This window comes from Nelumbo lutea, chromosome 2 (assembly GCF_056320005.1).
Source record: "Nelumbo lutea isolate HS-2025 chromosome 2, American lotus-T2T, whole genome shotgun sequence".
Classification (NCBI taxonomy): Eukaryota; Viridiplantae; Streptophyta; class Magnoliopsida; order Proteales; family Nelumbonaceae; genus Nelumbo; species Nelumbo lutea.
In genome coordinates this window covers 103,209,833-103,281,921 of record NC_142685.1, presented here as the reverse complement: position 1 = coordinate 103,281,921, position 72,089 = coordinate 103,209,833, and the positions used below count along the sequence as shown (strand labels likewise).

The 72,089-nt window shown below is 38.7% G+C and overlaps 2 protein-coding genes, 2 long non-coding RNA genes and 2 pseudogenes across 4 annotated transcripts; 5 read left to right on the top strand and 1 right to left on the bottom strand.

Annotated features, from left to right (window-relative positions):
* Positions 1 to 15,440: 15,440 nt before the first annotated feature.
* Positions 15,441 to 17,131, top strand: LOC148872427 (uncharacterized). The gene is made up of 2 exons (XM_088973244.1): positions 15,441 to 16,658; positions 16,798 to 17,131. The coding sequence occupies exons 1-2, from the start codon at positions 15,605 to 15,607 to the stop codon at positions 16,884 to 16,886; spliced, it is 1,143 nt and encodes a 380-aa protein (XP_088829370.1). The 5' UTR covers positions 15,441 to 15,604; the 3' UTR covers positions 16,887 to 17,131.
* A 3,086-nt stretch (positions 17,132 to 20,217) lies between these two features.
* Positions 20,218 to 22,116, top strand: LOC148872426 (zinc finger BED domain-containing protein RICESLEEPER 2-like; annotated as a pseudogene).
* An 11,477-nt stretch (positions 22,117 to 33,593) lies between these two features.
* LOC148872425 (uncharacterized) lies at positions 33,594 to 41,139 on the top strand. The gene is made up of 2 exons (XR_016106781.1): positions 33,594 to 34,234; positions 40,850 to 41,139. It is a non-coding gene; the product is annotated as an uncharacterized LOC148872425 (long non-coding RNA).
* Positions 41,140 to 47,111: 5,972 nt separating this feature from the next.
* Positions 47,112 to 60,283, top strand: LOC148872424 (uncharacterized). Its single transcript, XR_016106655.1, has 3 exons — positions 47,112 to 47,244; positions 59,358 to 59,572; positions 59,645 to 60,283. It is a non-coding gene; the product is annotated as an uncharacterized LOC148872424 (long non-coding RNA).
* A 720-nt stretch (positions 60,284 to 61,003) lies between these two features.
* On the top strand, positions 61,004 to 65,633 carry LOC148872423 (zinc finger (C2H2 type, AN1-like) family protein). Its single transcript, XM_088972517.1, has 2 exons — positions 61,004 to 61,377; positions 64,695 to 65,633. Exons 1-2 carry the CDS (start codon positions 61,279 to 61,281, stop codon positions 65,466 to 65,468), a joined length of 873 nt encoding a protein of 290 aa, XP_088828643.1. The 5' UTR covers positions 61,004 to 61,278; the 3' UTR covers positions 65,469 to 65,633.
* Positions 65,634 to 66,667: 1,034 nt separating this feature from the next.
* On the bottom strand, positions 66,668 to 71,117 carry LOC148872422 (protein STABILIZED1-like; annotated as a pseudogene).
* Positions 71,118 to 72,089: the final 972 nt, after the last annotated feature.

The following is a 72,089-nucleotide window of genomic DNA, read 5'->3' as shown; positions in this document are numbered from 1 at the left end:
TGACCCTTAGACTCGATTATGATACTGCACTTGGTGTTGGATTAGGCTGTCTTTGATATGCCAGTCGGTGAGATCCTTAGAAGGGGTCGAAACTTGGGTATGTTGGGACAGTCCAAGAATTCATCTGAGTGGGTGATCATAGTGGCAGGATTAACCCCTTTGTCGGACAAAGGTAATGATTGAGGATGCACTCTCTCTGATGGAAACCAAAACTGTAGGCAGATGATTTCAATAGTTGAAATTTGTTTTGCAAAATATATATTTATATACGGATATACATACATACATATATATATATATATATATATATGGATATATATATTTATATACGGATACATATATACATACATACATACATACATATATATATATATATATAATGGTTTCAAAATGTTTGAAAAATGTTTTAATTCCTGAGATCCATATGATTAGAGAGTGCAACACTGTTCCTTGCAGCCGAGGAAAATGTCCTCTCTTTTTGGGTAGTGTTTGATCATTATGGGCTGAGAGGTTAAGTGTAAGACCGTTGAGGGTAATACCTAATGGGTTAATCTTGCATCTGCTTATAGTCCCTGGGTTTTTATAATATGGCCTGGCCCAAGGACCACTCAGTGTAAGTGTTGGGCCCATTAGGAGTCCATGTGATGGGCTCAGGGGGTTCATTGTCTTTTTAGTGAATTCGGCTAGGCCTTGTAACAGAGGCTACGCTGAACCCATGTGGCTCATGTGTAGATCAATGTTTAGGTCTTACGCCATACAAGGAAATCCAACTTGGTAGCAGTTTGGAAGGTTAGTATGCACATAAACTTAATGGGCCTAAAGCCCAATTCGAACTGGTTTAATTTGATTAATTAAAGAAGGGGGCGGATCTGAATTTAGATCAACAGATAGGATAAGGGATTGTCCCTATCCACTCAAAGAGTCCAGATCCAAATAAAGATTTGGATTTGGAAAATCCTAATAAGATTAGGAGGGCTGATCTTATCTACTGATAAGATAAGGAATTATCTTTATCACTTAAAAAGGGTCCAGATCCAAATAAAGATTTGGATGAGGAAACTCCTAATGAGATTAGGATTGTTCTCTTTAAGGCTATAAAATGAGGAGGGGGTGGACTCCATAGACACAGATTTTAGATTATAGAAGAGAGCAAGCGGCTACAGTAATACTACGCCATCTTCTCCCCTTGCACCCTCCTCCTGTTGCTGCCATTGCTAGCAACAAAGGGAGAAATTTTTGAAATTTCACCCTACCTACTTGCAAGGTTCGTCTATCCATATGATGGATCTCTCATCCCTTTACAACTAGGAATAACCCAGGTCGCGTCTAGTCTATGCGCGGACGTCATGCCATTTTATAAACTCCACAGACATCAAAATACGCGCTAAATCGATTTCAACCTTGGGGGTCATGCAACTGGTTTTTGTAGGAGCCGCCGGATCATGGTGATCTCGATCATTGATCCCTAGATACACCGGCTATAAATAGGAGGCAAGGGGCTCACTTTCTTTGCCACAAGTTCGCTTACCCATAATCTTAGGTCGCACTCAAGTCTTTCAGTTCGGTGTCTTTCTGAGTTCATCTTCCTTTCTCTAGTCTTTCTTTTGGTGAGTCTCCCCTAGCTCTCTTTTTCAATTCCACGTCTTTCCATTATGTGTAGCTTTAGTTTCGATAGCCTCTTAGATGGGAGCGGTGAATCGACTGGATCCAAGGTGGGTACCTCAGCTCAGGCCGTAGATCTTCATCCTACCGAGGAGTCTACTTCGGGTCAGAATGCGGTCCACGGTCCTTCTGTGGCGGACTTACTTCGGGGGGAGCGAGAGGCCTCTGGTAGCTTGGCTTCCACCTCACATCGAGGTCGGTTGCCAGATAACTTTAGCCCATAAACAATGATGGTGGACAGGCTCTTATCCCTAGTTGCCCAGTACAGACTTCCCAATGACCTCGTCTACAGTATCCTCTTAGGTAATTTCCCTTAGGAACATGGTCATGATGAGATTGTGATCTTCGAGGAACAAATCATAGCTGGTCTTCGTCTTCCACTTCACCCTTTGATAGTCAAAATCATAAATTTATTCAACATCACAATAGACTAGTTGCACCCGAACTTTATCCACAACATCATAGGAATCATTTCTCTTTTCCACGACTATAACCTTCCTCTTGACCTCGATGTCTTTTCTTCTATTCTTTCCATAAAAAAGAACTTGTCTTGTGTTCTGCTCGAGCACAGGCAAACTTATTACCTTTCACCTCATCTTAGATTCAAACTCTTGTATGATCTCCCGAACAAGGTCCCAGCCTGGAAGAAGCGTTATTTCATGGTCCGCAATACTGAGGGGTGGCCTTTCCCAACTCATTGGAGGGCAGCCATCCAGGACCCCAGTGTTTGGTTGGACCTAAAGACATGGGAGGCACTCCGATCTTGGGCAAAGCTTGGCCTGAATTTTGAAGACTTCGTGACTGAGAAGAAGCTTGTGTAGGCCTGTCTAAGTCCTTGTCAGTTGGTATTTTCTGTATTTTTTCTTTGCCTTACTCTGGTATTATTTCTGACAGCTCATTTTTATCGTAGCTATCGTGGACATCCCCGCCAACGAACTCTTTGGGGGTATGAAGAAGGGGAAAAAGAAGAGAGCTTCAAAAAGAGCTTGCGTTGAGTCCCCGCTAGCTGTCGTTCTAGAGCCTGAGCAACCTCCTGTGATAGACTTGGTCGAGGAGGAATCGGGCAATCTCTCCCCACCCCATGCACCCAAAGAGGCTACGTCTTCGGAGCCCGCCCCGACAACTGCCACTTCTTTAAGCAGCGATGATGCAGTTCGGAGCATTTTGACTCCAAAATTTGGCCTCCTCAAGAGCAAAGGCATAGTGTTTGACGAGGAGGTTGCTAGCTGGGCCAAGCTACCGGTTTCTCAGCTCGATCTTTCTTGAGCTTGGCTTTTTATGTATTGACGCTTGTTTTCTTATCTTGGCAGGTGAATTTCACCATCCACGCCTTGGATTATCAGTCTGAGGTGAACTTGAAGTGGGCCCTCATAGCCGAGGAGTCTTCCTACAAGGCCCACACCGAACTGAACTTATCCCTCAATGAAAATAGCCAGCTAAAGAAGGATGCACGGGCTAAGAAGGAGCTGTTCATGTTGCTGATGTCGGAGAAGGAGGTTGAAGAGCATGAGGCGGCCTTGAAGAGGGAGCTCGAGGAGCGAAAGGTGGCACTAAAGAGGGAGGTGGAAAACCTTGAGGCTCAGGTGAAGGAGTGAACTGAGATACTACTTCAAGCAATGGAGGAGGCCAAGGTTAAGACTATCGAGGAGTACAAGTCTTCGGTGGTGTTCCAAAAGGAGATGGTCGAGGTGGGCACGACGAGCTACCATAGAGGTTTCAAGCATAGGAGGTGGTTGACCCAACGTGAGTTCCCCCAGCTTGACCTCAATGTCGTAACCACTTCGAGGATCAGTAAGGAGACAGCCATTGAAGTTGCTCAAGATCTGGACTCCAAAGCAGAAAGCGATGGCGACTTGCTCGATGAGGGTGAGGAGATTGGTGATGGTGAGAGCCGTATGGAGATAGATCTTCCTGCCGAAGCCTTTAACAAGGATGGGGAGCTCCAAAGTGACTAGAATTCTCTTTTCTTGGTCCTTTATGATGTATACCTCAAGCCTCCGAGCTCGGTTCATAGTGAAAGTTTCTCTTTTTTCTTCTTCTCTCTTTTTTATTTTTTATTTTTTTGTACTCAAAACTTTACATTAATGAAATACAAGTATTTTGGTTATCTTTGTGCAAGAAACTTTCTAAGTGTAAATAACTCCCTAATTGGCGAACTAAATAAAAAATAGGAGTAAATTTTATCCAAGTGTTGGTTATCCAAGCTGTCGAGCTAACGAGCTGGAATTACTGATAGGGATAACTTCTCATTGTTGTACACCGAGGTGGGCAGACACTATAGGGTATACACCCGACCTATCTGCACATAGGCTACTCGCTTAGGTGTCGGTTATCCCTCAGTGCTGAGCCATTGGCATGACTTCAAATGGGATCAACCTATTTTTATATGCCAAGGTGGGATAGACATATTAAGGTTTGTACCTGAACTGTCTATGCCTCAGTCATGAGAACTGGTTTGCCAATGCCGAAGAGGCGATTAGGACTTGACTGCCTATGCCGAAGTGGCAACTAGGACTTGTCCGCCCATGCCGAAGAGGCGACTGGGACTTATCTTCCTATGCTGAAGAGGTGATTGGGACTTAACTGCCTATGCCGAAGAGGCGACTAGGACTTATCGTAGTGTTGAGGTCTTATGTCAGCTTGGCATCATAGCCCTTGGGTTTCTGGGAGTGACTCGTAGTCCTCTCTCTAGTTCGGTGATCACAAGTAATACTTTCTTAGGTTGCCAATGTTCCATGCTCGAGGTACTTGCTTCCCTTCCAAAGTCTTGAGCTCGTATGTACCTTCCCCGAATACCCATCTTACTCGGTACGAACCTTCCCAATTCGGTCCAAGCTTACCAACGCCAGTAAGCTACAATCCAGATGTATGCTATGTCTCATACTTCTTCCACCAGGTCTAGGTTGGTACAGAGCTTGTCATTATTTGTCTTTTCATCATAGGCATCTAAGCATAGTGTAGGCACCTCAATTTCTGTTGGGATTACCGTTTTTGTGTCATAAGTGAGGTTAAAAGGAGTCTCACCTATGCAGTCTTGATGGTAGTCCGATAGGCCTAGAGTACACTGCGTAGTTCGTGTACCCACAACCCTTTGGCTCGAGCTAAGCGAGCTTTCAATCCACGAAGTATGGCTCTATTAGTGACTTCTGCTTGCCCATTCACCTGGGGTGTGCCACCGAGGTAAAATTTTGTTGAATTCCCATTTCAGCACACCAATTCTGAAACTTGATGTCCTCAAATTGCTTTCCATTGTTGGAGATGAGTACCCGAGGTAGCTCGAAGTGGCATACTATGTTCTTCCAAAAGAAATTCTGTATGTTGCGGGCTGTGATTGTTACTAGAGGTTCAACTTCCATCCACTTCGTAAAATAGTCTATTGCTATGACTAGAAACTTCTTTTGTCCTATCGTTAGCAGGAATGGGCCAAGGATGTTGATTCCCCACTATGAAAAGGGCCATGGGCTAGTGAGGTATTTTAGATCGACCATAGGTAGGTGGTGGATGTTGACGTGCCTCTAACACTTGTTACACTTTTTGACGAGCTCGAGTGCATCTGCCTTCATCGTGGGCTAGTAGTGGCATTGCCATAATGCCTTCTGTGCAAGAGCCCTGCCCCCCAAGTGTCTACTGCATAAGTCTTCATGGGTGTCATAGAGTACATACTCAGCCTCTGAGGGTCACAAGCAGCGCAAGTAGGGGAGCGTGAATGACCTTCTGTACAATTGTCCGTCTATAAGGATGTACTTAGCCGATTGGCACTTTAACTCACGAGTGGATCGATCCAGCTCGGTTCGGCTTATGCTACAAGAGTGACCTCTCCTGCCCCCCCGAGAATGCTAGGCCGAGGTAAGTCCTCTATATACAAGGTCCGCATGGTGTTACTGCTTGTGCTGGCTAATCGAAACAAGGCATCGGCTTCAGCATTCTCAGACCTTGGGATCTGTCTAATGAAGTAGGAAATGAAGCCGCATAGGATCTCCCTAACTTTGGCCAAGTAAGCAGCCATGGTGGGGTTGTGGGCCTCATACTCACTGCTGACTTGGTTGACTACGAGCTAAGAGTCGCTACATATAATGAGGTGCTTTGCCTTCATTTCCCTTTCTAGGGTGAGCCCGACAACCAATACTTCGTCTGCTTCATTGTTTGATGTCGCGAACCCAAACCAAAGTGCGTATTCCAGCTTCACCTCGCTTGGGTCGTATAGAATTATTCCTGCACAACTTCCTTGTTGGTCGGATGAGGTGTCATCTTGGAGAATCCAAGGCTCCTTGTCCCAGGTCAAACCTGCTCTAACTGGGATCGGTGCCGCACTGGTTGAAACTTCCATTGTGTGTTCGAGCTCGGTCAGCTCGGGAGTTGTGGTACTTAATGTACATTTTGCCAAAAAATTGGACAAGGCTTGGGCTTTGATTGTCGTCCGAGGTTCATATCGGATGTCGTACTCACTTAGTTCGATAGCCCACTTCGTCAATTTGCCAAACACCTCGGGCTTGAGCATTATCTGTCTTAGAGGCTTGGTGAGGACGATGATGGTGTGGGCTTGGAAGTATGGAAGTATGGACAATGCTTGTGAACTGATATGATTAGTGTGTCCGCTAGTTTCTCGATCTCTGGGTACTTGGTTTCTATGTCTTACAAAACTTTGCTAACATAGTAGATGGGCCGTTGGACCCGATCTACCTCTTTGATTAGTACCAAGTTGACTACCTTGTCACTAGCAGAGAGGTACAACTTTAATACATCCCCTTCCTCGAGTCGGGTTAGAACTGGGGTGCTAGCTAAGTATCTTTTCAGCTCGTCTAAGGCACTCTGACATTTTGCAGTCCACTCGAAGTCTTTACTCTTTTTTATGGCTTTAAAAAATGGTAGGTAGCGGTCTGCCGATTTGGACATAAAATGGCTCAGGGCAGCTATCCGGCCATTCAGCCTCTGAACCTCTTTTAGTTTGTGAGGTGGCCTCATATCTAAGATGGCTTTTATTTTTTCTGGGTTGGCTTTGGTGCCATGTCGGTTGACTATATAGCCCAAAAATTTACCCGATGTGACCCTGAAGACAAACTTGTTGGGATCTAATTTTATATTATATTTTCGTAAAATTTGAAAAACACTTTGCAAATCATCTAGCAAAAAATTTGAATACTGGGTCTTCATGACCATGTCATCAACATAGCATTCAATTTTTTTGCTGATTAACGACTCAAAAATTTTATTTACAAGGCGTTGAAAGGTTGCCCTGGAATTTTTTAGTCCAAAGGGCATGACCTTGTAGCAATACAACATGAGCTCAGTTATAAAGGCAATTTTTTCTTCATTGGTATGGTTCATCCTAATTTGGTTGTAACCGGAATAGGCATCGAGGAAGCTCTGCAACTCATGCCCTGAGGTTACGTCCACTAGGCGGTTGATCTTGGGCAATGGGAAGTAGTCTTTCGGGCAGGCTCTATTCAGGTCGGTGTAGTCGATACACATGCACCACTTGTTGGCCTTTTTTACTAGAACTGGGTCAGCTACCTAGCTCGGGTAATGGACTTCCTTGATGAAGTCTATCGCTAGGAGCTTCCCGACCTCTTCATCGACTATCCTCCAGCGTTTCAGGGCAAGGTTGCGCTTTTTCTATCTAACTGGCCTAACTAAGGGATCGATATTTAATTTATGAGTTAGAATCTTGAAATCTATTCCAGGCATCTCTGCCGCGGACCAGGCAAATATATCTAAATTTCTTAGTAAGAAGCTTACCATCTAAGAGCGAAGTGGCTCATCGATCGAAGCGTCGATCAAGAGAGTCTTGGCCAGGTCATTGTTTGAGACTGGGATGTGGACCGTCTCCTCTGTTGGGGCAGTTCGCTCGTCGGCATACTCTATTGCTCGCTCGAGCCCGATGTCAGCTGTTAGCTTTGCTTTCCCCTTGAGGGCGGCTACGTAGCACTTGCGAGATTTGAGCTGGTCACCTCGCACAACTCCTACTCCATAGTCCATTGGGAACTTCATTGCCAAATAGTAGGTGGATACTACCACACGTATGGTGTGCATAATGGGTCGACCTATTATGGCATTATAAGGAGAGGGAGTCGTGACCACCAGAAACGTGTGCTCGAATCTCGTGATATTCGGCCACGTGCCAGCCTCTACGGGTATTGAGACTCACCCGAGAGGTCTGACCTCCTCACCGCTAAAGCTTACTAGGGGAGTGTTTGATGGCTTTAAGTCTCTTTTTTGGAGTTGCAGCTTGTCGAAGGTGTCCTTGAACAGTATGTCTGCCGAGCTACCTGAGTCCACCAGGATGCACTTGACTTCGAAGTCATTGAGCCTCAGTTTTATCACCAGAGCATTGTCGTGAGGATAGTGGATCCCACGTGCATCATCCTCTATGAAGTAAATTGGTTCGTCCGATTGCCAAAGTACACCTTGTGATGATGGACCTGCCAGTAATCATATTGATTACCCCGTGGATCAGTCTCTCCTCGGGCAATTGTCGTGGTGGCTTCTCATTCTGCCTATTGCTGGTCTTGGGGGCATTCCTTCTCTGGTTCCCTTGCCGGTTCCCTTGCCAGTTTGCTTGCCATTCTGCCTGGCTTCTCTCTTCTCACTGTACAAAATTTTTTAAGTACTCGTGGCGGATGAGCTCCTCAATCTCGTCACAGAGGTTCTTGCAGTTCTTCGTGTTGTACCTGTGGTCTCTGTGGAAATGACAGTAGACATTCCGGTTTCTTGTTGCAGGATCTTCCCTCAACTTGGGAGGCCACTTGACAAAGGAGGAGTCCTTGACGGCCATTAGAATTTCTCCTTGCTTAGCGTTGAGAGGTGTGTAGTTCGTCCTTTCAACAGGTGGGGTCTTGGAGCGTTGACCTGACTTGCGAGATCACGAAGGAGATCGGCTTCTAGATTTGTTTCTTCCCCTACTCGGGGACTTGCTCTTTCTTCTTTTGTGCCCATCACTACTTGTGTTGTCAATGTCTCTTTTTCTTTTTTCTGCCGGGTTGTTAGTCTTCTGGTTTATTTTTTCTTCGGTTCCGATGAATTGGTCGGGTTAGCTTGAGGAATTCAGTGATGTCTTTGGTTTATTGGCCACTACATGCCATTTAAACTCTCTATGTGTTATTCCTTTTTTAGTTTCCGTGAGTCTTACCATCGGGTTTAAGTCAAGGATCTGCAGGCAGGTGTCGTTGAAGCGCTTGATATAGTTTCTAATCGACTCTCCTTCTCTCTGAACCTTGTTGAGGAGGCTCTCCTGCGACCTTGGGCACTTCTTGCTGGTGATGAAGTGCGAGGTAAACAAATCTGCGAAATGCACCTAGCTTTTGATCGATCCCAGTGCGAGGTTCCGGTACCAGGTCTGAACTACCCCCGTGAAAGTGGTGGAGAAAGCCACACACATACAGGACTCTATGCCGAAAGCTAGAGAGTAGAAAAAGCACGCATACCTTCACCTTGAGGTTCTCATCTTTATATATTGTATTAGTCTTGGGACTCATGAAAGAGCTCCAGGATCTTCGGGGTCTGCTAAACTGCGCCTAGTTCTTGATCGATCCTAGTGCGAGGTTCTGGTACCAAGTCTGAACTACCCCTGTGAAAGTGATGGAGAAAGCCATGCACATACAAGACTCTATGCCGAAAGCTAGAGAGTAGAAAAATCACACATACTTTCGCCTTGAGGTTCCCGTCTTTATATACTCTATTAGTCTTGGGACTCACGAAAGAGCTCCAGGATCAGTAGTATATTGTATTAGTCTTTATATACTGTATTGGTTTTTTGCTACCCTAGTTTCAAGTTGTAACATTTGTTCACCTATTTTTTCTTGAAGTTTAATTGTGTGGCTTATGAGTCCCAATGCCTTTCCCTATTTATCTTATTTAGTGTCTATTTTACTTTACTAGGATTATTCTAGGAAGTACTTGTTCATGTTATTTTTAACATCACTAATATTGTTAGATTTTCCTCCATAGTACCATCGTTTTTTTTTCATTGAGAAGCCCATGATATCAAAGATTAAAATATTGATACATTAATTGATAACTCTGCTTTTTGATGCCTTAAGAGCATCATTTTAGGGGCATTTTTGGCCATAAAGAAGTCAAAGTGTGCTATTTTCCTAGTTAAATTCATTGTTATAACCTTTGAGGGTCTTTGTGAAACTTCTGTGAAAAACCGGGGAAGTTACAAGGCTGAAATGTAGTTTTTGGGAAGCTGGTGTGAAGTCCAAATGAGAGAGGGGGTGTTTTTGTGAAAAACTGAGAACAAGAGAGTGCCTCCTAGTATATTAGCATGCTCCCCTCTCCTTAGCAAACCCTATGGCGCCTTTTAACTTATTCTTCTCCTCCTTAGCAAACCCTATCCACCCCTAGCTATTTGATCTCCACCTTCCACTCCTAATCTCCACCACTCATTCTAGGGCACTCTTTTTGTAGCTTTTAAACCCAAGGGTGCCACCTAACTACTGATCCTCACCATTCAGCCCCTAACCACTAGATCTTAGCCCTCCATTCCATCTTCTATCTCAGCCATCCACACTAGGGCACCCCCACCTCTTTTAATCTCCACCTTTTACCTCCAGGTGCCTCAATCTCCACCGTCTATTTCTAGGTTCCCAAATCTCATCCCTACATAATATTGGGCGCCCTCTCCTTCTATTCTCAGCCTTAGGATCACTTCAAAACCATCCCAACTCTCCATTAGAAACCCTAGGGCTCCCATATCTTTGCTAAAACTCAACTACTGCCCCCTTCTTTCTCTCTAATACCAGTTGTATCCATCATTCTTTATAAAAAGGATCCAAAAGCTCCTGAGTAATGGTTGGATTCTGCCCCCAGGTAAGATGGAAGGCTGATCTTGAGAAGTTCAAGGGTAGAGGAAGAGGACGCCCAAGCAAGAGGAGGGGTTCCTACTTGCAGTTCGCCAACACCATTACTACTACCTTGGGAATCGAATCCCAACCAATTTTACTTTATTTTAGTTTCAAATTATATTCTTTCAATTCCAGTTTCATTATTTTCTTTCTGTAATTTACTTTTATTTTTTTTTATCTTCATTTTATTTTCTACAGATCTACAATTTGGCCAGGCAAGATGGAAGGCCTAGCTCGAGAAGTTTGAGGGTCAAAGGAGAGATCTAGAGACTGCTACCTCTGATTGGATTATAGATTTTTTTTTTCGTTTCTTTCATCTATTTATTTCTATATTTATTTATATTTTTGTACATTTAACTTTTAGTACTGTTCGAATTCTATATTTTCCTCAGTTTAATTAATTAATTTTTATATTTTTGCACTTCTCTCTTGTGTTCTCTTGTCCAGATTTTAGTAAGTATTAATTTTTCTCTCGCTTCCCTGTGGATACAACCCGTTCTCATCATTTTGCTGCATTTGTAATTGTTTGATAATTGGACAAAAATTATGAATATAAAACTGGTGTTCCGAAGTGCTTAACGACACGCTTCTGGACACACTATTAATGCACTCATATCTGGTTGGTATACCCAAATACACATGGATGAACTGATACACATGTTTAAAAATCTTTACAAATCCCAACATTTCTTCCTTTCCTTTAATTCCTATAAAATAAAAAAGTAAAAAAGTAAAAATAAAAGTGAAATATCAATCCTTATATATTAAAGTCAATAAATATTATAATATAATTAGATTCAAACTTTAATAAGATTAGATGAAGGAAAATCCAAATCTTGTCCAATTACATAAACACATCATTCGAATTTGAAATAATCAGATTTGATGTCAGATCAGGCCTCAGATATGTACTAGAGTGCTTTTGAAGATTGTTAGCCCCTACTAAAAAATGCAGATGACATAACTTGTACCCAGGTTTACCATCACCCATGTTTTAAATAAAACTTTAAACCATTAGGTTATCTACTTTTATTGTTGTGCTAAAAAATGAAATAAAATGTATTTTATTTTATTTAGTATAAAACAATCTTTCAAATTAGTATGTTATAAATGGGAAAAGTCTATGATACCGGGAAGACCTGGTACTAGAAGAGCTTTGACCATTCAAAGCACTCCCATGAATTTTTATGAATGCCACCTAATTGGTTACCTTTTTTATGTTAGCTGTTGATTGGTTGTAAGTTTTTCGGTATCATAGTCAAACCCATTATAAGCATAATGGAATAAATGATCTATTAAATTAAAATTTTATAAAAAATGATTTTTCATCATAGAAAATTTATATAAATAAAAGACCAATAATAGAATAATTATTTTATTGTTCATGGGTTTTTAGGGTTGTTGTTGATTAAAAATTGAAATATACTTAATAAATAAATTTTATGAAATGAAGGTTAATGTATCTAACAACTCTTACACCTTTTAAATGCAATTGTGAGCTTTAATTGGACTTTTCAAATGGACAATAAAAATGTTCAACTACATTTAAAAAACAATTATTTGGAAATTCATATCTTCAATTATTATTCTCTATTTATCTATTTATATCTATATCTATATCTATGACCTAGTCAAAGCCTACAAATTGGCAATGTGTAGCATTAAAAACTACATTTCTAACGTCTACAGGTTTAATTAGGGTTTTAATGCATTTAGCAACTCATAAGCATTTTAAATGAAATCTGTGCTTTAATTGGGATATGGGTGGTAGCTAGACTTTCAAAATTGACATTGAAAATGTTAAAAAGATAAAAGATCTCAAGACATAATATCTAGTAATGTTTTTATAAAAAAGAATACTTTCAAGCTTCATTCTTCATTAATTACATATAAAAGTAAATAGATACACACATAAAGGAGTAGATCTGCTAGTTAGATCATTAAGTGAAATAAGACTCTAGTATCGAAGAATTTTTGGGTGAAAATTGGTTTGGAGCAACAAAGTGCTTTATCATGCAATAATTATGTACAAATGAATGCATACATAAAGACACCTACATTTGGTTGTTTGATCCCTTTTCAATGAAAAATTCTTTATGGGGCCAATGCTCACCTACCCAAGAAAATTTGGGTGTGAGTTTGTTAAGATACAAATTTAATAATTTTGTTTGAAAATTCAAATCTTCAATAAGATAATATATCTGATTTTTAAAATACCAAATCTTCATTAAAATAAGTCTACATCTATTAGTTGTCTTTTCTAATTTTAGTGATCTTTAGATTCCTTTTATTTTGGGTAAATTCTTGAAACGTGGTAAAATTTTATCTGCTTTTTTTTGATAGAAGTCAATTCTCCTGATATACATTTGAAATCCATTTACTCTTCATAATTCATAAATTAATTCCTCAAATGTATCCCACCTCTATAAACAATAAATATGCCCGTGATTTAGAAATCTTTTTCTCCCTTGACATTCACTTCTCAGGTGGACTGAACAAGTTACCCCTTGAATCTAAACCCTTAGATTACATGTACATCATAAAGATGACAAAAGTTAAGATGTCATGTTCTCAAAATTACAGAAGATTAACAACGACAGTATCCTCTCTCAAATTTAGATTTGGACTTTATCCAAGTCCATTTGATTATTTTTAAACTAAAACAGTACGAAACTATTAAGTTGTACATGTAGAATAAATTTGTTAATAATTTTATTAAATATAAGCTTTATATAATTATATATGTTATCGATATAGATAGATAGAAAATAATTGCGATAAGCATAATAATTATGAGGATGAGATATTTTTTCGAGACTCACAGTCCCACCATGCAAAGCGGGGGGGAGACTATGTGGTATACTTCTCCAAAATCTCAATCTCAATTGGCCGTCTTGCCGTGCAGATTCATCTCTAATGTCCTTGACACGACTGATGATTAGAGCTCTAACTGAAGCTGGGACGGGTCCATCTTCGAGACTACCATTTGGTTTCGTGGGAAACTAGCATCAGTTGACTCAGTTCCAAGAAGTCTGCAATTAAATTCGTGGGAATCCATATGGTAGTTTCCCATGGAAAATTGATCATGGTCTGAGGGACTTGTCAACCCCACTGCAAGTTTCCTATACTTGTGGTTTTCATGCACTTTGATACTAGTCGCTTTAACAAGGAAATACCGTTTTGAGTAATTTATTATTTAATTGCAATAATTTAAATAAAGAATTATTTACTTAAAAAGTATTCTTAAATTATCTGACAATCATTTAAAGTATTCCTAGCTAAATTGTCTAACAATTATCTTCTTAACACCCTTCAACTTTTGGAAACATGACACACGTTACTCTTCCGTTAATTCCCCGTTACATTCTGTCACATCACGCAATTTGTCAAAATTTAACCAAAATATAAGTGAGTTTGAAATTGGAATTGTGGGGCAGGGATATGGCCCCCCTCTACCACATCTGGCTTCTACCCATGTTCTTAATTATTCATTAAGGTGGCATTTGGTAGTGCATAGGCCCTATCTACTATAAGATATGATGTTCTGTTTTGTGTAGATGGTCTCCGTTCATAAAATAGCATGAACAGGGATGGGCCACACCCTAATTTATCGTCCACAATATTTTCTTGTGGATTGTCCACATCATTATGTGGAAATGTTTCAGTGTAAGACATATATGTTACATTGGTCCAATTACTCTTATTTTATTTAATCTTTTAATAATTTTTAAATTTTTAAATTTTAATATTTTATTATTAAAATAATACTCTTAATATTAATTCTAGAATAGGCCTAATGATTCTCCTTCTCAACTCTATTTTCATTATTTAAATATAATTTTTTAATATTTTTATCAAAAAATAAAATTTAAAATATTAATTTTTATTTTTTAATATTTAAAATAGTATTTTTAATTATTTAAAAAAATACAATTGTTGTCTACATATTGATGCCTTTTTTTCAATTTATTTATCATATAAAATGCAAAAATTAGACATTTATGATTAACTATGTAAATCTCCCATAAAATATAAATGTATATGAGATATATGGAATAAAAAATTACAGTAAGAAGTAGTCCACACCACACCTATAAAACACCATTGTAGGTGTGGATCAGATCTATGGATGTACACAATCAATCAATAGTTGTGGACTGTAGTTTGGTGTAGCTTGGAGGTATTTGACATTTTAAAATTTAATAAGTATGCAGTACTGGAATTCAGAAATCTGCAATGGGCCTGTCCATTCTTTACGGTATATTTAGCTATAGGGATTCAGAAAATGGATTTAATTAGTAAATAAAAACCTATTTTCAACCAAGCCATCGAATCAGGGACGAGCCTCATACTTTCATTTCATGGGAGCTGAGGCATATAAGTGGCATGCATGCTGGTTATAGTTCATTTCTGATCATATCATATAGAATGAGCATTTCTCTCACAGGCTAGCATTTACTAAAAAAGAAAATATCGATTGTTTCATTCTTTATCGATTATATTTAAGTGTCTATGGTAAAATGTTTCTTTATTTGAATTGTTCAACTAAAAGTAATGGAATGTGAATAATCTTTACAATTGGCATCAGAGAATTAAAATATTTCGTGTAGAAGACTCCTGCTTCTGGTTGCATTGATACTTCACATTGATTCAATGGTCTGGTCCTTGATTTTTAAACTTTTAAATAATAAAATATGAACAAGTCTTTTTAAAATAATAAAATATCAAGTATAGTTTCAATGAGAAAAATGAAATGAGGGATAGGGGTGAGCAGGAGACAGGTATTATCGGAGGTTTGGAGAAGGTGGGATCCATTAAAGTGGGACCCATAACCCATGTGGTCTCTCCCAATGTTTTGTCTGTTGGTCCATCACATCGTTTTGTATAGGTGTCCAGGACACTATTCTCACACACATCTTTAAGAAGAGCCGAGCTTCTCCACTTTAACTACGTCAAATTCTTCCCAAATTTTTCTTTCATCTTCCTTTTGCCTGCCTTCTTGAGGCAGAGCATTTTCTTCTTTCCATTACTCTCCTCCAGGTATAATAATATATATTCTTGATCGGGTCGAGCACGATACATAGAGTTAAAGAAGAAACATGACGACCTCTCGGCCGCTTGTGATCACCGTTATTTCTGCCAACAATCTTAACAAGGGCAGAGTCTGTGCTAACGTTTCCATCAATAACCACGCCCCTTCGAAAAAGAAAACTCCTGTCGATTCCAACGGTGGTTCAAACCCGGTCTGGAATGTCCAGATGAAGTTCTCTCTCAATGACCGGATGCTCCAAGAAGACCGCCTCCAACTTGTCATCGACCTGCATAGTCAGGAAGAGGGCGGAAGCATAGGAGGGGCCAGTATCAAGCTCAAGGCTATCTCTGACACATGCCGGCAGCAGGGAAGAGATACCGACACCCCGCTTGATCGCAGTTTTGACTTAACAAGTCCCACCGGACAGCAAGCTGGAACAGTTAGAATCTCGTTTATGTTCAAGGAGGCGTTTATCTACAATATTCCAGGCTTTCCAGCTGGCAGTGGATCTGGCAATTCCGTCAACGCATCAGGAAAGAATTCAGCGATCAGTGGACCAAGTGAAGTACTACCGGTTAAGAGACCAGACAGTACTAAAATTACTGGCACCGAGAGTAGTGGATCAACGTCGTCGGGCCAGAACGCGAGTGGTGGAATTGGCAAAATGTTTAGCACGACCGTTGCACCTGCTGTGCTAACAATGTCAGCTATTTCTGCCACTCTGAATATTACAGATCATTTTCATCATGATAATGATCACCACGGAGACCACCTGAGTTCTAACCCACGGTACGACAGCCCTGTCATTGGTAACGAAGATAATGATCACCACGGAGATCACCACGGAGACCACCTGAGTTCTAATCCACGGTACGACAGCCCTGTCATTGGTAACGAAGATAATGATCACCACGGAGACCACCTGAGTTCTAATCCACAGTACGACAGCCCTGTCATTGGTAACGAAGATAATGATCACCACGGAGACCACCTGAGTTCTAACCCACAGCACGACAGCCCTGTCATTGGTAACGAAGATAATGATCACCACGGAGACTACCTGAGTTCTAACCGACAGTACGACAACCCTGTCATTGGTAACGAAGGATACGAATCATACGGTAAAAATGAGAATACGAATCATACGAATCATACTGTTCTGAAGATGGTTAATTAACTCTAACGCCATTTTCACCTTCTCAATAACTGCGCAGAAATTGATCATAAAATTGCTGACGTTGTTACGGTGTGATTTTGCAGATATATGCGATCATGACGTTCCAGTTGATTCAGATATTGCCGTTGATAACTTTCCAAATTTGTTCGACATTTTATCCAATCTTTTTTAAATGAGAAAATCGGTGTCGCATTTACAGTTTACGGGCTCCAGAAATCTTCCTCAAGTGTGTGCTTATTTACATTATCTATTAGAGTACTGTTGGGGTTGCATGAAAACTTCAACTAATATGTATTAATCTTCCCTTATTTCGCTTGTCTTATTAATTATAAGTTTGTTTGCGTTGCAGCTGTACGTGTTCTCTGTGTGTCTAAAGTAGTATCTATATACAGTAGTTTCTGCGTTGATTGTGGATGCCATGTTACTCTCGTCTCTTTAATAAAGCGTTTAATTATTTACTTTTTACATATAGTTCCATATTTGTACTTCGATGGGATGGATCTGGCATGAATTTTGATTTTTGAGTCAAGGAATTGAAACGAGATGAGAAAGGGAATTTTGTTTGAGAAACAGTGTTTTAAAACCACAATTGGCCCAGCCGGTTGAACCGTTCAATTAATCGGTATTTGGCAAACCTAGTATCCGTTTGATTTGTGGTTAGGATTGGATTTGGAATTAGAATCAAAATCACCTATTCTTTATGCCTATTTGGTTTAGTTGGGGAATCTGAATCAAATTCAGATTGTTGTTGTTTGGCCATTTGGAGTTGGAATCAGACTTGTTTATGGCTCGAGCTCGGGCTCAGTCTTATCTTTTCCAAATTTGAATGGGCCTGCCCAAAGTCCGAGCCCGACATAGTGTAAAGTGAGGCCCAAAGCCCACCCATGAACAGGTCTAGGTCTAGTTGGAATTGGAATCAACTGAAAATTTTTAATTTTGTATTAGTTTATTGTTATTTTATTATTATTTTATTATTATTTATAAGTTAATTATTCTTTTATTAGTATTTTGTTATTATTTTTTTAGTTTTTAATGATTATTATCTTAATATTTTTCATTTATTTACATATACTTTATTAGTTTATAATTATTACTTTAATAATATTTTGAGTTGTAAATACTTAAAGTACTCCTATGAATTGGCAAATGGACAAAATTTATCCTACTTTTTGAAGAATTACTTAAAGTACCCTTAAATTTTTTTTGACAATTCATTAAATATTGACGAACAGATTTACCCTGCATTATTCCTCACATTTTCAAAATAAAATCCAACTGATGAAAAATTTCTTATTGACTCTAGTTTGCTAGCCATCTTCCATGACCTTTGAAGAATTTGAGCATAGGCACATACATCCATTAGATGTATGCTTCGATCAGTTCAACCATGAAATCTCTCTCTGTTTCATCCTCCAATTCAATTTCATTTCTCTTATCTGATTCAACTTGGACTATAGGAAAAGTACGCTTGTTCGACCATAGATCAAATGCTACTTGGATGAATGTAGTACAAACACTCAAGGTTTGAAGAAGTTCGTTGAAGAGAACCAAAAATTGGTAGTTGAGTGTGCCATCCTTTTGAATCAATGTTCAAGGTGGGAGAAGGAAAGCTCAATGTATGAGTGTGATAGGGAGGTGCTGTTGGGGTTCGACAATGAAGATGATGAAAGGGACAAAGAGGTTGAAATTCCCATCCTTGAAATTGAGGATGGGTTGAGGAGTGTTGCAAAGGAGTTGCAATTAGGGGTGCGAATGTACCGGTTTCAGGTTGGACTCCGTCCAAATTGAAAGTGTTATGGATGGATTTGGATGGCCTAAAATTGAAATGTTATCGAACCGATCCAAACATGAATTACCCATTCATAGAATGGATCCAAAAGTGGACAAAGCCAGTTAGTTCAAACGAGTCCGTTGGTCCATTCATTTCGTTTGAACCATGGAAACTTTTGAAGGCTAGGGATTGATGCCTCCGTTGTTCCATCCCCAAAGTCTCGCCGATGGTATTTTATTTGAATCTTTGAGCAAACTCCAATGGTATTTCCTTCCCATTGGCGATCTTCCTCTCCCCCTCTGCCTTTCTTCAACAAAAGCACCCCTTCTTCTCTCATCGCCCTCTCACTTTCTCTAGTGACAGTAGTACAACACTCTCTCTTCTCTCAGTGTGCTCTCACTTTCTCTAGTGGTGACAACACTCCCTCTTCTCTCAGGCAATCATATTTTGGTCATTTTCTTTCTTGCATCTCTCTCTCTCTCTCTCTCTCTCTCTCGCAATAGGCTCCTCTAACCTTTGTGATTTGTTCATTCAGGTATTTCATCAATCCTTTGTCATTAGTAGGGTTGTTCATAAGAAGGCCCAAACCGACCAAACCGACCAACACGAACTGACCCAACCCGAGTCGGCCAGGTTTTCATCAGCATCGGTCGGTTTCAGGTTGGGCAAATTCATAAACCGATATATCGAGTCGATTTCTGTTTTCTTGTGTGAAAACCAAAATTGACCTGAACCGAACCGAACCAATTAGTCTTCTAGCTAGTTCCTACTTGACTAGTCTTCTAGAGTTCTAGTTCCTACTTAACTAAATTGCATCTATCCTAGTTTCTATAGTCTTTTACACAAAATAGGCAATTAATTAGGCAATTACAATTAGAATTAGGTGTCCTTTTTTACTTAGATTAGAATTTAGAAAGTTTCTTGAAATATAAATATTTCAGCCTTCTTTCTATAAAACAGTTTGACTTTCTATTTTATTGATAACTTTTGTCTTACTTGACACTTGTTTTTACATGAAGAATTTATTGATTTTATTCTTTACCTGAATTGAATTCAGATTTATCTTTGACTCTTGAACAACAACTAATTCAGATTTACATGAAGATTTATCTTGGACTCTGAATAAAATTCAGATGGCTGAAATGATGGTCAAATAAATTTCCTTCTAGTTCTAGGCTTCTCTGTCCTTTTTGTACAGGAGAAAAACCGAAACCGACCAAAACCGACCCAACCCGACTCAAACCGACTAGGTCGGTTTTGTCTATTAGTGGGTCGGTTTCGGTTTCCACCTCAGGTAACCCGACCAGGTCGGGTCGGTTGGGAAAACCCCAGTAAACCGACCCAACCCGACCCGTGAACAGCCCTTGTCATTAGAACCTAGCATAGAACAGGTTAAACTTCACTTGATTTCTTGTTCTTTTCATTGTTTTAACATAGTTGCTTAAAGATAGGAAAATAACCTGGCCAACAATAGTTTTCGGTCTGCAAAACATCTATTCTCTCATTATTAGCAAGGAAACATGTTTTAGCCTTTTTTTTCCTATGAGGCCATGAGTACTTAATTGAATTGGATTAGTCCAGACCTAATTGACATGATCCATTTGTACTGGACTCATATCAGAGCATATCAAATTGGAGCAATATCCAATACATTGACAACCCTGTTTGTAAACAATCTGTTAGACTTTCTTGTGTTTCATGTTAGTGTGAAAGTTAATTTATTTTCTTACTTATTGCATTAAGGATGGATAAACCAAGTAACAAAAATGCAAATGTTCTTGAAAACCCCAATGAATCATCTATGACATCTAGCTCTACTGGGAAGAGGGTTAGGTCCAAAGCATGGGATCATTTTAAGAAAATAAATTTGGATTCAAGGGAGCAGAGAGCTATTTGTAAACATTGCGAAAATAGTATATAGGAGGAAGTTCTAAAGGAATGAGCCACCTTTTAGGGCATGTACCAAGATGTCCTAAATTAAAAAAATTGGGCACAAGTGAATAAAAAGTTCCAGAAAACTTTAAATTTGACCAAGATAGGAGCCAAGTGGACTACTTAGAAAAGATGATAATGAAGCATGGGCATCCTTTTAGTTGAAGAAGAGTTTTTTCAGATATTTGTCAATAATCTTCAGCCATCATTTATGTTTGTAAGAAATACAATAAAGAATGATGTCATGAAGATTTATTTGGATGAAAAGGAGAAGCTATACAAATACTTTGATGGTTTGGATTGTTAGATTAGCTTAAGTACTGATATGTGGACTTCAGAACAAAATTTGGGGCGTTATTGTTTAACAACACACTTTATAGATGATTGGTGGGCGGTGAAGAAGAAAATTATTGCATTTGTGGCAGTTGAATGTCCCCATGGTGGAAACACTTTGTATGAATTCATTATGGAGAGGATGTTGACTTGGAACATTGATAAAAAAACATATATTATAACAGTTGGCAATGCCTCTAACAATGATGCTATGGTTAGGGGGCTTAGGAATCAACTCTGTGTTAAGGGTTTGCCCCCATTGCTTGGTGGTCTATTTCATGTGAGATGTATTGCTCACATCTTGAATCTTATTGTTGTGAAAGATGGGTTAAGAGAAGTATCTCCATTGTTACATAAGATTCAAGAAAGTGCTAAATATGTAAGGATGACACCCTATAAGGAGAAAAAAATTGACAATGAAAGAAGCCAAGCAAAAGTACAACCTAAGAGAGGGTGGTTGTTGATTATCTAACATGATGGAACTCCACATATGACATGTTGGACACAACTTCAGAGTTGAATGAAGCATTTTTTCGACTAGATGAGATAGAACGTAATTACAAGAATCTACCTTCTGATGAGGAATGGGAGATGGGGGCAGTTTTTTATATCTGCACAAAAAATTTCTCAAGTACTACTTCTCCAACCTCAAATGTATTTTTCCCGATATTTGCACAATCAAGCTTTTATTGATTTAGTGGTTGATAGTGATTATGATTATATTCATTCAATGGCAAATAGAATGAAGAAAAAATTTGATAAATATTGTGATGAATGTCTTTTGGTGCTTGCGATTGTCGTTGTCTTTGACCCCAAGTTTAAGATATAGATTGTAACAAATTACTACAATCTCATTTATGGAGAGACTGCCAAGAGACATGTTACAGGAGTTAGAGAGTCACTTCATGGCCTATATTCAGAGTATGTGGGTTTTGATATAGAGGATGGGCCACTTGTAGGCTCTAGTATTGCATCTCAGCCTTTGAGGATTCGTGGTGTTATAGATTTTTTGGGTTGTTTTGATTGATGATTGACTGAAGAGTGTCTGGAGTGTTGTCTAGGCATTCAAAAGTTAGAGTTGGATCTTTATCTTGAAGAAAAACTATTTCCTAGTAGTGGTGAGAGTTTGATATTTAGAGATTCTAACGAGTTGATGTCCTAAGTTTCCGAAACTCTCTAGATTGGCACATGATGTTTTGGAAATTTCTATATCTACAATAGCATCCAAGAGAACATTCAGTATTGGGGGTAGAATAGTAGATCAGTGTCGTACTTCATTTTTTCTAGAGACGTGGAAGCTTTGGTTTATAGGCAAGACTAGTTAGAAGCTCCAACTACAAAAAGCAAGTTAAAATTTGGATCTTGAAGTAGTTGTTTTCTTTCCTATGTGTTTTTCTTTATTCATATATTTTTGTTTCTAATATGTGTTTTTGGTTGTGTATTATTATTTTTAGATTGGACTGCACCTAGTCCATTTATAATGGTTTATATTGGACTAGGATGGGTTGAACCAATATGTAGTCTATTGACAAAAGATAAGAGTAAGGCTGTCAATGGACCAGTTTTGGGTTGGAGACAATCTGAATTAAAAGCAAATAGAACAAGTTGGATAGTCCGATAAGACAATGGATTGGAATGGACTAGTCTGGTCTGGTTCAGGTTGGTCAGTCCTATAAGACAATGGAGTTGGAAAATCCAATAAATTCTAAGTTGAACAATCCAATAAGATAGTGGAATGGACCAATCCAATCTAGTCTAGTTGAACAATCCAATGCCACCAAACCTACCACAATTATTAATACTTAACTATTTAGTTTGGTGAAATGATACTCACCTACTGAGTATAAAAAAATAGGAAAGCAATTCTAAATAATTTGGAGCCAATTTTTGTTTTATCATAGAAATGGCAAAACAATGGCACAAACTCTATAGGGTCTACTACTTAAAAGACTGGTTTATCTTTGGAAAATCCTGTAGATGATCTTGGACCACTATTTGAAGTCACCAATTTATCATCAGATACATATATGGGTCACATTAAAACACATTGACAAAGATGGTGTATTGTAGATGCTTGTTTGTCATTGTTCATTTTGCTAATAGATGTAGTTATATCTGAATCTAAAGGAGTCACTCCATTTACTCATCAAAGCTGCACATAGAATGACTTGATTTTTGCGGTTAGAGTTTTTTCTAGTTTCCTAAACATTGAACATGAGCCATTGCGGTTAGAACTATGTTGTTTGATGTTATATTGGTTTCCTATGTCATTCTCTTTCCTATACAGTTCTGCTTGTGCATTTGTTTCCATTATAAATCTGGCATCATTCTTGTCTTATATTATTGCAACCATTGATCTTTTTGTCTGCATCTGAATAGTGTGCTTTTGCCAAACGGGAAATGGTTCTTTTATTTTTTAAAGCATACTTTACAATTTGTTTTTACTCAAATGGTTTTCACAACAAAATTACCAAAGTAAAGGTATTTATGTAATTGGTACTTTGGTAGAAGTTTATCCAAAGATAGCCTTAGCTTTTACATATATAGTTCCATATTTTTACTTCGATGGGATGGATTTGGCATGGATTTTGAGTCAACGAAACAAGATAAGAAATAGAATACTGTGTGCGAAACATTTTTTAAACCCACTATTGACCCAGCTGGCTAAACTATTCCAACCATTATTTGGCCTTAATTCCCGATCTGGTTTTGCTACAATTTGGTTTGCGAAAAGGATTGGATTGGAATTGGAATCAAAATTACCTATTCTTGATGCCTTTTTGGTTCAATTAGGAATCAGAGTCGAATTCTAGTAGTTTTTGCTTGGTCCATTTGGATTTGGAATCAGACCTATTTATGGGTCGGGCTCAGGCTTGGCTTTTGCCAAAATTTGAATAGGGTCAGCTTAAAGCCCAAGCCCAACATAGTGTAAAGTTGGGCCTAAAGCCCTACTTGTGAACATGTCTACTTGGAATTGGAATCAACTAAAATTTTTTAATTTTGTATTAGTCTATTGTTATTTTATTATTACTTCATTAATATTTATGAATTAGTTTCTAATTTATTATTATTTAATAATTAATATTATAATATTTATTACTAGTTTATAAATATTATTATTATTATTTTGTTATTAATTTAATAATATTTTGAGGGTTAAATACTTAAAGTACCCCTATGGTTTAGAAAATGGACAAAAATTTATGAAATATTGACAAAAAATGAAATATCAAATTTGCTCTACGTTATTGCTCAAATTTTCAAAATAAAATCCAACTGATGAAATTTTTTTCATTAATTCTAGTTGGCTAGCATCTTTGAAGACTTTTGAAGAATTTGAGCAAGGGCACATACATCCACTAGATGTATGCTACGATTAGTTCCACCTTAAAATCTCTCTTTGTTTCATCCTCTGATTTGATTTCGTTTTCCTTATATGATCCAACTTGAATTCTAGAAAAAAAAGCAGCTTGTTCAACTTTAGATCAAAAGCTAATTGAAAGAGGTCATTTGTTTCTTTTTCACCAGAAACCAGGGAGATGGAAAGCAACATCATAGTCTTCGATATATTTCAAAAACTATTCTCTAAGAAAAGTTCTTTTGTTCTTTATCCAATGGCTAAAGAGTAAAAAATAAAAATGCTTCACTTAAAACATTTTTTTGGGAAAATTTTACTTTAATATACCTTAAACATGGGGGTAGTGTCAAGTTAGTACCCAAGCTTTCAAATGTGTCACTATAGTACCCAAACTTTCAAAAAGTGTCAAGTTGGCTCTAAACCGCTAATAGGCATTAAGTATCATGTAAAAGGACAAAAGTGCCCTTTCACCTATCATCTAATTTTCTTATATTTGGTATCCGACGTTGAAGTTCAAAGTTGTTCATTATTGTAGGCAATGGCATAGATATGTTACACAGCTGTTGTGCAAACCCATTGAAATGCCTACACTTCTCTACGAAAAAATTAAGGGAAAAAAACAAGGGAAAAAGACAGAAAAGAAAAAGCATGGAGAAAGGAAAGAACAAAAGAAAAGACACAACTCCACTAACAAAAATCTAATAGGCCAATCTAAACCAACCTATCAACAAGATACATTGATTTGAAAAGAAAAAGAACAAAAAAGAATTAAGAATGTTATTTTGACTGATGGTTTTTAACTTTAGTGCCACCACTCTTGAACTTCAATTGGTGTCGAATGATCTACATTATACATTCTAGATATACATGGTAAATGATTAACAATATGGATATCAAAGCAATCAGATTGCATAAAAAATAGGAATGGTGGAAAAGAAGGGACAACCTCTTTGGCAAATCAGAATGGTGCAAAAAAATCTTTCTGCTTCCCAAGCAATGAGCCAATATCCCTGCAATCTGCTTAAAGGGGGAGGTGAAACAACAGAAGGAAAATTAACAAAGATAATAATGATAAGAGAACCACAAAGAAGAGTCCAACCCAAAAAACAAAAATGAAGAATCATGAGTAGGACAAATGTTTCTCCAAGGATACACCACCTACTTGAATCCAATCCCTGCCGATCACTTATTTTTTCTTTGTCTGTGAATTAGTTGATCATGGAAGACTAAAGTCATCGAAAGAAATCAACACTAAACATTTGAATGACCATGAAGTATCAGGATCTCCTACTAGAAGGCTTTGATAATGGAAGGAATAAAATTGAACCCAAGAACCAACTATTATCAGATCAAATATTCCTGCTTCTCTACTTCAGGCTTGAACCCTAGTAACCGATTCGATTAGCAAGGACATTCACATCTCCATTCTCTCTTCTCTTAACCTAATGTGCCACCCCACTATAGTTTAACATGACACAAATCACCATTTGGGGTTTGATTGCTTCTCTACTTTGGGCTGAAACTACCCCACTACAGTTTAACTTCTTCCAATACTGGGAATGCACCACATCCATCATTGATCTCAATTAGAAAATAATATGAAGAGGATGGTCTCAAAGAATAGGTTGAATTTCATTAGCTATAGAGAGAATGTACAATGCTGAATATATACAAGAGTAATAAAGAATAAATTAGAAATAATTACAACTATAGAAATAGAAAAATAAGGAAGGAGCTTTAGTAGGAAACTTCCTAAGAGGAGAGTTCCTTTTTTTCTTTGATTGGTCTCTCTTTGTTAAGAACTCCTTTGTATAGTAATTGGCCCGTCTTTAGCAAGAAGGGTAGAGTTGTCTTTGGTAAGAGGAGGAGGGATAGGGTTGGTCAACTCCTCAATATACCCTCTCAAGTGGAAGTGTGCTGAAAGCACATGAAGCTTGGACTGAAGCCACTTGAACCGGTGAGAGGAGAGTAGCTTAGTGAAAATATCAGCAATCGGACCAAAGACTTATTAATAATAATATCCCAAAGAAAATGAAAATTGATCTCAATGTGTTTAATACGAGTACAGAAAATGGGATGAGCTACAAGATACATGGCTCCTAATATTATCATAGTATTACACCAGTGGCAATTGGATTTGACTCCTAGATCAAAAAGAAGTGAATTCAGCCACAAGAGTTCCGTGGTGGCATTAGCTAGAGCTCGAAATTCAGCCTCTGTGCTTGAGCGAGCATTAATAGGTTTTTTCTTAGCACTCCATGAGATCAAGTGTGAGCCAAGAAAAATGCCATATCCACCAGTAAACCATCTATCATTAGGGAAGTCGACCCAGTTAGCATCAGAGTATGTAGTCAAGTTATCGAATGTGTGCACTAAGAAAAATAATCTAGTGCCAATGGCACCTTTGAGATACTGCAGTATACACTTAACTGTGCCCCAATGTTCTTCAGTCGGAGCATGTAAAAATTAATAGACTTTATTTACTACAAAGGCAACGTCCGACTTGGTGAGGGTGACATACTAAAGATCACCTACAATGCTACAGTACTGAGTGGGATTAGATAATGGTTCACCATCAAACTGTGAGAGGCGAGATGAGGTGGCCATTAGACTAGAAACCGGTTTGGTTGCAGCAAGGTTAGTCTTCAACAAGAGATTTAACACTAAGAAAGTAGTGGCATCACAGTGAGATTTAACACCAAGAAAGTAGTGCAATGACCCCAAGTCCTTCAGGGCAAATGTCTGAGATAAACTACTAATAAGTTGATAAACATGAGCATAAAAACAGCTAATAATAATAATATCATCAACATAAACAAGAATATAAATGATAATCTGCTCTTGGCTATAGATAAATAGGGAGGGGTCACATTGTGAACCACAAAAATCAAGGTCATATAATCGATTGTTCAGATGAGAGATCCAAGCCCTATGAGCCTTTTTTAGTCCATAAAGGGCCTTGTGAAGTTTGCAAACATGATTGGGATAATTGCTATCCTTAAAACCCTTCAGTTGATGCATATAAATAGTTTTAGTGAGAAGAACATTAAGAAAGGCATTATGGATGTCCAATTGGTGAATGTCCCATCCATGAGAAACTGCAAGTGAAATAACAGTGCACACAGTTGTAGGTTTGACCATAGGACTAAAAGTCTTAGTGAAGTCAACCTTGGAACTTAAGTGAAGCATTGTGCAACAAGACAACCTTGTAGGGGTTAATTGAACCATTAGGGTGCCATTTGATTTTGAAAACCCTCTTGGACCCAACTACATTCATAGAAGTATCATAGGGAACCAGCTCCCAAGTACCATTTTGAATTAATGTATGAAATTCGGTAGCCATGGCAGAGTGCCAATAAAGGGACTTAGTAGCCTGTTCGTAAGAAGAGGGCTCCTCTTCATGAGTACCGACATCATGAAGTGGAGCAGGCAAAAGAGGATGGTGAGTAGCAGATAAAGCCTGGGCTGATCTTGATATCATAGAGCTTGTTGATATTGGAATGAGTGCACACAAGAGGTCCTACAATAGGAGTGGTGTTGAGCAGTTCTTGAATAGGTCTGGCGCGCCAAACTAGTAAGAAATCATTACTAATGGAAGCTTCTTGTTCTGATTCAGAGGAAGGAGTAGATTCCTCATTAGTAATAGATATAGATGGCAAGGAAGAAGGGGATACCTCAGGAGTAGGATTAGTAGGAGTAGAAGTAGTTGGACATGTGTTAGCATTAATGAGACCCAAAGAAGAGAGAGTAACACCAATGGGAGTAGTAGGGCTAAAAGATGGGAAAAACTGTACAAATCCAAGAAAGGAATGTTCATCAAACACAACATGGTGAGCAATGATTTCGTTACTAGTATTGGGGTTGTAACAATGGTACCCTTTGTGATTGTTTTTGTAGTCAATATATATAAAAGGAGTAGACTAAAAATCCATATTGTGTGAATTATAAGGGCGAAGTAGAGGATAATATTTGCAACCAAACACCTTTAAGATAGAATAATCAGGAGGTTTGCCAAACAATTTCTCATAAGGAAAGAGATTACCAAGACCCGAACTCAGTAGTCATCACAAGGAAGATTGTAGTTTCAGCAGCATTAGCCCAAAAGGACTAGGGGAGAGAGTACACCAGTAGAGATAACGTGGACTCAATAATGTGCTAATGTTTGCATTTAGCACTTCCATTCTGTTCATGCGTATGAGGATAATTGAGAATCCATGAAAATTTTGAATATGCATCCACAAATAAGACATAATAGTGAAATCCTTTATTGGACAAAATAGGGGCAGGTCCCATACATCAAAAAACATTAATTCAAGAGGAGAAGAAAAAGTGGTATTCGAAGATGGTAAACTTAAAATATGGATTTTGCCCATCTGACAAGTTTCAAACACAAAAGTGAAGGGATGGGAGATCCATCAAATGGATGGCCGAACCATGTAGGTTGGTGAGGTGAAATTTCAAAAATTTTCTTTCTCCCATCCGGGAATCATATTCTCTAATTTAAAAAACTGCATTTTCAAGGTTCGTTCTTGAAACAAATTGGACCAAATCTTGAACCAAGAATAGGGAGAGGTATACTTGAAATGGAATCCACGCAAACAGATCCTTCTAATGTAGGTGTTCATGCCCAAAGAGGTTATCAAATTCTTCCTCCACTGAAGATGACACAACTTAGGATGAGGAAGAATTAGTCGGGTGTTCTTCAACAAGAACCTCAGATTCTTCAGCGAGAATCGAATAGGGATATGAGCATAGCTTCAAGGTTGTTTCTTCAACCAAGAAACAATATCAAGATCTAATCTTGATCACTCAAAGATGTGGAGATCAAACAGGGTAGGGCGGCAAGAGCAAAGAGAGAGAACTGGAAGCAGATTGCAGATGAATTGTATAACCTTTTAACAATTTGCCTAATTTTTTATATATAATCTTTAAAGAGTTAACTTCTTAATTTGATTAGGAGTTTCTTGATCCAAATATTTATTTGGATATGAACTCTTTAAGTGGTGAGAATAATCCCTTATCTTATTTGTAGATCAAGATCAGCTACTCCTAATCTAATTAGAAGTTTCCTGATCCGAATCTCTATTTGGATCTGGACTCTTTAAGTGGATAAGAGTTAATCTCCTATCCTATTATGTTGATCCATACCCAGATCGCCCCCTTTTACTTATTATTATTAAGCACGGTTTGAATTGGGCTTTAGGCCCATTAAGCATTCAGGCTCATTTCCCTTTAAGTGCTGGACAGTTTGGTTCTCTTTGTATAGCATAGGCCCCTATCATTGATATCCACATCAGCCACATTGGTTCATCCCAGCCTCTATTACGCCTAGCTAAATTCACTATTGAATACAGTGAACCCTTGAGTCCATTAGTATGGGATCTTAATGGGCCCAACATTTACACTAAATGGCCTTTGGGTCTAGCCATCTTAAGAAGGCCCAGGGACTGTGGGCAGATGTGAGATTAGCCCATCAGGTTTATTATCCCTAAATGGTCTTACACTTAACCACTCTGCCCATAATGATCAAACACTGTCCGACAAGAAAGGACCTCTCCCTTGGCTGCAATGTATAGTGTTGCACTCTTTGCTCACATGGATCCTAGGAATTAAAACATTTTGCAAACATTTTATGAAACCATAATATATATGTATATCTCTATATATTTTGCAAAACAAATCTCAACAAATTTGAAATCAACTATTAGCAATTTAGGTTTCCATCAGAGAGAGTGCATTCCTCAATAATTCACTTTATCTAACAAAGAGGCTGATTCTATCACTATGATCACCCACTCAGGTGAATTCTCAAACTACCCCAACATGCCTAGGTTTTGACCTCCGCTAAGGATCTCACTAATTGGCATATCAGAGACAGCCCAATCTACACTTAGTGTAGTACCATAATCGAGTCTATGGGTCAGGTGTAACATTCTAGTTTTGCCCATCTGTCTCTAAGGTCTAGGGCAATTTTGGAATTTAGTCCGGTTTAGGGTTTCAAGAAAACTCACACTGCATGTGCCTCAGGTCTCACCTTGGCAGCTGAGACAAGCCACCCTAACACACTTGGCAGCACTTTAGTGTCAGCCTTGGCAGTATAAATGTCCCTAGGTCTACCCAATGGCTGAGAAGATTCTAAACTAACACGAGTCTCATAAGTGTCCAGATTAAGGGTATTGTACAGAAACACACCATATATAATATAAATCAATTATGTACTATTAGTCATTTAAAATAAATGCACCAGTACATCAATCTGATTGGAGCTAAGGGCATACACTGTCTAACAGAAAGGACAATTAAGAGATTCAAAATAAGGTGGATCAAATTTAAAAATTATATTTTTCACAACTTTTAGAGAAGCATGACCAAGTTGTTGATGCCACTCTCGCAAGGAGGTTTTCTTGCCTACAAAAGTTGTTGAATTGTTTGTCTTATGTTGAATTGCTCTAGGAAACTGATAGAGTCCATCTCTACTGGGTCCTTGGAGTAAAACTCTCCATGTATGATCCTTCAAGACAAAGAAATCCGGATGAAATTGAAAGATCAAATTATTATCCTTGGTAAATCTACTTATAGAGAGAAAATTCTTAGTAAGAGAAGGAACGTGAAAAATATTCTTCAAGGCAAAATGACTATGATTGCAAACTAGAGAAGATGACCGTATATTATTTATAGTCAAACCTACTCCATTATCATCAATCTTGACTTGATCAGAACCTTGATTTTTGGTTCAAACTTGTAGGTTATCAACATCCGGTGTCATATGATGAGTGGCGCCCACTATCTGAATACCAAATTGGATCAAATCCTAATCCAGATATAGAGCCATTATGGGATACACCGCCATGAAAGGTTGTAGGATCTGTTGGATGTGAATTTCTCTCTCCTTGATATGAGAGATCAAACTGTTTGTAACACTTCAGTGCTCCATGGCCTAGTTTGTTACAAAGTTGACAAGTAATGCTATTTCCTTTTCCACGACCTTGTTCATAGCCTAAGGGTTGACCACTGCACCCCTGCCTCTGCCATGATTATTGCCACCCTTGTTTTGATTATAGGAGTTCTGAGATGACTGAAAATTGTTAGTCACATTTTTATTATTCATAGCAACATTCGCATTAGGACTCTCACTAGAAAAATTATGTTGTAAAAGCCAAGCTTCAACACTCAAAAGTAACCTAAGAACATCACTAATGTTGAGTTGATTTGCATCAGCTCGATTTGTAATGGCTGTAATAAGGGATTCATACTCACTTCCCAAACTAGATAAAATATATAGAACCAGATCTTCCTTTGCTATTGGTTCTAAAACTGTAGAAAGGTTATCTGCAATGGTTTTGGCTTTTTGGACATAATCACTTATGGAGAGATTTCCTTTCTTGAGGTTCCAAAGTTGGCGCCTAAGTTGTAGTACCCTGCATCGAGAATGAGAAGAGAATGATCTTTCCAGAGCACTCTAGACTTTGGTAGTTGTAGAAAGTCCAAAAACTTGTTCCAGGACTCCCTTAGTTAGAGAAGAAAGAAGACAACTTAGAGCTTGCTGGTCTAACTGTACCCAGGTAGAGAACTCTGGATTTAGAATTTTCTTCTTGTTATCATTGGGATATAGTATCTCTTCTGAGGGAGGTTTTATCGATCCATCACTTAGCCACATCAACTTGTGGGCTTGAAGTATTGGAAGCAATTGAGCCTTCCAAAGAAGAAAGTTGTCACCATTAAGCTTGATTGTCAGATAATGAGAGACGTTGGGAATTGAGTTGATGCTCATAAGTAGAGAAGTGGTTTGGGAAGAGGTTGAGCTTGAGCTCATTGTTTCAGATGCAATGGAGGTGTTGTAAACCATGGCTCTGATACCAAGTTAGAAAATAATATGAAGAGGATGGTCTCAAATAATAGGTCGAATTTCATTAGCTATAAAGAGAATATAAAATGTTAAATATATACAAGACTAATAAGGAATAAATTAGAAATAATTACAAGTATAGAAATAAAAAAATAAGGAAGGAGCTTCAGTAGGAAACTTCCTAAGAGGAGAGTTTCCTTTTTGCTTTGATTGGTCTCTCTTTGATAAGAACTCTTTGTATAGTAGTTGGTCCATCTTTAGCAGTTAGACTAGAGCCTTATTTAGTAAGAGATCTAGTTCTCTCTTCGGTAAGAGATCTAGAGCTCTCTTTAGCAGGAAGGCTAGAGCTGTCTTTAGTAAGAGGAGGAGGGCTAGGGTTGGCCGACTCCTTAATAATCTCAAATGGGTACTGAGGTGCCACCTTTTGATCCTCCCTCCTTGTTTTGGTTAGAAGTGTCACCGTTTCTCTCTCCCTCGTTCCCATTCTGGTTAGAAGTGGGCCTATCATCTAAAGGTAGAAGACAATGGATGGTATCTTCATTAGCCCAAAATCTCAAAGACCTCAACCAGTTCAATCTCAAGGTAGAAGACAATGGATAAGGGTAGTTTTGACATTTTCAAAAATGTTAAGTTGCACAAGTAATCACATTATCAGATAACTAACGGTTGATTAACAATAGGGACCAACTAAACACTTTTTGAAAGTTCAGATATTGCAGTGACATGTTTGAAAATTCGGATACTAACTTAACACTATCACTTAAGTTCAAGGTACTAAAGTAAAATTTTCCCTTTCTTTTATTATTCAAAACTCAATAATCGATAATCTAATGAAGAAAATTTCCACATCATTATTGTTTGGGCACCTGCATAGTTTTATGAGATTATTTTTTCAAAACTTCATCTCAGTCACTCGACAAAATTACCCAGATTTTGGACGTGCTTCTATATATAGAAGTCTCTTCAAATCGACAATCCAACCCATGTTTTTTGTGAAAGCTCCTCCTGAAAAAACAAAGGGTGTGGTGGTACATATTTCGATAGTGCTTTTGCTTCCTTATACTAGAGTCTTTTCAAACTGACAATCCAATCCTTGTCCTCTTTTCTATAAACATTTTTAGGGTGATTTATTGGTTCTTTGGTTCTATTTCTACAAGATTCATGATTCTGGGTTGATGAAAATGATTTGTTATCCTGAAGATAGGGTTTAAAGTATTAGAAATGTAAGGTGCATCTAGAAGGTAATTTAAGAGATATAGGGAAATGCCTTGAATATGTATAGATAAGGATGAAAAATCAAGATATGCATGGATATAGTAGAAAAAAAAAAAAAAAATCTTTCCAAAAATATGTTAACAACAACGAAAATGGATTTTATATAATTATAACTAATTTATTTTAACATAAAAACTATACCTTAATGGTTTATATAAAATATCATGACTTAATTGATATGTATGTATGTATATATACTAAATTTATTAGTTAATATTTTTTGAAGCCATTTATTAGGTAATATTTATTATGTATAGAAGTTAATATATATTTATAAATAAATATAATTTGTATAAACATCCACTGTTGGTTGCTTTTCATTGTTTGCGTTAGTTGGTTGTTTTAATTAGAGATTCTGATTTTGTTGCCGGAGAGATGTGCCTTTTGTTGAGTGAAGCTTTGAGGTGTTTGCGATGTGAATAGATGGTCGTATGCATTTTTCTGGAAGATCGGTTGCCGGAATCTGAAGCTTCTGGCTTGGGAAGAATGTTATTATGACCATGCATGGTATTCCCCAAGCTTTTGGTTTGGGAAGAATGTTATTATGAGCATGCACGGTATTCCCCAAAAAGTCGCCTTTCTCTTTCTCAGCTTGGGTGTCAAGTGGATGAAGTCTGTTCTCTGGTTAACAAGATGACGATAAATAACCAGGTCCATGTGGAGATGCTTTGTGAAGAAAGGGGATTGTTTCTTGAGATTATTGATATAATTAGAGGGTTAGGGCTGACCATTCTGAAGGGGGTAATGGAGGCCCAAAATGACAAGGTCTGGGCATGATTTGTAGTTGAAGCAAACAGGGATGTAACAAGGGTGGAAATATTTCTTTCGCTGGTGAGTTTGTTAGAGCAAACCCTGAAGAACGGTTCAATAGCATCCAAAGGCATTGACGATGGCACAATGATAGCACATAACAACTTCCACCAAGCTTCCATTCTAGCAACTGGTCGAGGGATGGCGATGAACTACCTCATAACGTTTCTCTTGATTCCAGCATGTTGTGACCAGGCATGAACTTGATGTTGGTCTACCATGACTAGCATGAAATTTGGCATCTCGAGTGGTTCTAACACTAGGGTGTTTGACTAATTTTGCATTTTGTGAACCCGACACTAACTGACCTCTAGGGGAGGAGTGGTTTAGGGTGGGTAAATCTCCTCAACAGCATGGATAGGGGGCAAATTTTCCTTGCATGTTTCTAGGACCTAGAAACTAAAGCCATATTAGGTCTGGTGTAAAGAAAAATATATCTACAGGTTCTTGATAGCAGTAGCACAGTGATAGTGGCCAATGGGTGCCCTTGTTTATCCAGAGATGAGATAATAGAAGAAAGGGGTTGTTTTTTTTGCTTTTTGGGGGGGAAAGGCTTGTGTTTTGGTAGTAGTCTCCCACTCACCGAACTTGGGGGTATGGATGTAGTGTTTCTGACTGTTGTAGTTTTTTGGTTATAGTCTCCTTTGTCATAGATGCTTGTTAAATGTAAATTGAGGGTGGGAAATGAAAATCAAAGGGCTGAGGTGTATATTTTATCAAAAAAAAAAATATTAGCTTTTGTTTGGATTGTATTAAATTAGTTTAGATATGTCCTCATTGTTGGATTTAATTAGCTTGATCTATTAGGGCCAAAAGTGTTTTGGTTGAAATTTAGTTGGCTAGATTTAGTCTTAGAAGCTGGCTATGGCATTCTTCTTGGCTGATAAAATATATAGGAACATGCTAATTAAGAAAATATGGACAAAATCAGTAAATACTACAATTTTAGGGTAGAAATAATATTTTTTGAGAGATTTTTTTTACTTTAAATTGTTTTGCTTTTTTTAATATTCGACTAAATAATTAAGCTTTCTTGAATTTTAGAGAGCATGGAAGTTTGTAACTAATATATTTTGTTTTTTTTTTTTCATTTTTTCAATTTTGAAGCCCTTTGCATGAGGCATATGCCTCATGAGAAGGATAGGCGTTTTGGCTTTGCCTCACCTCAAGGTGTGTTAGTGCCTTGCCTCAAAGCCTTTTTTGAATTGTAGTTTTGTGTAATAAAGTTGGGAGATATGGAGAAACTTTAATTTTTATGAAGAAGATGATGAGCTATTTGTGTGGCACAATTGGTATACAGAGAAACTCATAGTCCATAGTGAGAGAGAGAGAGAGAGAGAGGAGAAAGGTTTAAAGAAAAGAACATTCAATGCATTGTTTGAATGACCTCCAAACTTGATTTTTCTTTATGGTTTTACCATTTTTCTTCCTAATTCAATGCATTGTTTGTCTTCTCCAATTGCCACATTTCTATTTGTGATATTTTGCGAAATTAAAGGTCATATTCTTCTTTAAATATAAATATTTACTATCAATTTTTTCTATCATGCAATCAGAAGAAGTCATGTTATGTGATCAAGAGGAGTGGGAAATAGCTTGAAAGGAAAATAAGAGAAAAAAAGGAGTGTTTTTCTGACATTAGGGGTGGAATTGGAATTTTGATCTTTAAACTTTAGATTTTAAATTGTGCATTGGATTTTGTCATGAATTTGTTGAATGGTGATCTTGGAATGGATGGATGATGAGAGGGAGGTACTCTCGGACATTAGGGGTGGAATGGATGAATGAATGCATACATTGGAGTGCTTTTTCTTTGCAGTTGACCTCACCCCTGAACCCATTCCCTGTAACCACTGCAACCCACTACCGAAAACTAGCATGAAATCAGCCCCGAAACTATCAACCTTGATCCATGCCATTGCTGCAATTTGCAGCAGAAAACCTACTCAAACTCAACCCAAAACCTCACCCTTTGGTCCATGTTTCTTATCTGAACTGTGGCTGATTTTTCTTTGTCTTTAATAGTTAATCTTCAGAATATTCAAAGGCCATCACTAGTAGAGGAAATGTGAAATAGAGTATGGGGTATGAGTTGATTTGAGCAAAGGAACAAAGGTATTAAGCAATTTGTTAATCCAGAGGGACTCTAAAATTAAGATGCAATAAAATTAGAATCTTCCATGGTTTCCCACCCTGTGGAAGGAAGGAGTCAATTCCTTTTGTTAGAGAATAAAACCTATTCAAGGACCTCATTTAACAACTTAAAGCTTTTAGGTTGAATGGTTCTTTGAGACCTATCATTTCAAGAAATCAAATAAAAATACAGAAAAACAAATATCATTCTTATGATTTGGGCCTGTGAAATTTTGATTATGACATAAAATTGAGTCATATAAATCTCCAAGAGTAGTTAATGAGAGACAAAACTCATATATATAGGTGTTATATGATGGATATCTCTTAATTTCTTTGAAGATAGGGCTCTTCTTAAAAGCTTCATCTCCATTAACGTGTTAATGTTACCAAATAAATTTCTTCTAATAGGATTGGTCCTTGATTGGTTGCAATCTCTGAGAGTCATTCCCTTGACCTTGAGTGTCTCCAAAAGCATTTTTGTTTTTTGTTTTGGGTGTGGTTGGAAGAGTTGAAAATTTTTATCATGAATTGGAAAATCTCCCATAGGAGAATATTTTTGTTTTCAGTTCCATGGAAAATAATTTTATAATATGACATCATGTGTCCCTTCTCTAAATATACTTGTGTGTTTGAGCTAATTCAATTGATGCAGAAGTGAAAGGCAGAAAGGAAACCTGGATCCATTCCTTACTAGATTTGTATGGTCTATCCAGAGTGGTTCTTATTTATTTATTTTGACCGCTCTGTCTGGTAGCTCTTATGATAAAAGAGCAATCAGATTTCACAAATCCATTTGAATCTGGCTCAATTTCATTTCCCTGTGAAAATCTTCAGCAATTCCAAACCCAATTAATTGTTGAATTGAGACCAAGGGGCACAATATTAAGCTTATTCTAGCAAGCCCAATATCCAGAGTGGTTCTTATTTATTTATTTTGACCGCTCTGTCTGGTAGCTCTTATGATAAAAGAGCAATCAGATTTCACAAATCCATTTGAATCTGGCTCAATTTCATTTCCCTGTGAAAATCTTCAGCAATTCCAAACCCAATTAATTGTTGAATTGAGACCAAGGGGCACAATATTAAGCTTATTCTAGCAAGCCCAAGAAGTTGATTGCCAACTCATGTAGGTCTCATATGATTTTTGAAATAGTAAAGATATTTTTTTTAAAGAAAGATGATTTTATACGAAAGATTTTCCCAGTATAATTTGATTGGATCATCAAGGTTTGATTTGATTCCACTTGTTTTCTTAATATTTGAGCACTTTTAAGTTCTGTTCGGCTTCTTTTGTTGGGTATACTTAAACTTAGCCTCAAATAAGCAAGATGAGGGTGTTTAATTCCATTTTGATTTTGATCTTTCTCAACCCATCCAGTTTGAAACTTGCCCCTGTAAGAGTAACTGAGCCTAGGAAGTCATACTTGGAGTCCTGTTGGGCCACCAAATATACCACCAAGTCTTAAGATTTCTAGGTTGTTGAAATCGCTTTCCTCATTTGGGAAGTCCATGTGTTGTGTGTTCTACTCTTCAAAGATTTGTTAAGTTTGCTATTTGTTTGGTTTCCCATACTGGTATCAGCTTATGTAGTTGACTTTTTAGTTTTACATTTAAGATAAAAAAAAAAAAGCTAGAGCACAGATCTTTCTTTTTCCATGTGGTAAAAAGATGTGGTTTGATACTTGGCACATGAGAAATGGGTGTCATGGTTGACATCCCAGGAGTATCTCCATGCTAGATGGATCAATAAGAAAATCTGTTCTGCTGTACGAAAAAGTATCAATAAAGATCACCAAGAATCAACAGTAATTATATATATTATTTGTTGTCATACATGTAATACACTTGCAACATGCTGCTGAAAGCCATGATCTGGGGCCACAGAATTTGTAGAATATTCTAGCACCTGTCTCCTCATGCATGTTTATTATCAGAAGCTACCATTCTATTGGTCCCACCTTGATTATTAATGAGCTCAAAACATTAACTTAGAACATGTTTGCACTTTGCATGTGCTTATGCTGCATACATGGGAGACAAAAATTATATTGATACCATTCAAAAGCTCCAAGGTTGAAGAGTGTATAGATTATATTAGATGAGAGCAGTGTATGGTGGTTATATGTACATATTCACAGAAAGATAGTTTGATTCTAATTGGAAGAGAGATGCTGGAATGTCAACTCAGCAGAGTCTCTTCTGAGCCCAGCCTATCTGAAAATCACTCTTTCCACCTTGCCCACCAACTATTCAAAAGAAAGAGGTTTGTTTCCAAAAATCCTCCTGTTCCTTTCCTTCCATATACTCTGCAAACAGCAAAGGGCACCATAGACCATAAATGCTTTCCACTTGTACAGGACACAGCTTTCTGCCAAGAATTGAACAGACATTGAACTCTGTCTGACTTCACCCAGCAGACCCCAAAACACCTAACAAGATGCATCCATATCTTATAAGAAAAAGGGCAATGAATCAGCAAATGGTTCACTGATTCACCTGCTTCTCCATATAAATGGCATACACAAACCTCATATCCCTAATCAACAGGCGGTCTACTGTGGGAACCTTCTCAAGAATTGCAGTCCAAACAAAGAAGGCCGTCTGGATGGGATGCCAGCTCTCCATATCCATTTCCTCTGCACCATTGTCCATTGGAGAGTCAGGTGCCTCTAAAAGGGTGTGAACACCCCACCTTTGGATCCATACCACCAGCATACTTTTTTGGGTCTTGGCCTTTAATGATTATATTACCTTTCAAAAAGAAAAAAGAAGGTTGGGCCCCTCCCCTATTAGGTAGGACTGCACAGTAGTTGGGTCTTCAACTGTTCAATACGTATAACACACAAGTAACTAGGGACCTAGACTTTATGAAATGATTCATAAAGAATAAAGGAATGATGTCGGTTGCACTAATGCAGCTACTGTGTTTTGTGTTAGTTCCATCTACATGCACAAAGGGACCAAATTCGCCTTGAAATCATGGCTTGATGATCATGAAATTGCTGTCACCTGTATCAGTGACCAAGCCGAATACAATTTTCAACAGATTGGGCCGGATTGATGGGCTTCTAACCTGGATTTTGGATAGCCGTTTTGAGCCTACCAACTACCAACCTGTTAATGCCGTGTTGCCATAAATATTTGAACCACATCCACCCTTCTGTGGCCCAGATTTGAGTTTGAAATGGGCCTGTGCCCAGGCCCTTTTGTTGGGTTGGGGAAATCTGTTAGCACTATCTAATTTATATCAGCATAGACATCTCTGAGTAACAAATTAAATCAACCCCAATAGAATTACAATTTACATCGTGCCCCTCAATCAAAGACTTCAGTTGGTGTCCAAGGATTAGGTTTCTTCTGCGTTTGTACATTACTCATGGTAGTTTCAGGTTTAATGTTATTGACCCACTTAAGGGATTTGTTTACATTTACAGAAAATTTGACTTTTTGGTTCATAATTCAATTCCTACGTCATGTGATCCCTGTAACTCAAGTTCTCCAGTGCTGAATACACATTTATCTGTTTACACCGGCTGAAACGCTAAGTCTAATGGTGTATGGTTAAACCCTACCCACCACCCCAAGCTGGGTTTTTAGTTCTCTACATCTGGTTCGTATTTTAAAGTTTAAACATTGGAGTTGTGCTTCAAAATTTTTGTAGATTATTTGTCCCCATTCAAATGCCGATTCAGTTAAAATACTTTTGTCATGTTATCCTTGCGCAATCCTTACTGCATCATCAATTATGGGTTTATGGGCTTACAATTCCATGGTGGTTCAGCTTATGAGTTATCCAGTAACGAAACAACGCTACCCATAATTCCCCGTTTCCATTTTTATTGGTTTCTAATGGTTTAATTACATTTTCCTATTCAAAAGAGATTCTCGTTTGCTATTTTCTTCTGGCGTCTAAATGTATTGGTTGACTCCTTAGCAAGATCTGGGGCTGTAAGGATCAGTTGGTCTGGGGTTGACAAGGCCGGGAATCAATTTGTAACTTTTTTCCTTTTCTTTTTGATTGTATTTGTAATCTTCTGGCCTGCTGCCTGTTTGGGTAGTTAGGAGTTTTTATTGAAATGATTTGGCTGTTCGGGTTCCATTTGATGTGTTTGGCAGTGTCCTTAAAGCCGGAACTTTTTTTTATTTGCAAGTTTCACCTTCTTTTTAAAACTCTTAATTCTTGAACTTCACACCAGGTTGTTTGCAACTCTTTTGTAATCATTCTAAGATTTTTAAATTTCTTTCAAGTGTTCTTATATATGGTGCCACAACCACATTGTGTAGTCTATCCCAAATAGTAGAATGGTAAACTTAACCTCTTGATAACTGTGAAATTTCCCCTAGTCATTCCATATCAACCCTAAGCAAAGACCAATGTAAAAAAGTAGGAGATACTTAATTGGGTCAAGATTATTTCTAAGAGGTATATGTTGAGGTACTGATAATTTGTGAGGAACCTTTAATAAGACCCCATGGACGTCATAAGGCAATTGAACATCTGTTGGAGTTACTATTGCTTGGCCTTCGTTTTTGGTAAATATTACAAATTTATGTATAATTATTTTTATTTCATTTTTTGTTGTTATATGTGATTAGATAGCCAATGGCTATTAATTTACAAAAATTATACTAATTTACTTTGTTTTCTTTTCTTTTTATTGCTATTCTTTACAGGTTGTAGAGGAAGAAAAGATTGGATGAAGACTACAAGGAGCTTTTTTTGAGATGTTGAAAGGAATTTCTTTTGGATTACTCTATATTTGATTTGTAGGTTGTTAAAAAAAGATGTCATCTACTCAAAAGGAAGAATGAATATAATGATGGGCTAAATGTTGTGTTTTTTTTTTTTTTGTTTTTAAAATGATGCTGGAAGTCAATTGGAATGTTGTGGATAAGATGTATATTTTTGGATTTTATATATAGTTTCAGATTGGTTTTATGTTTTGATTGAATATATTTTCATACAGGTGTATCAATTGGAATTTTTATGTAGCAATATTCACAATATATTGTTTTTTTTTTTAAATGAAACCTTTTTGGAGGCGGCCAAAAGTGGCTCTAAATATTAAAGCATACAGATTTTTCCTATTCTTTGGTTCCTTTTAAAGGTGCATTAAATTGCCGCAAAATCATTTAGAGGCATTCAAATGCACCTCTAAAGTGAACTTTTAGATGCACTTTTAACTACCTCTAAACAAGACTTTTAGCGTCAGTGCAATAGAGGCAGTCATATGTGCCTCTAAAAGTCCAATTTAGAGGTGGATTATAAAATTGCCTCTAATGCTTCTCCAAGTGCCACTAAAACCTTTAGCGACAGAGCTTTTAGAGGCACATACTTGGCTACCTCCTATAATCTTTAGAGGCATTTTTTAAGTTTTTAGAGATAGTTTTGGCTGCCTCTATAGATGAATTTTCCAGTAGTGAATTAAGGATGGCATAGTGGTGGACTAATAGTTGTTGTAAATAAATTATGGTTTTCAACAATCTATTTGGGTGGTGTATTAAATGAGTCATAGGGAAATTAAATTTGGATTGTATCGGCTCATACATGTGGTCCGTTCGGGATTGTATCAGTAGATACAAACCCAAAATGATCCAATATGAGGCCGATACAGGCTCGTATTGGTTCGGCACAAACAAAAAGCATGAAACTATGTAATTCTACATGCTCCGTGTATTGGTCTCCTATCTTAATGGTATGTATTAGCTAATACGGACCAATATGTTGTGAAATTTTAAACCTTTGTTGAAGCTAGTATGAATTCTCAAGGTTTGAAGAAGTTTGTTGAAGAGAACCAAAAATTAGTGGTCAAGTGTGCCAGCCTTTTGAATCAATGTTCAAAGTGGGAGAAGGAATGCTCATTGAATGAATGTGATAGGGAGGTGTTGCTGGGGTTTGACAATGAAGTTGATGAAAGGGCCAAGGAGGTTGAAATTCAATCCTTAAAATTGAGGATGAGTTAAAAAGTGTTGCAGAGGAGTTACAATTCAACAACATAAGTACGTTCTTTGGAACTGATTGGAGAAAAAACTTATATGGAGGTTTAGGAGACACTAGATTCTAAATTCTAGAGAGGGAAAGGGATTCATAATCCCAATTCATTTAAGGTTATTTCATTAGCAAAATTGTCATTAGGCTTTATTTTGAAAATTTAAAGAATAATAAAGGGCAAAATCGATTGCAAAAGCGTAGCTTTGGAATTATGAAAAATTATATTAGTCACATGACATCACATGCGAACGGATTGCACACAAACGGTAAGGGAGGATTTTGTCCATTGTGAGAAAACTTAAGGTATATATCTTAAATAATTCTTTAAATAGGGTATTTTTTTATCTATTTGCTAAACCATACAAGTACTTTAAGGTTTTAACCCATATTTTAATTAGTATATTTTATTTATATTTTCTTATTAGTTTATTAATATTCTATTAATTTATTATTAATTAAAAGCTAGTATGTTAGTATTTTATTATTAATTTATTACAATACTTTTGTTTTATTAATATTTTAATAATATTTTTATTATTTTAATTATTAATATATCCTTATTTTATGATTATTATCTTATTATTACTTTTAGAATATTTTGTTAATACTTTATTTTTATTATATTTAATAATTAATAACTTTGTTTAGTATTATTAATTTATTCATATTTTATTGTGGCACTGTTATTTTATTATATATCATTTATTATTATTATTATTATTATTATTATTATTATTATTATTATTATTATTATTATTATTATTATTATTATTGTTGTTGTTGTTGTTGTTGTTGTTATTGTTATTATTATTATTATTATTATAATCTTATTATTAATTTAATAATATGTTATTTTATTAACATTGGGGTTTGAGGGTTTTTTGTCATGAGTTCTTTACTTCTTGATAGACTCTAGGATGGGAATCCCATTCCACCAAGAATGGAAATCGGAATTCCATTCCAACCAAACAAATGGTTGAAAACGGAATAAGTTATAATTATAGGTACCTATCTCAGGGAACCAAACAGACCCCTAGTATTTGGTAAAAAAAATGTTGACATAGTCGAAGATAATCAGACCCAAGCTTTTGAACTGATGATTCGTTTGACCTAGCCAATAGGCCATGTGTTGCATATTAAATGTATATGCAAACATTTGGAGGCCATAATTTTGCACTTAAATGTCTAATTGGGGAGATCTTTTCTTTTGACTTTGGGTATAACATTTGCATATCTATATGTCCCAAGGGCAAAAGGTGCCTTGCCTTGCTATTTCTCAAAAAAAAAAAAAAAAAAATTGGCCTCAAATCATAATTTTTAGAATTTTTTTACAAATAAAAATTAAAAATGAATTAAAAATATAAATTTAAGATAAAATAATGCATATATTACATGTAATATATAAATTATACATTAAGTATTTTAAATATTTAAGTAATATTTAAAAAAATTTTAACATTTAACATTGATAAAGTAAAATAAATAAAATAGAGCACTAATAGATAATATGGAAAATAATTATTTCATTAAGTAACTAGCAATAAATTATTATTTTTATTAAAAATATTAATATAATTTATCCAAAATACCAAATTACTAAATTAATTTTATAAAAAATCACTAAAATAAAGATTAATTATTTTAAAAAACATTGCATTCCTTCCTTATAATAGTTATCAATTTCTATCGTTTTACTTTCCCTTGACAAATCTATGTATTGCATCAGTTCCTCCTATTGTATTTGAAGAAATGTTGATTTATTGTAACATTTTCCAATGAAATAGGTTTTCAAAATTTGGATTTTTTGAACATGATAGTTGTTCAACGGGCTGTGAACCAATGATAAGGTTCCATGCTAGTAATAAAATACATGGGGCCCATATCTTTTATAGTGGGAACCATGAAATTATTACTAGCATGGAACCTCATCAATGGTTCCATAGCCCGTTGAACAACCATCATGTTTAGCTAATCCAAGTTCATTGCAGCTTTGTATTGGGAACATCTTTCGATTGAGGACAACATGCAAATATGTTCTTGATGTTTGGTTTTAAAGTCTATGAGGTTGGTGTGAGTAGCGTTTTATAAGGAGCAATTCCGGTCTCCATCTTCACATGATGGAGAAAGGTTTTAAAAACTGACTCGAAAATAGAACCACTTTGGCCACTAGTTTCTAGGTCAGCGGTTTGATCATACAGGTCAAACAGTTCAAGCGGTGTGAGGTATTTAAGCCTTGGATTAGAATGTTAAGGTAAAAGGTTATGAGAAAAGAGAGGGGTAGGTAGTTGTTGGGTGAGGAAAGAAAGAAAAAAAATGAAAGACAGAAAGTGAATGGAAGGGACATTCATCTATGGATGGCCGAACCATGCAGGGTGGCTGGGCGAAATTTCAAAAATTTATTTCTCCCTTTCGAGAATCCTATTCCTTGTTTTAGAAAAACTGCCTTTTTCAAGGTTCGTTCTTGAAACAAATCGGACCAAATCTGAAACTAAGATTAGGGAGAGGTATACTTGATACGAAATCCACACAAAAGCTCCTCCCAATGTAGGTGTTCACTTCCAAAGAAGTTACCAAATCCTTCATCCACTGAAGATGACACAGCTTAGGGTGAGGAAGAATCAAACACTGCTCGACAAGAGAGGACCTCTCCCTCGGCTGCAATGTACAGTGTTACACTCTCTGCTCACATGGATCCTGGGAATTAAAACCTTTTGCAAACATTTTGTGAAACAATAATATATATGTATATCTCTATATATTTTGCAAAACAAATCTCAACAAGTTTGAAATCAACTGCCGGCAATTTAAGTTTCCATCAGAGAGAATGCATTCCCCAATCATTCACTTTGTTCGACAAATGGGTTGAATTCTCAAACTACCCCAACATACCTAGGTTTTGACCCCGCTAAGGATCTCATTGATTGGCATATCAAAGACAACCCAATTGGGCACCTAGTGTAGTACCATAATCGAGTCTAGGGGTTAGGTGTAACATTCTAGTTTTGCCCATCTGTCCCCAAGGTCTAGAGGGTAATACTGAAATTTGGTCTAATTCAGGGTTTCAAGAAAACCTATATTGCATGTGCCTCAGGTTGCATCCTGGCAGCTGAGACAAGCTACCCCAACCCACTTGGCAGCACATCAGTATCAGCCTTGATAGGATAAACCTCCCCAGGTCTATCTAATGGCTGTGAAGATTCTAAACTACTACGATTCTCACAAGTGTCCAGTTTAAGGGTATTACACAGAAACACACCACAATAACATGGATCAATTATGCACTTTATTTATTTACAATAAATGTCAATAAGTACATTAATCTAATTGGAGTTAAGGCCATACACTGTCTAACAGAAAAGAAGGATAGAAGAAGAAGAAGAAGAAGAAGAAGATGAAGAAGAAGGAGGAGGAGACTACACTTGCTGGTGGTGATACCAACGATGGCAGTGGTGGCAACAAATCTAAAATGGTGACATTTCTCTCCAACTAGTTTAGATCTTTCTCATTATTTGATTTCAGACTTGAGATATGAGGTCTTCTCTCTCTCTCTCTCTCTCTCTCTCTCTCAAATATGAGATTTTGTCTCAATCCCTCCCCCATTTCTCGATCTCTTCTTTTCTCTCTTAATTTTTATTAAAAAAACTATTTTCATTAAACTATGAACCACTACCCTAGTCGAACAATTTAACAGTTTGATTGCCTGAATCAACAATTCTCAGACCATTTCAATAGTTTTTTTTTTTTGTAAAACAACTATTAAAGGACAAAACGAAACTGGTGAGTTGACGATTCTTGGGTCAAACTATTCAATCGTCTGGTCTGGTCTAATTTTCAAAACTGTGTGCTAGAGAGCTCAATTTAAATATTTTTAGTTCTTATATGGCCTATATAGGCTGTATATGGGTGGAGAAGAAGTAGGAATGAATAACATTAAAGTGTTTGGTTACAAAATTCTTGCCATGGGCCACATTCTTTTTAAAATGAAAAATCAGCCCCATAACACAAAAATTGAGTAGCCTACAGCATGAAAAATAATTATGCCCCATCTTATTCATTTTCATTTTTTGAGACAACTTTGCTTACAAAATTGCTACCATAGATGTTACTTTTGCTAAGGCACTTTTTCAAAAGTACTTTTACGAAAAAACTTATAAAAGTACTTTTACGAAAGCACTTTTATGAAATCACTTTTATAAAAACACAATAATGAAAGTACTTTTATAAAAGCACTTTTTTGGTAGTAATTTTATGAAAGCACTTTTTTGGTAGTAATTTTATGAAAATACATTTTTAAAAGCACTTTTACAAAATCACTTTTATAAAAGCAATTTTACAAAAATACTTTAACAGAACATCTTTGTCAACTGATAAACATTGACCATCGGCCATCCTAGGCTAGCGGTTTATGAATACTAGCACCATTGATTATTGGCCATCCTAGGCTAGTAGTTTATGAATACTAGCACCATTTTTTAATGAAAATGAGCAACATAGGATACATGTTAGTCTGAAAAGAATTCAATTTTAAGAAAAATGTATTTGGTTCATAGCAATATTTTCTCACTCTACTTATTTTTACTCATTCTTGTCTATTTTAAAATTTCATCTTAAATAAGAATGAGAATTGAAAGATACATGGCCTTAATTCTGGGAAGTTAAGGCCCTATTTGGTAATGTTCCTTGAGAACGTTTCACGCATTCTCGGTGTTGAGACGGAGCAGAAATATATTTGGTACAATAAAAACAAAAAAACACCTTGTTCTCGCGTGAGAACAACTGTGAAAAATCGATTATCCCAAAGAATGCGTTCGCAGGGAATGTGCAATTCCCACTACATTAACCCATATTTACGAATACGTGTGATGGACATCGCGTGAGAGAGAAGGGGTGTTTTCGGTTTTTCGCACTAAACAATAGAAAACCCTGCTAACCTTTCTCTCGATTGTGAACTCCAAAACTTGCTGCTACAAATCTCAGAGGAAGGAGGATCTTGGCTTGGCTCCAACCGAATAGCAAGTGGAATAGATCGACGAGCAGACCACACCAACGAGTGGAACACACCGGCGAGCATCAATAGGTGTGGCCTTTGGCATCTGTTTTAAACTCCAACCAGATTCACCTCTGAAATCGTTGTTTGGTCCCACCGCATTAACAAAGTCTATTACAACCATTAATGTTATCTCCTCCCGTGTGAAATTGACATCTCATCACTCATCTTACTAACGTTGCCATTTGGACCAGTTTTCTTGCTCAAATTCTCTTCTTCCCTGGCAGATGTAATGTTCCCTCTCTGTGTCATGTTTGATGAAGCTCGCACACCGTCAGGTAGGTTTTTTTTTATATATATATATATATATATATATGTTTTTTGGAATTTATTATATATGTTTTTTACTCCCACCGCAAACCCAAGTTCTTATCGCAAACCCAATCATTTACAAGTTATGTTTGGTTTGTTACAAAGAGGTGATTGATGCCTAGGCTGTTCAGAATTGCTTGATGGTGATGATTTGTCTTGGTTATTCTATTCCTTTTTTTTCAGTGAAGCATTGATACTTTGTTTTATTGATTAGCATCTTTTAAAATGAGTTGCCTTGGACTCCATATTTGGTGGGATATAGTAGTAATTCCAAATGGATGTAAATGGTTGACCATAGTAGTGATGTGGGCATCAAATTCCATCTATGATTGGAATTTTTCAATGAAACGTTGTAGGTAATTTTCCCTAGATGGATGTAAATGCTAAACCAAGTTTGGTGTAGTTTCGAGTTTGTCTTGCATAAGGATGAAAATTCTAGGTTGTGAAGTAACATAAAAAATTATGAAATCAAGAGATGAGATTTGGCGTGATGAAAGGTTATAAGTATCTATGGGGTTCATCCTACATCACTAGGTTTAATATTGTTGGAGGAGAAGAGAGTAGAAGATAGTGGTAGATTAGAGAGATAAATAGGAGAAAATCAGGATCTTTGAAAAATTCTATTTTTCATTTTTTCATTAGGGAGAGATGGTAAAAAAATATGTCTAGCTTAATTAGGAATATGGTTTGGGTTAATGTCTGCCGTAATTATGAAATGCTACGACATACCCTATTAAGAGAAACCAAAACCACTGCAGCTTCTAATTTATTTATTTATTTTTGATAAATTGCAGCTTCTAATTTATTGACCATTGACTTTAAAATTTTGAATGAACTTCAATAATGACCAGACCCCACATCAAGGATATAAAGATGACTCATGAGTTACTCCTATGAACCAAAATTTATAAAAACAAGGAAAAAACAAAAATTCCTAGACTCTAATGTGGATGCAACCTTGTTATTGTATCTTAATGAAAATTTCTGCTTACCATCAATTTGTCAGCATTACTATTTTTCTTGTTCAATGGATTAAGTTCCATACAAAAAACAAGTCTGATTTTTTTATCAACTGAAAGTTAATTATAATTTCTGAAACAATATGATGCAAATCGGATGGAACAAGCTCCCACACCCATCATGACCGAAAGTTGATTTCAGCTGATGGGCATTTCAGATCTCAATTTTTTTTATGATCAACTGATAGTTGACTATAATGACCAAAACAAACTTATGAAAATCAGCTGAAACAAGCTCATACACCCATCATGACCAAAAGTTGATGGGATTTTAGTTCTCAATTTTCTTTGTTGATTATAAGGACTAAAACAAGCTTATGCAAATCGGTTAATTATAATGTCTGAAATAGTGGGTATTTTTTATTTAGTTATGCAGAATATCTAGTGAGATAAGCTGGTATTGGTGGACAAAAGAGTCAAAACTTTATGTTATTAGTTAATTTTTATTGGATTTTTGTAACATTTCTATGGTAGTTTTTGGCACGTCGTGTTGTAACTTCTCTATTAGAATGTTTCTAGAACTGTGGAGTAATTTGTGATGGGTTTATAAACAGATGGCATCAAGTCAAAAAGGGAAGGAGATTGCTCCAAGTCAGGCTGATGATGAAAAGGGCAAGTGTTATGATGTAGCAAGATGGAGTGTGAGAGACAAGAGAGTATTCATCACCTTAATGCACGAAGAGTTCAAGGGAAACCGACCAACCACAACCTTCAACAAAGTTGGTTGGAAATGTCATTAGGAAGCAATTTCGTAAGAAGACTGGTAATGATTATTTAGGCACGCAGTTTAGAAACAAATTTAACAAGCTGAGATTGGTGTATAGGGAATTTAGAAGTTACTTAAGCACACTAGGTTTGGATATAATCGGATCACTCGTACGTGATGCATATATCAGGGTAGGTGAATTTGTTTTGATTTTTCTTTTTCTTAATAATACAAGTCACTGATTGGGTTCATAGATAGACAATTTATGATGAAATATTGTATGTTATCATGGACTTCAGGACCACCTGAAGGCAAAGCAATTTCGCACTGCTGATTGTCCCATGTGGCCGGAGCTATGTGATATTTATGGTGATACAACTGTTGTGGGTGGGATAACTCTATCTACTGCGCAGGGAGATGTAAAAACTAATCATGAAGAAGCTGATGAAGATAGTGATAAAGCTTCATTTGTTGATGGATTAGAAAGCGTTCCAATGACTCTATTGCATGACTCCACACAAGATCTACCTACAATTAATGATGGGTGTGGAACAAGATTCCTAATATAATGTCAGACCCAAAGAAAGAAAGTGCGAGAAACGCACCACAAATAAAGCCATAGTTGAAATATGCCAGGCTTTCACAACTTACATTAGACAGAAGACAATCGGCATTGTGGGTGGATCCAAAGTGATGAGGGCAGATTTGGCCCTCCAGTGAAATTGCGATACGTGACACCTCGTGACAACTAGGCAAAGCACCCAGGCAACAATTTATCAAGTTGGTCTCCCCCCCCGGACACCGGTCTGCCTGGCCTGGCGCGACCTGCACGCGGCCCACGGGCGGCCTGCACACGGCCTAGCGCGGCCAGCGCGCGACTTGCGCGGACTGCGCGCGACCTGGTGCGACCTGGCCAGATCAGCCTGCCACAGGCGCCGACCTGGCAACCTGGCCCGGACACAGGCGCCGACCTGGCAATCTGGCCCGGACACAGGCGCCGACCTGACAACCTGACCCGGACACAGGCGCCGACCTGACAACCTGACCCGGACACCGACCCGCCGACTGACAGGCGCCGACCTGACAACCTGGCCCAGGCGTCGACCTGGCCGCCTGGCACAAGCGCCAGCCTGACAACCTCGAGGAGTTCATCACCGTACCCCGGTTCTGACGGGATATGACGTCTTACCATTTGAAGGCTTTTCACCCACCTAACCCGCGAGGGCACCACTATATAAGGACTCCGACCCCCAAAGCCAAAGGGGGAGAAAAAAGTACGGTAACCCCTGCTCTCTAGCTCTCTCATTTCTCTCCAAGCCCTCTGTAATTAGAATGCTAATTTAGGCATCGGAGAGTCCCCGTCGGGAAAATACCCTCGGGTCCTCTGATTCAGTTCCCGCAGGTCCCTCAGCTCCCGCCGTCTACAAAGGAGAGAAAATCAACTCACGCGGAGGGTAGTCGGGTTGCGCTGCACTAGGGAGCTCCACCATCCTCTGAGTTGCAGACCGCCTAGGAGCAAGTCAAGTGACGAGTTCGCCATCAGGCAGTTTGCCATCAGGCAGTTCGTCACCAGGCAGTTCGCCACCAGGCAGTTCGCCACCAGGGAGCACTACCAGGCAGTTCGCCACCAGGCAGTTCGCCATCAGGCAGTTCGCCACCAGGCAGTTCGCCACCAGGTAGCTCGCCACCAGGCAGTTCGCCACCAGGGAGCACTACCAGGCAGTTCGCCACCAGGCAGTTCGCCATCAGGCAGTTCGCCACCAGGGAGCACTGCCGGGCAGTTCGCCATCAGGCAGTTCGCCACCAGGGAGCACTGCTGGTATGTTTGCCACCAGGCAGTTCGCCACCAGGGAGCACTACCAGGCAGTTCGCCACCGGGCAGTTCGCCACCAGGCAGTTCGCCACCAGGCAGTTCGCCACCAGGGAGCATCACCAGGCAGTTCGTCACCAAGTAGTTCTCCCCCAGGGAGTTCGCCACCAAGTAGCTCATGACCAAGGCACGTCACCATCAGGTCAAACACGAGGTACTTAGCCAAAAAATTTATACATCACAAAAAATGGTACGTAACCAAAAACGGTTACATCAATTGGCGCCGTCTGTGGGAAACGCTACGAAAAGCTAAGTTCTCATCCTACAAAAGCTAAGTTCTCATCCTACCAAAACTAAGTCCTCATTTTTTTGAAGATATCACTTTATAGTTTACATTTTTTATGAACTCAAAAACTATGCACGGGGCTAACAGACTAAGTAGCTCTACCAACCTTACTTTCGATTCAGATAATGCCTCATCAGTCCTCTCCGCAAGGTCCCCCTACAAAGATGAGCTCTTCGTGGCTTCCGCGGGAGTTGACGGCCAACAGACTACATAGGCGCCCTTACCGGTCCAACCTTCCAAGGCTCCCGTGTGAGCTGGCAACCTAAAGTTAGTAGTGCTGCCCCCGAAGGTCGAGCTCCTAGTAGATTCTTGTAGGAGTGGGTGACCGGCATTACGAAACTGATGCAGCACAATCATAGCTCGACACCTCACAGGCAAAGCCTACAGGCCACATTACTGCTTAAGACCCGGTCGCCTCTCCGGCACGGGCAAAGTCAAAAAAGAGTAGACTACGAGTCACTCCCAAAAGCCTACGGGCCACATTACTGCTTAAGACCTGGTCGCCTCTCCGGCACGGGCAAAAATAAAAAAAGAGTAGACTACGAGTCACTCCCAAAAGCCTACGGGCCACATTTCTGCTTAAGAACCGGTCGCCTCTTCGGCACGGGCAAAGTCAAAAAAGAGTAGACTACGAGTCACTCCCAAAAGCCTACGGGCCACATTACTGCTTAAGACCTGGTCGCCTCTCCGACACGGGCAAAAATCAAAAAAGAGTAGACTACGAGTCACTCCCAAAAGCCTACGGGCCACATTACTGCTTAAGACCCGGTCGCCTCTCCGGCACGGGCAAAAATAAAAAATGAGTAGACTACGAGTCACTCCCAAATCCTACGGGCCACATTACTGCTTAAGACCCGGTCGCCTCTCCGGCACGGGCAAAAATAAAAAAAGAGTAGACTACGAGTCACTCCCAAAAGCATACGGGCCACATTACTGCTTAAGACCCGGTCGCCTCTCCGGCACGGGCAAAAGTAAAAAAAGAGTAGACTACGAGTCACTATCAAAGCCTACGGGCCACATTATTGCTTAAGGCTCGGTCGCCTCTCCGGCACGAGCAAAAGTCAAAAAAGAGTAGACTATGAGTCACTCCCAAAGCCTGCGGGCCACACTATTGCTAAATATCCAATCGCTTTCTCAGCAGGAACAATATCAGCAAAAGTGAACTATAAGTTGCCCTAGAGCCTAAGGGCTACACTACTGAACTGGCGGAGACCCCCTCGTCTTACTGGCAGCTTGCCACATACAGGCAACTCCCAAAGCCTAAGGAATTGGATCAAAACTTACTAGCTCGTCAACTTACGGGCCAAAAGAAATCTACTCCCTTCGTTGAGTTACTCTTAGCTCGGGAGTGGGGGGCAATTGATGAGGGCAGATTTGGCCCTCCAGTGAAATTGCGACACATGGCACCTCGTGACAACTAGGCAAGCACCCAGGCAACAACTTACCAAGTTGGTCTCCCCCCCGGACACCGGTATGGCTGGCCTGGCGCGACCTGCACGCGGCCCACGGGCGGCCTGCATGCGGCGTGGCGCGGCCTGCGCGCGACATGCGCGACCTGGCCAGATCAGCCTGCCACAGACGCCGACCTGGCGACCTGGCTCGGACACAGGCGCCGACCTGGCAATTTGGCCCGGACACAGGCGCCGACCTGACAACCTGACCTGGACACCGACCCGCCGACTGACAGGCGCCGACCTGACAACCTGGCCCAGGCGCCGACCTGGCCGCCTGGCACAAGCGCCAGCCTGACAACCTCGAGGAGTTCATCACCGTACCCCGGTTCTGACGGGATATGACGTCTTACCATTTGAAGGCTTTTCACCCACCTAACCCGCGAGGGCACCACTATATAAGGACTCCGACCCCCAAAGCCAAAGGGGGAGAAAAAAGTATGGTAACCCCCGCTCTCTAGCTCTCTCATTTCTCTCCAAGCCCTCTGTAATCAGAATGCTAACTTAGGCATCGGAGAGTCCCCGCCGGGAAAATACCCCCGGGTCCTCTGATTCAGTTCCCGCAGGTCCCTCAGCTCCCGCCGTCTACAAAGGAGAGAAAATCACCTCACGCGGAGGGTAGTCGGGTTGCGCTGCACTAGGGAGCTCCACCATCCTCTGAGTTGCAGACCGCCTAGGAGCAAGTCAAGTGACGAGTTCGCCATCAGGCAGTTTGCCATCAGGCAGTTCGTCACCAGGCAGTTCGCCACCAGGGAGCACTACCAGGCAGTTCGCCACCAGGCAGTTCGCCATCAGGCAGTTCGCCACCAGGGAGCACTGTCGGGCAGTTCGCCACCAAGCAATTCGCCACCAGGTAGCTCGCCACCAGGCAGTTCGCCACCAGGGAGCACTACCAGGCAGTTCGCCACCAGGCAGTTCGCCATCAGGCAGTTCGCCACCAGGGAGCACTGCCGGGCAGTTCGCCACCAGGCAGTTCGCCATCGGGCAGTTCGCCACCAGGGACCATTGCCGGGCAGTTCGCCACCAGGGAGCACTGCCGGGCAGTTCGCCACCAGGCAGTTCGCCACCAGGGAGCACTACTAGGCAGTTTGCCACCGGGCAGTTCGCCACCAGGTAGTCTGCCACCAGGGAGCATCACCAGGCAGTTCGTCACCAAGTAGTTCTCCCCCAGGGAGTTCGCCACCAAGTAGCTCATCACCAAGGCACGTCACCACCAGGTCAAACACGAGGTACTTAGCCAAAAAATTTATACATCACAAAAAATGGTACGTGACCAAAAACGGTTACATCACAAAGAGATAGTGATTCCAGATTTCTCTATAAGCAAGTGTCAAGAAATTGTTCGAAGTGTGGAAGGTTTGAGCAAGCAAATTATACATGAAGGCAATCAAGCGGATGCAAGATCAGAATTGGAGGAAAACATTTATTACTGTTGAAAGCTTTTATTTTCCCAAGTATAGTACCGTAGGGGTACTATTGTAGTTTTACCCTTTTATTATTTTAGTATATATAACAAATAGACCTGTTCATGGGCAGGGCCGGGTCGGGCTTGGCCCGAGCCTGAGCCCGGCCTGACCATCGGGCCTACAACTTGGGTCCGGGCCTGAAATTTAGCCCATACTATTACTACTGCTGAAGTGGCTGAATAGAGAGAGAGAGAGAAATTATAAAGAAAAGAATAAAAAATGTATATATTAAATTATAAATATATATTTTAATAAATATTATTTTATTTATATATTTTATATAATATATAAAATACATATTATATATTTTATAAAATATATAATATTGAATTGGGCCAGGCCAGGCTTGGGCTGGGCTTTTTTGACAAATCCCGAGCCCGGCCCGAAACACAGTTGGGCTTACTGTGTTAGGCCCGAGGTCATGTCTGCGTGCCTAATTACATGACCAAGCCCGATTGGGGTGCGGGCCGGGCTGGGCCGGGCCATCGGACTACCCGACCCATGAATAGGTCTAATAACAAAATAGCTGGCGCTACCAAGAGGCTTTTTGAATCTCAATCTTTTCTCCTCTCTTCTCTCTCTCTCTTCTCTTCTCCTCTTCTCCTTTCTTCCATTACTAATAACATGGTATCAGAGCGGGACTATCAGATCTGAAAGGAGAAGTCGAGTGAATAGTTTTCTTCGCACCAGATTTCTAGATCTGTCGCCCTCATCTATTGTTTGGTTGGTTGATGATCTTACGCATTGAAGTAACTTTTCTCCCTCTCATTTTTTCTAGTTGTGTGCCAGGGCAGAACATGTACTAGGTCTGCTGATTGGATTTGAGGCGATTCGCACCTCTTTCTTTCATTTTTTGTGGGGTCGGCTGATCCCTATAAAACTGTAGGTCGTGAGGACCTTTTGTGTGCTGCAACAACAGCTTTTATGGTGAACTAGAGGTCAGAAAGTGACCTATACTTGCTGTAATAGATTTTGTGTGTTGCAACAACAGCTTCTATGGTGAACTGAAGGTCAAAAAGTGACCTGTACTTGCTATAACAACCTTCCTGCGTAAGTTAATAGATGACTTGTATGCAATGTGGCAACACTTGTGTTAATTCTATAAGTCAAAGGATGACCTTTTAATGTTGTAACAACACCTGTGTTTTATAGAAAAGAGGTGTGTTTTTGAAGAAAAAAGGGGTTTTCCTTTCTCCTTCAGTGTTAGGATTTTTTTTAAGGTTGTGTACCCCCTTTAAGAATGTTTTATTGAATCTGAAATCATGAGTGGTGAAGATTCTGCTACATCCAATGTTTCCTTAATGCCAAATGGAATGAGTGGGGGTGCAGACCTATCCTTTCCCATGGTTGTTATTCCTCTCAATGGTTTAAATTATTAGGAATGGTTAAGAGGGATCAAATTGTACTTTACTACAAGGGGAAAGATAGGTTATATAAATGGGAGAATCAAATAACCCAATTCTAAATATACATGGGTATATTCCATGCGGACAAGGGATGAAGTATAAAAAATTATCCAAGATTTTCAACAGATGATCTTCACCCAATTTCAAGTTGAAATCCAAAATTTTCAATCAGATAATGCCAAAGTGTATTTTTATAGTGATTTCATAGAATTTTTTGCTTCATGTGGTTCAATTCACCATAGCTCTTGTGCCCGAATACTACAACAAAATGGTATTGCCGAAAGAAAGAACTAACACCTCCTTGAAGTGGCCTAAGCTTTATTAATCCATATGAATGTCTCAAAACGATTTTGGCTTTAGGTTGTCTTTTGTGCCACCTATCTCATCAACTGTATGCCCTCTCGTTGGTTAGAGTACAAAACCCCACTTTAACTTCTTTTTCCTAAGGCTCCCATTCTTTTCATTCCTCCTCGTGTGTTTGGTTGTTATTGTTTTGTCCAAAATTTGTCACTTACTCGTGGAAAATTAGACCCTCGCTCTATTCTTTGCATCTTCCTGGGGTATTCTTTCACTCAAAAGGGATACCGTTGTTTTGATTCTGTTTGTTGGAAGTTTCATGTTTCCATGGACATTTCTTTCTTTGAGAGTGAGCATTTTTTCCATGTTTCTCCTCAAGGGGAGTGTAGGAATGAGGAGAAACTAATTCAGGTCTCTCATCTTCATGATCTTCCTCTTTTTCGTGTCTTCTTTCGTCGTCACAAAGGCTAATCAAATTCAAAAGTTGTGGAGAGCCTAGAATCTGTACCCTCAATGCCATCAAACTCTCCGGGGGTGGATCATACTCACTCAGGTATCTTGGTTCCTATCGATGTCCCTGACTCTATTGCTATTGATACCTCTGTTGCTAATGACCTTGACCTTCTTATTGCTTACGGGAAAAGTGTTAGATCTTGCACCACTAAACATCCTATTTCCCACTTTGTTTGCTATGAAAACATCACCCTCTTTTCGGGCCTTTCTCACTTCCATTGATAGTGTACGTATCTCCAAGAATGCAGTAGAAACTCTTTCAGTACCTAAATGGACAGATGCTATGAAGGAAGAAATTAATGCTCTACATAAAAATAGCATATGGGAACTAGTAGATCTTCCTAAGGGAAATGATCCAATTGGATGTAAATGGGTGTTTACAGTCAAACATAGGGCTGATGGCACGGTGGAGAGGTATAAAGCTCGTTTAGTGGCAAAAGGGTTTACACAAGTGTATAGAGTTAATTATGTAGAGACTTTTGCACCCGTTGCCAAGATGAATTCCATTAGAGTCATGTTCTCCCTTGTTGCTAATCTTGACTGATATCTACATCAGCTTGATATGAAGAATGCATTCCTGAATGGTGACCTTGAAGAGAAAGTTTACATGGCACAACCCCCTAGTTTTCGGGCACAAGGCAATGAACAGAAAGTGTGCAGGTTGAAAAAAATCATTATACAGGCTGAAAGAATCATCGAGAGCTTGATTTAGCAGGTTCCATGCAACGGTTAAGAAGAAATGATACAAGCAGTGTCAATTTGATCACACATTGTTTGTTAAAAGAGGGGAAGGAAAAATTGTTGCTTTGATAGTATATGTTGATGATATAATTATCATTGGTGATTGGAAGGATGAAATCCAAAAGTTGAAGATTTTTCTTGCTACACAGTTTGAAGTAAAGGGTCTAAGTCCTCTAAGATACTTCATTGGAATTGAAGTTGTTCGCTCACAAAAAGGGTATCTTCATTTCCCAAAGGAAGCATGTCCTAGATCTACTCCAAGATATAGGAAAATTGGGAGTGAAGCTAGTTGATTCCCCTATTGATTCTAACCACAGATTAGGTGACTGCCAAGGTGAACCTATCAAGGATGTGAAACAGTTTCAGGGGCTTATAGGAAGATTGTTATTTCTTTCTATGACCCGCCCTGACATTGCTTATGCAGTTGGTGTTCTTACCCAGTTCATGCATGCTCCCAAGACCACTCACCTTGAAGTAGTAGAAAGGGTTTTCAGATATCTTAAGAAGTTCCCAGATGTTGGTTTGTTGTTTCAAAAGCACGAACATTTGAAAGTTGAAATGTACACTGATGCAGATTAGGCAAGATCCCTAAATGACAAAAAGTCAACTAGTGGCTATTGTACCTTCATAGGAGGAAATTTAATTACCTGGAGAAGCAAAAAGAAGAATGTGGTAGCTAGATCTAGTGCTGAAGTTGAATATCGGGCAATGGCTCATGGAGTGGTTGAAATTATGTGGCTAAAGAATTTGTTAAGTGAGTTGGGTTTTCTAGTGAACAGACTTATGACCCTATTCTGTAATAACAAAACAGCCATAAACATTGTTGCTAATCCAGTGCTGCCTGATAGAACTAAGCACATCGAAGTCGACAAACACTTTATCAGAGAGAGTTGTCACAGGGGGAGTGTGTACTCCTTATGTCAGCTCTGAGGATCAACTTGTAGACATTTTTACAAAAGGGCTACACCACTCACGACATCATGATTTATGTGACAAGTTGGGCATGATTGACATATATGTCCCAACTTGAGAGGGAATGTTGAAAACTTTTATTTTCCTAATATAGTACCACATGGGTACTATTATACTTTTACCCTTTTATTATTTTTGTTGTTGTCGCCCTAGTATATATAACAAAATAGCTGGTGCCGCCAACAGGGTTTTTGACTCTCAATCTTTTGTCCTCTCTTCTACTCTCTCTCTCTTCTCTCTTCTCCTCTTCTCCTCTCTTCCATCACTAATAACATTTATTACTATTGAAGAAGACAAAAGAATTTGGTTATTGGAGTAGGAGGATTAGATATGTTCTGAACTTGTTTTTGTTATGTTTTGTTGAACTTAAAACCTATGGTGTTAACTATTTCAAGCTATAGCATGAAATAGCTTGTGGTTAATGGTGCTTATTTTCAAACAAATTTTGAGTTTATCTTTATATTTTTAGTGAAATGTTTTATGTGATATTTTATTCATAAATCAACAAGATGAACCACAATAATGTTTCTCTTTGATGATAATGATGACAATGATGAGGTGATTGAGTTATTTTACATATTCTTGACAAATATCATTTGGCATCATGAAAATTAAATGAATAAAGAGCCAAAAAGAATATATTCGGATAAAGGTATGAGGTATATTTTCACAGTGCTTAATGGACACCATGAAAGGTGCCAAGATGGTTTTAGGATGGATCCTTACATGTTCATTAACTTGTGTAAAATTTTAAGGGAGAATGAGTTATTGAAAGATTCTAGGTTTGTATCAGTGGAGGAGCATATGGGAATTTTTTTTGTTGATAATGTGCTATCGATTATCCAATAGGATGGTAGCTTATTTTTGGCAGCACTCTAGTGAGACAATTTACCATCATTTCAAGGATGTGTTGAATGCAATTGTCAAACTGGCACGCGATCTTATAACACCCCTACTACATTTAACACTCCTTCGGAGATTGCTACCAATCCTAAGTTGTATCCATTCTTCAAAGTAAGACAATATGCACATTTAATATCATGATTATTAAGACTCATACCATATCACTGATATTCGAGTTAATTGTTCTCTATCATTTTTTAGGATTGTATTAGTGCCATAGATGGGATACATATTCATGCAAGTGTGTAAGCAAACCAACAAATCCCGTATCGTGGTAGGAAGCAAACTACCACACAAAATGTATGATATGCGCTTTACATTTGTGTATGCGGAATGGGAAGGCTCCACTAATGATTCATGTGTTCTTTTGGAAACGCTAACTACAACTAGTGTCGGTTTTCCTCTCGCACCACAAGGTAAAATTTCTCACATTTTTTGGATTTTCATCAAATGTGATAAATATTTAGTTGTGTATTTTATTACAATAGGAAAATACTATCTCGCTGATTTGGAGTTCCCTAGCTAAATTGACTTTCTTGTGCCATTTCGAGGAGAGAGATATCACTTGTCCGACTTTCGAAGACAAAGACATCTAAAGGTGCGAGAGAGTAGTTTAACTACAGGCATTCAAGCTTGCGTAACTGTATAGAACGGTGTTTTGGTGTTCTGAAAGCAAGATTTCCAATCTTAAAACTCATGCCATCATTTTCTTTGAGAACACGGTGCAAGATAGTGGTAATTGCATGTGTGATTCATAATTTTATTTGAGGTGAAATTAAGAGAGATAAGATTGATGATGATCTTTTTAATGAATATGGGAATGATAATCCTGAAGTGAAAGAAGATCCAAATGATGGACATCAACCATTCAATAATGAAGTGAATGCAGATAATGTGTCAAAATGACAGAACTTCAACGAGAAATTGCAAATCAAATAGATGATTTAATCAGATAGCCTAGGATATAGTTTGGTTTCCTTATTTTGCATTGTTTGTTATGGATAGTGTAACAATGACTAGCAAAATGGCACTTTGGTTATGATTTATGAATGGGTTGTGTATATGATACTTTGCTACGAAACATTTGATAACCTCTACATGTATTGTGCTTGTATTTGTTTTGCTTTTTTTTTTTTTTTATGAAGTATGGAAGTCAAGAATCAGCACCCAATTTGTGCTTGTGGATGTGGCTGGATGCATCTATTTATGACAAAAATGAAAAGAAATTATGGACGGTGGTTCTATCGATGCCCTACTAGAATAGTACATCTCTTATCGATTATGTGTTTTTTGTTATGAAATATTTTGGATATTTAATAATAAAGTTTTTTTATAAGCAGGCAAACGGAAATGTCTTCATTTGGGTAGACCAATTCATGCCCCGTGATGGTGGAAGACATGTTGAAGTGCAAAAAGAACCAAGCAAAGAATGACATGTATTGTTGCATCATGGCATGCGTTGTTGCCATGCCATGATGGCATGTTGTTGCCATTACTACTTGCGGGTGCTGTTGTATCATGGCATGTTGGGCTTTTGTTTTATTACTTATATGTTTTGTTTTGATCCTCAAGTGATTAAGGATTAGGTGGTGATAATATAAAGACATTGTTATGACAATGGCATGTGTTTTTTATGGTTAAAGTTTTAGGTTTAATGTGGATAGATTTGCAAAACTGATGTTAAGAAATAGTTTCATTATCGAAATGATATTTTTGTTCCTATAAAACAAAAAATTCTCGAAAAACCATTTGTCAAACATATCTATTAATCTTAAGGAATAATAAATAAAATTCTTATTTTGAAATAGGAATTTTTAAAAGAATAGGAGGGTCGGGTTTGACTTACTGTGTAGGAGGGTCGGGTTCAGCTCGAGGCAAATGAGTGCCGAGCTCAATACGTTGACATTTGTGTGCTGCGTTCATTTAAACCGAGTTTTGGAAGTAGGAGAATAATCGAAACGGTTTCTCGGAACTTTCGATTCCGCGGTTCCTTCACGCGGAAATCGAAAGCTTCCATATAGACTATCCAAATCTCGGATGAAAAGTCGGAGATTTGGATTTACTCCGTGAAATTCGTTTGTAGAATCTTTCTTTGTTCTCTCTGTCGCGTTCTTTCGATTCGATGGGAACTCCTATGTTTCCCAATCTCGGCCAGCATTGCAGCGTCGACGATTGTAAGCAAATTGATTTCTTGCCGTTTACCTGCGATCGATGCAAACAGGTTCCATCCTTTTTCTTGTCTGTCGATCTTTAGAGTTCGTTCTTTTTCACCAACTCTATTCTTATTGATACCTGTTGAGGGTTTTCAATTGTATAGAGTGTTCTTGATTTTCTGATGGGCTAGGTTTTGTCGCCAAACCGGTTTGAAGTTGTTTTTTAATTGAAATGCTATTTTTTTTAGTTTGGTTAACCCTGATGGAATTTTGTGGGGAATCTACTAGATTTTTTTTTTTTTTTTTTATGAATGAATCTACCAGAAAATTTCAATAATTGTTTATGCTCCAGTTCATTTTGATTTTCATAGCACTGGCCACTGCCATATTATTCCTGGTAAAATGAATCTTTAGACCTTTACAACCATTCATTCATCGAAAAAAAAAATCTTTAGACCTTTACACGATACAAAATTGTTTTGCTTCAATCAATGCTAGTTGTAAATAGACTCGTGGACTGGAATTATGAATTGTGAGAACACATGATTCTATTCGGTTTGAACTCTTACATGAAGTCCCGAAAGCTCTTAAGTGATACAGGAGCATTCAAGTCAGTTCAACTAATGTAAATTCTGGTATGCAAATTTGGTTCACTTCAACCAATGTTAATTGCAAATGGACTGATGGGCGGGAATCAAGAGCTGTGGGAACACATGATTCTATTCAATTTCAACTCTAACATGAAGTCGTAAAAACTTTTCAGTGATACAGGAGCATTGAAGTCTATTCAATCGACTTATTCCTTACTTCGGAGTTTTCCTTTCTTTAATCCCGTCATTTGGAAACTAATCTTGTGTATAGAGAACCGCCTTTGTTCTTCCTAATTTTAATAGAAAGGAAAAAGCTGCGATAGTTCCTACCTGCTTCCCCTTACCTCAATCATCTCCTCCGTTCTTTAATCCCCTCATTTAGAGCCTAATCTTGTGTATAGAGAACCACCTTTGTTCTTTCTAATTATAATAGAAAGGAAAAGCTGCAATAGTTCCCTACGTCGCTTACCCTTACCACAATCACCTCTTCCTTTCTCTAATCCCCTCATTTAGAGACTTATATTGTGTATAGAGTAAGGCTGCAACTTGGGCCAGGTTGGCCTGAACCCAACCTGAAAAAGTTGGGTTGGGTTGGGTCGTTTTGATGCTTGGGTTTGGGTTAGGATTGAAATTTATGAGCCTGACTTTACTTTGGGCTTGATTATGGTTGTCCTCTACCCGAAATAGACAGGTTGGGTAGGGTCGTGTTGATGCTCGGGTTAGGGTTAGGGTTGAAATTTATGAACCTGACTTCAGGTTGGGTTGGGTTGACCTCTAGGGCAACCCGAACCCAACTCATATTGATTTGTTTAGATGCATGATAGTTGTATAGCCCCCACCACGTACTATCATTTATTTCTTTTAATATAATCACTTCACTTAATGCTAATTGAAAATGCTAAAACCTTAGTAACATATTTTATGTTTTTTGAATATTTTATTCTTTATCTCCTCTTAGTTTTTGCCACCCATAGCTTGATGCCCATAAAAAATCTATTAGAGGTCACAACTCATAATAAATTATAGTTGTTTCAAATCCTTTTTTTTGAATTTTGTACTTAAAGAACCAATAAAAATATCAACAAACAAATACTAATAAAACATAGGATTTATATATGTAGTGAAAGTTGAGTTAAGATCTAAGATTAAGTTCTATGAGATTATAAGGGATGGGAAGAAGGTTGGGTTGGGTCCAACCTGAGCCCAGCCCAACCCAAAGTTGGCTTTGGATTAGGTTGGGTTGGGTTAGGGTTGAAGGAATTTAGTTGGGTTAGGGTTGTATAGATCGGGTTGAAGGGCCAGATTGGGTTAGGGTTAGGGTTGGGGGTTTAGAACTTAGGGTTGGTCTAGAGTTGGCCTCAACCCGACCTAACTCAGCCCGACTTGCAGCCCTAGTATAGAGAAGCACCTTTGTTCTTCCTAATTATAATAAAAAGGAAAAAGCTGTAATAGTTCCCTAAGACCTAAGTCACTTCCCCTTACCTCAATCATCTCTTCAATATCTATGTATGTAGGAAATCTGGCACATGGACTCATTCTAATTCTTTATTATTCTATTTTTCAACAATTACACTGTCTTATGTGCGAAGAGGCTAGGTTTATTTTATATCCTTAATTTGTCAACTTATGCTTTCCCTTTGCTATCATTTGTTATAAAATTAATATTTTATGCTACTTTGGTGAGGTTTCTCGAGACCCATGTTTTTTCCCATTAAGAGTGCTTTATTGCTTAATTGCTTGATTTGCTTCTTATACTATTGCTTTTGTAATTATCATTGTTGCTACATGCTTATATCATTTTTTGCTAGCATCTATCTCTTGCTGAAAAAAAGTTAAGGTCTTGGTAATCCCCCAAAATGCACTTATTTGCAGAAGTACAGTTAATCATATGACTATTTTACTGGCTTTCACATATTCCTGACTGGCATTGGTAGAATCATAGAAGATGCTTTGTACATTGTATGGACCTCCTATCTTACGACCAATATATTATATTCTTATACTAAATCAACCCTAGCTGGTAAGAAATCCATTTATGGCGAATGAAATTTTGTGTTATGAAGATTTTATGGGAAAAGTTCATGAGGTACTTTTGTGGTTGGTCGTGTGCCCAGTCATCTTCTAGAATAATATTTATATTATTCAAATTGGTGTCTTTGACTAAAAGCAACTCTTACTTAAAAAGTTGCGAGTGGATAACTGTTCCTCTTCTTCCCCACCACGAGCTCATGATAACGCCTCTGCCTAATAGATGCTAAAACAGTCAGTCATAACCAAGTACGAACTCTAAAAAGGTATCTGCATATATTTCATGCCTTTTGCACACAATACAACAATTCACCTGATGCTTCTGCTGTTAGCTTCTGTATTATGAGAAGATGTTATCCAAGCAACAATTCTGTCTCTGTCTCTGTCTCTGTCTCTGTCTCTCTCTCTCTCTCTCGTGTGTGTGTACCTTTTCAGGGACAGAATTTATGGAGCTTTTAACCAATTTTAAATTTTGACCAAATAATTGAAAGGAGAGTGCACTCAAATTATTCTTGTGTAATATATTTGCCATAAGCTGAATTGCTTACTGTTCTTGACTCATGAATCTTGGGAATTAAATCAAATGAAGAATGATAGTAGCAAATACATACACAAAGTGAACCTAAACCAGAGGAAAGGGCAAGCTTCTCATCAGTGCCTTTGTTTATGATAGTGTTTAACTTACCTGGACCGTGCAGGTTGTTATATTATTATTGGTATTCATGATTTTGTTGTTCTTGTTATGATTTCTGCCAAATATTGCATAGGTGTTCTGTTTAGAGCACAGAAGTTATGGCAAACACTGCTGTCCAAATGCTGACAGGCAGGATGTCACTGTTGTCATCTGCCCTCTCTGTGCTAAAGGAGTTCGCCTAGTCCCTGATGAAGATCCAAACATCACTTGGGAGTCACATGTTAACACTGATTGTGACCCATCGAACTATGAGAGGGCAACAAAGAAGAAAAAATGCCCTGTCCCTGGTTGCAGAGAGCCTTTGACATTTTCAAACACGATCAGATGCAAGGACTGCACCATTGAGCACTGCTTGAAGCACCGATTTGGACCTGATCACAAGTGTCCTGGACCCAAGAAACTTGATGCTGGGTTCCCATTTATGGGTCTTTTGAGGAAAAGTCAAAAAGAGGATTCTAGAGCCAACCGCAGTGCATCTGCATCATCATCGAAGTGGGCAACAAGCTTTCTCAACGCAGCCTCAAGTGTTCGAGCTTCTGCTGAAGCAGGAATGGCGAAGTTGAGCATTGCAACTAGCCAAGCATTGCAGATGGCAAAGGATGGAATTGGGCCAAGCAGCAGTGGCAGTAATGGACAAGTGGAGGAGTGCCCTCAGTGTCAGGCAAAGTTCACCTCTGTTACAGCTCTGGTAGAGCATGTGGAGAGAGTCCATGAAAAAGGAGGCAACCGAGCTGGAATTAAGAAGGTTACAATTGATGTTTGCCCCAAATGTAGTAGAGGGTTTCGAGATCCAGTATCCCTGGTAGAGCACGTTGAGAGAGATCATGGTGGCACTTCTAAAGCATGAAGCAAAATGTATCAATTATACATCATTAATGAGATTCACATATACATTCATCATGAAATGCCTTGTACTTTTACCTGTATTCTTCCATTGTTTCAAGGGCAACTTGATAATATGTTGGATACTTTTTGAGCTTTCAAGCAAATTTTATCATGTTTTTCTGGACAAGTCACAATTTGCCGAAGTTACTAATTACAGATAAAGCTAAGTAGCTTTTTGACATCCAGGCAAGATGAAGTTGTAACCGGTTTCAGACTGGAGTAGCCAATGACAGAAGTTAGTTATTAGGTCTCAAATGTCTAGTGGAAGACCACAGACTCAAACTTTTGTTAAGCTTGGGTGATTTAAAAAATGTAAAAAATTGCCCTTTGAGAGGGCAAGATTACTATTGACTACAAGCAAAAAGAATTTGTGCTTCAAGTTCGAAAAACAAAAGGAGATTCCTAGCTAATTATCATCAGTTACAAATAAATCTCTTTTATTGACTAACTTTACTCGTCAAAGTTATCAAATAGATACCAAATGTACGATTTTTACTTTTCAACTGAATAGTATACTTAATGCCCTCTATATATGCACGAAAAAAATATACAAGGAAAGAAGTTTATCCATTCTAGAGAAAGTACAGATAAGGATCCAGTTATCTGGGTGTTTAAGAAGAACCCAGAAGCAAGGCACCACAACAAAAAAAGAAGTAAGAGACGATTTCCCCAAAGTCAATTCTATCATCTGTCCTAAACCGAAACGCAGAAAGCATACTGGAACGAGGAAAATTAGCATGAGATGTAGGCTGCACGCTTGTGATTACAGTTCCATCTATCTAGGTCCATTGGGACAGGGACTTACAATACAAGATGTAAGGCTCCAACTTATTTCTTCACCATTCATTTTTTTTTAATACGTCATTCAGTTACCAAGGGCGGGTCTAATTGCTCATGAGGCCGTCTTCACTTCAGGATTCAATCAAAGGTTTAGAACATGTTGAAAAGAAGATTGAACACACTCTTTTTCTGATGGAGGGATAAGAACATTGAAATTCTAGTAAAAAAATGACAATCACCTTCTCTCGAGGTTCCATTTCAAGATAATAATGACAACTATACAAGTTGTGTTACTTATCAAAAAAAAAAAAAAAAAAAAACTATACAAGTTTTGTTGCTCAGAAATGGAACTTCAGGCAAAATACATAAAACTAAATCGCATGAGACGTCCTTCAATAAGTTACCAGTACATTTTCAACTACCATTTAGGGGATGAGATGTTTCAAAAATCCATACATTGAAAAGGAAACTCTAGTGTTTGTTCTCAGTGGCATTCTCTTCCTTTCCAATACACTGCTTTCTTTAAAATGGCTTCTATTGGCTGGTGGAATTCTCTACAGCTTTGGAAATTGCCTGCCATCTCTCACCATGCTTTGGTTCTGCAGCAATACATCTCTTCAATACATCCTTTTGGTTCTCCTCAGTATCATGTTGAAGTTTGAACTTGTAGTATAAGGCCCAGGAGCCCCCAATATCTGGGGCAAGAGTCACCGCCCTATTGAGCCAGTTTCTGGCTTCATCCATCTTCCCGTCATGCCAAAATAGTTTTGCCACAGCAGCAATGACATAGAGGTCATGATCACATCGCTTCAGTGCATCCATGCTCTTGGTTTTCCTTTGGGGGCGTGGGACCATTTCGATTGATGCTGCCCAGAGGATAAAACTTGTGGGGCACTCCTGCAATGCCTTTACCATCAAATATCAGCTTCTTTCTTGTTCCCTTGTCTTAATTCAGCTTGAACCGCAGCATGCCAAAGCTCAGGATTCTGGGGATTTCTTCTAAGTTAGAAAGTGAGAACCACAGAGGAATGCAGCTAGGGCAGTGCTTCAAACCTGAATCATAAACTTCCCTAGCTTGCTCTAGGTGACCCAGTTGGTCCTCTAGCTGTCCAAGCATGAGCCACAATTTGAAAAAGGTAGGGAGGAGTTTTAGCCCTTCCTCAAGCAATCTCCTCTCCTCTGAAGTATTCCCTAATTCTCTCTCAACAATTGCTGATCTCATCCATACTCTCTCTGTGCCTCCTCTTTCTTAGGCTTTAGCAAGAAGCACCCTTGCTCTCTCTGGCTCATGGTTCTCAAATTCCAGCTTGAAAGCTGCAAGCCAGATTTCCTCAGAATTAGGAATTGTTTGCATATGCTTCCTGGAGAATTGCTCGAGCAGCAGCGACATCTCCAGCAAGCCACTTCTCTCTGGCACCCATCAACCAAAGAACCTCAGCCTGTGGCCTATATGTGGCTGCCTTCCGAAGTAGTGCATCAAGGGATTTCCTAGTCCCATGACTCTTCTCTAGCTGTGCTGCTTTGAGCCATATACTCTTCTTAGTCAGGAAAACAGTAAGTGTATGAGCATAGATGGCCCGTGCAGTCTCGATGGAACCCCTCTTCTTACACTCCTCTGCATCAGCAACCCATGTCCTCTTTCTGTCTTCCTCCTCAACACCAATTCCAATTGTGTAATACATTATAGCCTGACATGTTGCAACTTGCAACAGATCCAGCCCGTTCAGCAGCCTCAGCCTCCATCCAAGCTTCTCTATCAATCACTACTTTTCTCAGAGACCTGATACCCCCCCTTTCTATTATCTTCCCAACCATGGCAGTATTCCCATTAGCTTCTTCAAGCTTTGCAGCTGTAATCCAAATGGCTAGCTCCTTCGGGAGTTTATTTTATTTTTATCAATATCCTTTGGAAGTTTCTCCCTTGCCTTGTTAAGAACCTTCTTTGCATTCTCATAAGTTTCTATCCTTACAAGTGCAAGCCATAGCTCAACATGTAAGGGGCAGCACTCTACAACCCTTTGAAGCAAAAGCCTGCATCCTCCTCATTTGCCAGTTCCACCACTGCCTTCCAGAGCCTAACAGAATAAGGGATGTGCTCCAGCCCTTTCCTCAAAACTCTACTCTTGTTTACACCATCATGCTCCAGTTTTACAACCTGCATCCACAGCTTCAAGGAATTGGGAATTGACTTAACCCCCCTAGCAATTACAACCTTTGCATCACCTGGGCTGCATCCACTCTTCTCTGCAACTTCCTCAAGTCTTGCAGCTGCTATCCATCCTGGTGGGTGATTTGGGTTTGTCTGTGTAACAGATTTGAGCAATAACCTAGCCTTCTTGATGTCTGAAATTTCTGTATCACTTGTAATCTTCATACTTTTGAGGTCAGTAAGATACCCCTTAGGATCAACCACTGTTAGCCCTGTAACAGAATCCGAGAACATATCCAACTTCAATGACAAAACAGCTCCTCTCCCTTCTCCAACAGCAGTTAAATCCGTTACAGGAGTCTGAGCCCATGGAGTCTCAGTTCCACCAGCAGCCCTACTTTTGGGATCTAGAGAGGTTACATGCTCCTGTTCTTGCCTGGCCTTCTCAAGCAATGTATCTGGCACTGGCACAAAACTCTCAAACTGTTTCTTCTAATTCCTCAAGGAGTAATCCCAATCTGTTGAAAACTGTCCCAATCCTGTGCCGATAAAGTGTATAGCTTCCTCTTCAAATCCGCGAACTGTTCTGTGATCTTTGGATTCGAAGTTCAGTACTTCTCAATCTCCTGCTTCAACCTGGCTTCCCTTTGATCCTTCCTCCTAAAGTCCATCCACTTATCAATGCTCTCCTAAATGGTATCTGCTTCCTTATCATCCTCGTCATACTCCATGAAAGCAAAAAGCCCAACATCGTTCCCTTCGAACTCATTGAACTTTTGGTTCTCATCGTAACCTTTATCATTTGCTTCTTCCTCCTCCTCATCTTCACCACCAGGGCCTTTCCCCCTTCCCTTGCCAAGGCCAGTGGCACCGCCAATTGTGGTGGCAGACTGCTACAATCCATTTCTCCCATGTTGGTAGGGTTCGGATCCGGATCCGCCCCCCACAGGTTTGCCCCGCAAAAACATCCAACGGACTCATAGCGCGCCGCGTGTCCTCCCACATGCGAATTAGACTCTCGTACGGAGCTAACCCACTTCGCCCAAAAGGTCATCCCCTCTTAGATTCTCAATCCTCTCTCTTTCGAATTTCGAGTTCCGCCGATCAACGCCGACGGTCGTTCCGGCAGATTTATTTACCGGAGGTAAGTTTCTCTTTATTCTCAGTTCTCATATCTGTTTTTTTTCTCATTTTTTACGTTGTTTTTTGTTTTTTCTGATTTTCTACCTTCCGTTCTCAGATCTGAAACCCACTGGAGCTTGCTCCCCTTCGAGTTCCGCCAGGAGCAAGGCCTTTGGCCTTTGCAACGAGTTAACCAAAGTCTTACCCACTTGTACTATGATCCCACAGGAGCAAGGCCTTTGGCCTTTGCAGCAGTAACAAGTGCTGAAGCTGTATTGGGTGCAGAGGGAGGGACAGGTGCAAACTATGAACTATCCTACGATACAGGTTGCTGTTGAAGCTGCAAGAATGTTAATCCAAACATTCTGAGGATTAAAAAGTGTCAAAGATGAGGTTAGTCGGATCAGATGAGCCTGCAAGTCAATGAATAAGTGTCAAATATGACTGCATATACAAATACATATATGAGAACTGAGAATAAACAGGTATGAGAACGGAACTTACCTCCGGTAAATAATTCTGTCGGAACGATCATCGGCGTCGACCGGCAGAACTCGAAGGGGACAAGCTCCGGCGCGCTGTGAGTCCGTGGGATGTTTTTGGGGGGCGGATGCAAATACAAGGGATAATGTATCCCACAGTAGTATGGAATGTTGTTGTGGATATATATGTGCTTGGTTTCCTCCCTTTAGGGGTGAATTCTCCTAAGGCCTAAGGCATATAACAAATGATATCAAAGCATACACTATGCCTCCCAATTGTAATCGTGCGGCATAGGTTGTAACGTTGGTATTGTAGTGTTCAGCTATAGTGCAAAGTCAGCTTGCCTAGTCACTTGAATTGCAAAGCGTGATAAAATGTTACGATTCATTTGTCCCATGTTAGTAGTGTGGACTACTAATGTGAGGTCACATCGATAGTAGTGTGGGATGTTGTTGTGGGTATATATATGTGCTTGTAGCTCTCCTAATGCACATGATACAGACAAACACTCGTAGGACCAATATCAGACCGGGTTATGAAACCCGTGGCACCTCGACGGTTGCTCAACCAAGACCAGCCACAGTTGAGAGAGGGTTTGGTATTGAGGAACTCAACCGGGGTTTTGGGAAGACAGGAGCTTGCATTCCTCCCAATAGAGGGACATGAAGAGTAAGGGTTGAATCCGACCGAACACTGAGAGTGGAAACATTTATGGATTCATCGCCAATCAACCGCCTCGACGACAGGACAGACGTTGGAGATTAGAAGGAATTCTGGTTTTCTCTTGGATTTTAAGTTTAAGGGTCTCAAGCGTAGTGGAATTGGTGTCAAGGATGAGAAATAGGGTTTTGTTGTCAAGAGATGAAACGAAAACCATGACTACTGTTTATCAGAAGCAGCAAACAAAATAAGGAAGTTGATAGCAATACCTGAAAAGAACCTGGTTCAATGGGTACCACCGCCGGAAGAGGCGAACCTAGGAAACGAACTTCTGTTAGGTCTGAGAAGACACCTTACATACTGGAAAACGATTGCCGATGTCAACTCTGAAGAGGCGGTACCGTAATTTATGACCATACCTTAATCTATATTCGTATAGTAAGGCTGCAACTTGGGCCAGATTGGCCCGAACCCAATCCTAACCTAACCCGAAAAAGTTGGGTTAGATTGATGTTTGGGTTAGGGTTAGGGTTGAAATTCATGAACCCGATTTTACTTTGGATTGGGTTAGGATTAACCCTTTAGCCAACCCGGCCCAACCCAAACCCTACTCTAAGTACATGTCATATATAAATATATATATGTTATATGTAATATATAACATACATTGATTTGTTTAGATTCATGATATTTGTATAACATCATGTGTTTCTTTTAAGATAATCACTTCAGTTAATCCTAATCAGAAAGACTAAAACCTTAATAACATTATTTTATGTTTTATCGTAAGTCATAATTCATAATAAACTATAATCATTTTTAACACTTGTTTTTCTAAATTTTGTACCTAAAGAACAAAAAAAAAAAACATTAATAAACAAATACTAATGAAATATAGGATTAATATATGTAGTGAAAGTTGAGTTAATATCTAAAATTGAAAAATTCTATGAGGTTTTAAGGGATAGGAAGAAGGTTGGGTTGGGCCCAACCCAAGACCAACCCAACCCAAAATTGTTTGGTTTGGGTTGGGTTATGGTTGAAGGAATTTAGTTAGGGTTAGGGTTAGGGTTGGGTTGGTTGGGTTGAAGGTCAGGCTGGGTTAGAGTTAGGGTTGGGGTTTAGAACTTAGGATTGGGCTAGGGTTGGCCTCAACCCGACCTAACCCTGTCCGACTTGCAGCCCTATCATTTAGTTAAGGCAGCTTCTATGATGCCAGAAAGGAATGACACCTAAAAATTCCAACCAAAGTGAATTTGGAATTTTGTATGATTAGTAAATGTGTACGTGCAAGTATCTCTTAAACAAAAGTATTTATAATTTATGGACAGATTTTGAACAGTTTAAGTGAACAATTTTTTAATTAATTATAATTAATGAAGTGAGAAT

Bases quoted from the DNA above. Each gene is read 5' to 3' on its own strand.
- LOC148872423 (XM_088972517.1), top strand. From the start codon at position 61,279: ATGGGAACTCCTATGTTTCCCAATCTCGGCCAGCATTGCAGCGTCGAC. The intron at 61,378-64,694 runs GTTCCATCCTTT...AATATTGCATAG, and splicing joins CCTGCGATCGATGCAAACAG to GTGTTCTGTTTAGAGCACAG.
- LOC148872427 (XM_088973244.1), top strand. From the start codon at position 15,605: ATGACGACCTCTCGGCCGCTTGTGATCACCGTTATTTCTGCCAACAAT. The intron at 16,659-16,797 runs GTAAAAATGAGA...GTGATTTTGCAG, and splicing joins CGAAGGATACGAATCATACG to ATATATGCGATCATGACGTT.